At 49.1% G+C, this 67,138-nt stretch overlaps 1 protein-coding gene and 1 long non-coding RNA gene across 6 annotated transcripts; both read right to left on the bottom strand.

Annotated features, from left to right (window-relative positions):
• Positions 1 to 6,439: 6,439 nt before the first annotated feature.
• Positions 6,440 to 26,188, bottom strand: CIPC (CLOCK interacting pacemaker). 5 transcript variants are annotated; one of them, XM_077750729.1, is made up of 4 exons: positions 26,050 to 26,188; positions 18,757 to 18,946; positions 13,054 to 13,223; positions 6,440 to 10,131 (listed from the first exon to the last, which is right to left on the bottom strand). In XM_077750729.1, exons 2-4 carry the CDS (start codon positions 18,890 to 18,892, stop codon positions 9,235 to 9,237), a joined length of 1,203 nt encoding a protein of 400 aa, XP_077606855.1. In that variant the 5' UTR covers positions 18,893 to 18,946; positions 26,050 to 26,188; the 3' UTR covers positions 6,440 to 9,234. The 5 variants fall into 5 exon arrangements, with proteins under 5 accessions (XP_077606855.1, XP_077606857.1, XP_077606854.1 ...); XM_077750731.1 differs by lacking the exon at positions 26,050 to 26,188 and adding an exon at positions 25,650 to 25,715; XM_077750728.1 differs by lacking the exon at positions 26,050 to 26,188 and adding an exon at positions 25,394 to 25,452.
• Positions 26,189 to 34,988: 8,800 nt separating this feature from the next.
• Positions 34,989 to 57,305, bottom strand: LOC144220418 (uncharacterized). Its single transcript, XR_013331743.1, has 4 exons — positions 57,186 to 57,305; positions 57,007 to 57,102; positions 38,360 to 38,498; positions 34,989 to 36,218 (listed from the first exon to the last, which is right to left on the bottom strand). It is a non-coding gene; the product is annotated as an uncharacterized LOC144220418 (long non-coding RNA).
• Between the last annotated feature and the right edge of the window lie 9,833 nt (positions 57,306 to 67,138).

The raw sequence follows: 67,138 nt of genomic DNA on the forward strand, positions 1-67,138 counted from the left end.
CTCCCCATCACGAAGTTTTTCTCCCAGTAGATACTCAGTAAGGGTTTGCTGAATGAATGGTAGGTGTCTTCTTGGTTGTCAGAGCCGGTGCTAATAGCTGAGAGGCTGTGAAGATGAAACGAGACTGTGTGTGTAAGACACCTGGCACCACACTCGGACCACTGTGAGCATCTAGTCAAAACTGGTGCCAGCGCTTCTCAAATTTGACAGTGTGCGGCAATCACCTGGGGATCTGGTGAGAATGCGGATTCTGAATCAGCTATGATTCCCCGCTCTGACGGGCTCCCGGGGGACGGCGCTGCTCCTGATCACACTTACTGATCGCACCAGGAGAGAGGAAAGGGCCAGCTGAGCTGGTCTGGGTTCAAGGTCAGCGGTTCACTTTGTCGTTACAGGCAGTGAGCAGCAAACCAGCACAGCTCCCAGCCTGCCTCCCCTGCCCTGCTGCACCCAGAACAGAGCCCCTCCTCCCCACCAGCCCCAATCCCAACATCAGCCCCGTGATAGGGAGACCCTGGGTAGCTTATTCCAGCCTGGTCTGCGCATGTGCAGTCACCTGAGGCGCTTGAAAAATTACAGATGGTGGGGGGGAGGGAGAAGTCCTACCTCCTGGAGACTCTACTAGGATTCATCTGGGGTGTGGACTTGGCATCTGGATTTTAAAAGCTCCCCAAAGGCTGCCACTGTGCAGCCAAGGCTAGAGAACTGCCACAGTGGGGGTGCCTGAGGAGGACAGTGATGTGAGCAAGTGGGGCTTCGCGGAAGTTCACCTGATGCAGGTGCGGAAGGTGGACTGTACTTGAGCCTGGAGGCAGAGTCACCAGCTGGGAAGCCGGGCCAGGTGTGAAACGGAGGATCCCAGTGAGGGTGGGGCTGACAATCAATACTCCAGATTCCTTCATAGCTCCCCACCCCCTGACCCTTTGACTGTGTAGCCGTGAACAGGGGTGAGGCTTGGGACAGGCTGGGAAGAACAGCCTGTACCCTGAAGTACTCTGCAGGGTGTGTACTTCAGGAGGGGCTGTGTTCTGGGTGCAGCAGGGTGTGGGAGCAGGCAGGGAGCTGGTCTGGTCTGCTGCTGCCTGTAAGTGCAAAGTGAAAGGCTGACCTTGAACCAAGGCCAGCTCAGCTGGCCCTGTCCTCACTCCTGGAACTGCATGTTTCACCTGTAGTAACAATCTTATGAGTACTGTTTACTGAGCACCCACCATGTGGGGCCACTGTATTAGATACTTTATACATTATGGCATAATAATCTTTGAGAGTAGATAGTAACCTAACAAATGAAGAAATGAAGCCCAGAGAGGTCATCTAACTTGCTAGGATCACACAGAAACCAACTGGATCCAGACCCAGAGCTATGATATGTTCATCCCACCATCGTGCTTCTGCTCAGGCTCTTTCCTTTGCCTAAAGCGCTGGCCCCTTCCTCTCAGCTAATCTAAGCTGCACCATATGCCACGACTGGACTCAAATCTCGGCTCCCCTAGAGTTCCTTTTCAGGCCTTGGAGAGCTCCTGCAGCTCTGGTCTGTAGGTGGCCTTGGGCACCAGGCCACACTACCCAGTGTTGCCGCTTTCTTGGTGAGTCACATCTCCTGGCTCAGCTCTGAGGGCTCCAAGGCCAGGACCTCATGTCTCTTTCTGTAGGCGCTGGGCCTTTGAAGTGTTTGGTGCTGCCAGAGCGGGGGCTAGGGTGAGGCAAGCGAGGTGCCTATGGTACAGAACTTCAGAAGGCGCTCACGCTTGGGGTCATGTGAACGATCCTGCTGGCCGCAGCTGCGAGAATGCAAACACAGGTGCTATTGTGGGTGAGCTCAAAAATCTGGAAACATGGTGACAGATGGTAACTAGACTTATTGTGGGGATCATTTCATGATGTATAAAAATATCGAATCACTATGATGTATACCTGAAATTAACAGTATATTGTATGTCAATTATACTTTAATTAAAAAAAAAGTCTGAAGGTGAGTCACCAGAGAATCCACTTTTTAAAATTTTATTATATTTTTAAAATAGTTTATTAAGTTGGTTTCCATGTAACACCCAGTGCTCATCCTCACAAGTGCCCAGATAATCCATTTTTGAGAACTCTGTTCTAGTGTGCCTGGGTGTTGGGGTGAAGATAACTAACATATCGTGCCTGTATCAACACTTCTGTTCTCAACTAGTAGCTTAGCATTAAGGACCCTTGCCCTAATCGAAGGATGCTAAGCCCACAGGTTATCAAAATGTGAATCTTTAAAATAAAAGTAGAAGTGAGTAGGACATATCACCTTGCCCAGATTTACACACCCAACTTTGGATGTATAAGACGTCGTGAGACCCAAACCAACAAAGGGGTAATGGACTTAGTTCATGGTCATTGCTACCCTCCCACTAGAGTATCAGCAGAGATGATGCCTGTTGTGTTTACCATGCCACAACTAGGTCAGCTCCTGGGACAGAAACATGCTGATGACTTTATGTATTTGTTACTCTGAAGTAACAATGACAATGTCTAGGTCAGCTTCAGGAATCGTTAAAACTTTCAGGAGAAGTGGAAATGATCAGGGTTTGAGAAGAATACAAATTTGAGGGGAGGCAGGAAGAGGAGTAACGAATCAAGTAGTGAAGACCCCAGGTTTGAGAATTTTTAAAGGTCCACAAAGCGGGACTCGCCCTGGGGCGGACCTGGGCTGTCGGGGGCCTGCTCACTTCTGAGCCTCGGGATCCCAGAGCCCTTTCCCTCTCAAAAACCAAAATCAAAACCAAAACATCAGCATGGCCGGCATTTACCGTTGAGTGTGAGCTCCCATGATGCCCCAGCCCCTGCAGTAGGCGGGGTGGGGAAGCCAGACCCGACACCGAGGCCCAGCCTGACTGGTACCACCGGCAACATTAGAAACTTACTAGCTAAAGACTTCACAGCCTAACTGATGGTCGGGAAATGCTTCGAGAATGGAAGCAGCATAGACTGTGAAGCACAAACTTCCAAATATATCTTGAATCAACTTAATCAATATACAAGAATCAACTTAAAGGCTTAAAAAAGAAAAAAAAAGTTTTCACCTTCAAGTTATTCTGGCCCTTCTGGGACCTGCTGGAGCGTGGAAACCGTCGGTGAAGGCCTGCCTCTCAACGCTGCCTTAGCTTCCTTGTCAGCTGTGGGCTTCCTGGGCTGTTTGTTTTGGCGGTTCACTGCCTTTCCTCTGTGCATTTTGCTTAAGTGAACACTCATTTGCATTTCCTGAGCAGCTCAGCAATAAGGAGCCCAGAGGCTTGCTGGAGAAGAGGGGAGCGGGAGTGAAACACTGGCTACGGGTCCCCTAGGCATCTGGAACCAGGCCTTCCCGCATTTGTTAAATATGATGCAGGGCCCGCTGAGGGTGTGGTAGTTGTTGTTGTTGTTTATAATTTGTGGGGATCTTTAAGTGTCATCTCTTCCCTTGACTTTGGGACAGATTATGCATTTGTACATGGGATGGGTAAAGATGGGTGATTGCAACCTGGCTGTCTAGGGGTGGTTCCGGTTTTGCCACCGACAGGTAGCAGCAACTCTTAGTTTCTCAGCCTCCATCCAGGAGCTGCCGGTGCTCTCAGTCCCAAATGGAGGGCAGGCTCCAGGCCAAGTGCTCCCATCTGTCCCCCAGCGGTCAAGGCTTTTTGGGGAGCGGGGTTGCTGAAAACAGTCATCTGTTAGACTTCCAACGGAAGTAGCCAGCCCTCCTCCAAGCCACGGCAGTTTCTGAGATAAAGGGAGTCTTTAGGGAAACTAAAGGCAGCTATTTTCACTCCTGCTCTCAAGCCACTCGAAGGCTCAACTCCAGACGCTAATCTTTCAAGCTGACTGGGCCCTCACGCGGGCTGGCCTCGGGATCCTGCTTCCAATTTTCAGCCCCTTCCTTTCCTAACGGCTCCCGCCCACTCGCTGCGTTAACTTCCTGCTCCACAGGCTTTTCTCTTTCTCACTCATCTCCTCCAGCTGCCGTAATTTGAGGCAGGAACCATACAGACTGTTCTTCCAAGCAATTCTCTAATGGTTTGCATAACTATCCTTCTGAGAGAGAGGGGGGAAAGCCACGTGCTCTAAGACGAAGCAGGAATTCTGAGTGGAAAGGGCCAGCGTGGTCACAGGACGCCAGGGACCCACAGAACGTCTCCTTCCGGGAAGCCAGTCAAAGGCTGGGTTGAGATTTGCTGTCTTCCCATTAGTTGGAAATGAGATTTTGGTAGAAGATAGTCTTAATTATTCCAAGCAAATGACAACTCATAGAGGGCGGAATGCTCTCGCTTGAATTCCGCTGATGGGCTCTGCTGATGGGCTCTGCTGATGGGCTCGAGTGCAGGGAGGCTGCCTCGTCCTGCGGAGCGGTCTCAAAGCACTTTGGAGACATCACTGTTTTGCACCTCACCATAAGCTCGGGAGGCCAAGCGGACAACAAGGACACGCCCTCCTGTGATAAAGGAAACTGAGGTAGCAGAGATAAAGGCTGGTTCCTGCTGCCTCTTCCTCCCGCCCTTCTGATCGCGCTGCGCCATCAGGAGGACCCTCTCCACCCTCATCTGGCGCGGATGCAAGTGATACCCGGAAGGCTGGGACCACAATAAAGTCCTCATCAAGTACGACCTCATTTACATGGTCTATGACTATTACCTTAAAAACAATGTTAAGTCAACCTCAGACACTCCTTGTAACACCCACAGAAACATCCTCCCTGGTTGGGATGAGAGAAATCTGGACTGAAATAAAAACTAATTGACACACCCTCCAAAATATAGAAGTTATCCTTCATTTCAGATGACTGACTAGGAAGGCCGTCATTTGATTTTACCCCAAACGACTCTCCTATGGGGCTCATAATCTCTGAGAGCAGGCTTTTATATGGGAAGTAGTGAATCCACGTTAGCTGCAACCAGGCAATCCTAAGAAAGGCGAAACCAATGCAGACCAGAAAAGTGCTTCCCTTAGAGCCACACAGAAGTTAAAAATGCGACAGCCAGGAGGAGTGACGCCTAGAGAGGCTCAGTGACTTACCCAAAGCCACCCAGTTGATGAGTAACAGAGAGGACAGGTGCATGCAAGTCTTCAGACCCCAATCGCACCAGGCTACAGTCTGTGGTGATGCCATCCACAAGGCGGATCAAACAGGGGTCCTAGGTATTGTCCAAGTATTTCTCTGTACAGGAACCAGGCCAAGGGGCTGGGGCCACAAACTCAGATAACCTCACTCAGCCTCTTGAGATCCACTGTGTGTGGTCTGCCTCTCTCAGTGCCACTCGGATGCACAGATGGCTGTCATTTTCAGGAGGGGCCTTCTCTAGCCATCCTGACATTTCATTTAAAGGGTCGTATTGCTATATATTTTAAAGTTACTTAGAAAATTGTGTAGGACTGAAATAATGCTCTAAGACGGAGACTCTGGCAGCAACCCTCTAGGCCTTTACATGAGAATAAGCTTTTATTTTTGCAGCATCTTAAAAGTCTGGGGAGGGTCTGTTTGACTGGGCTTGGGGAACAGGGAGGAGCAGAGCATTAGGAATCAACTCTAAGAAGCACGGAGGGAGGCCTGGAGTTGTACTTGCTAAGGACCTTTGTTGTAGGAAGAACTTCATTTAATGTGGCTTTAGTTTATCCCAGAAGGCAACTAACTATAGCTCTAACATTTGTGAAAGTGTCAGATCAGAAGAAAGAGGGGGCACCTAGGTGGCTCCATTGGTTAAACTACTGACTTTAGCTCAGGTCATGACCTCAAGGTTCATGGGTTCCAGCCCCGTGTCATCTGTGTCTCCCTCTCTCTTGCTGCCCCTCCCCCACTCACACTCTGTCTCTCTCTTAAAAATAAATGAACATTACAAAGAAGAAAGAAGAAAAGAAAGAAAGAAAGAAGAAGAAAGTAACCAGTGGACTGTGTTCTCTTACTCCTCCCCACCTATCCAATATAAACTTCTAAGACACTAGGTATTATGGGACTGTTCACATGCGTTAAGATTGCCTTCATTTCCTTTTAAGTCCACACTGGTTCAGTATCTAATCCCAACATCCCCGAATGACATGAGCACATAAGTTTGAAACTTAATTCAAACATAGCTGAGCTTGAACAACATGGGGCTGAGGGGTGCCGACCCCTGCGCAGTCGAAAATTCACACATTCCCCAGAACTTAGATACTAAAAGCCTACGTTGACCAGAAGCCTTACCGGTAACATAAACAGTCGACTAGCCCCTATTTTATGTGTTATAGGGATTATATACTGTATTCTTACAATTAAGTAAGCCAGAGGGAAGAAGTGTTACTAAAACCACCAGGAAGCAACATTTGCAGCGTGGCACTGTACTTATCAAAAGACACCCACGTGTAAGCAGATCTGTTCAAACCCATGTTATTCAAGGGTCAAGTGTACGTACTCTAGATTTTACCTCGTATTTTTAAGTAGTTATAAAGCAAAAAGCCCGAATAGTTTTCAAGTAAGTGACTTTTATTTTTCTCTGACATTTCACAGTCAATTTCTACAAAACTTCATACTTCCTCAAAAGAATTCACATTTGGTAAACAAACCTCTACCCTAAAGAATTCATAGCAGGAAAAACACCTCAATATATGCACAGGGGTTACTCTTCTGTTGAAGGAATCATAGTAAAGTCAGACAATACTATAATCAATAAAAAGCAACGAGTGTAATAAGTTACAAATGTTATTAAACCCCATTCCCGTAACCAATTCAATCAGCAGCTTTTTCTAGACGTGTGTCAACACTGCCAACAAAATCTGCCAAAAGTTCTCTTTAGGGTTGGTCTGAACTAAGAATTGCTTCTCGCTTTCAGAAAACAGTAGCTCTGCCACAGTACTTCATACCAGATCAATGCATGCTCATGGAGACCATTACTACTTACAGCCTTGTGCAACCAACGGAGATCTTTCTGGTCTACTCCAAGGGTCCTCCATGTGCCGATCTGGCTTCAGGCCCTGAACGTCTGGGAGCCTCAGTGGACCTCTTCTTCTAAGAACTAGCTTCCCTGCTTGGCTTCATCTGCTTACAGCTCCACTAGGGAAGGAACACCCATGCTAACAGCCTAGAGAGACTTCCAACACGCAGTCACACGCTCAGAGAAGAGCCAGGGAGGTGCTGCGTCGCCCTGCCACTCAGCAGTGCAGATCGCTGACGGCTCTCATCATCTTTTACCATAACAGGAAGGGAGATGCAAACCCTAATCCAGGAAGAAGGGTCCAAGAGCTTACAGCTCCACAGAGGGTTTTTCTGATGGAATAAATTTGGTTCTCAGCAAGTATGTTTAGATTTCTGACCCTCAGTAAGACTCATGCCTGGCGCCCAGGCTGTTCTGAATCCACCTGTCTCTCTAGCTTTGCTGCCAAGTACATTCTGCCAAAAAGGAAGCTCCCTAGCACGGTGCACAGAGCAGGGCTGTCGTAGTGGCGCACGGATCCAGGGGAGGCAAAGGGAGCGGGCCAAGAGGAGAATATTCAAAGGAGTTGAGGGTCTGCTTCAAGACACATTTGCTGGGATTTTGGAACTCTTTTTCAGAAAGTAAATGGCAGGAAAAAAAAAAAAAAAGAAAGAAAATGGCAGGTAGCAATTCTGCACTGATCAGGAGACTGCCGAGATTTTACTAAGCCACTTCTAAACGGGTCAGTCATATCTCAGCCGTACATGTTTGACAACAAAGTATGGGCAGTTGGAGGCCTTGTGATTTAAAAACTATGTTACAGTTAACAGCCACCAGGTAAATGTGAGTGTTTGCTTCTGGCCTTGGTAAAACTTCAAGAACATTTTTAGTATATGTGCTGCCGAAGCGAGCACTCAAGAATATTTTCAATGTAGAAGAGACGAAGCTGGTCATACAGAACTTCTTCTTAAGGTAATTTGTACATAGACTTTCAAGAGGATGACATTTTTAGATGAGTGGGTAGAAAGTCTGAAATGGTACTACTTAGAAATCCTGGGTACCTTTAGCACAAAGCCGAAAGAATCGGGACCATCTGGAAATTCATATCACACCCTCCATTTCCAGGTGAACCTCAGATAACCAACACCAGGCCTCTGGCTTTGCTGCCGACACTGACATCCAACACACGAAGGCGACTTGGGAAGGCTCTGTGCCACGCCCATGTCACTGTGACATACGACAAACAAAAACTTTGGATATGGAAAGAAAATCAGTATGAAGAATGGTTTCCAATGTTTTGGGGACTTCTACGTCATAACCTGAGGGTGGTTCTAATTCAAAGTTTACTAAGCTTAGTAATCATTTCTTTCCTGTTTGACAAAAACAAAAGGAAAAAAAAAAAGTGCAGCAGAGGGGTTAATTCACATCCGTTCTCAGGAGTCTCGAAGCTATCTGGGAGATGTTCACCATACAACAGGTCCACTGTTTCAAAAGAGGGGGAGGGGGGTGGGAAGCATAAATTTCCAGAATCTTCCAGTTCCCAAGCAAGAGATGCTGGCCATGTCTACTTTCTTCAGAGTGTAAGTCAAAAAAAATAAATAAAATAACCAATTCAGCAATTATAATTCCAGATGGTACCGAATCCATTTCATACTTTAAAAATCTGAAGTATTTTGCCTACCAGTTTAAGTGAAGAGAAATCTGGCTTGCGACTAAAGTGTAAGAGTTCAATGGTGCTACCCTCCTCTCCCCCTGACATTCCAGTGGAGGAAGACAAAGCTTCACAGGATTAAGCGCCTGCACCCGTGGCCCGACCTGTGCCCGTGGCATGAGTTGTCACCCAAATGGCACGATGCCCTGCAGAACGCAGGCACACCCTGTTTTTTTCTCTGTGAATACGCCAGCCACGAGAAGATCCACAAAGGGATCCTTATGTCACCTACTCCCTTGCTTGACAGATGTCACTCTGTGGGCTCATCCCTGTCACTGTGCCCTTGATCACAGTGAGTGAGTGGGATGGTGGGAGGTGGTGACAGCCAGGAGAGCCCCACACAACCAGCTCGCCCGCTCTGCCCCGTGAACCAGCTGTGAACCTGCAAGCTAAGGAAAGGGGCACCCGAGGACATTCCGCACCCAAGGTCCTCAGAGGAACAGAGACATGTGTAAACTGTGCACGGACCACAGGTTAAGACAACAGCCAGGTACTGGCATGTGGCTTCATAAGTGAACTGCCAAACGGTTTAAGTTTAGAAGGAAAAGCTCTGACAGAAGCTCTGGGAAACAGGTGCAGAAACCGCAAGAGAATTCAAAAGAACTGCTCAAGTAACAGGGAAACGTGCCTTTTGTGTTACAGGTCTGGGTGGTCAGAGAACGCCTCCAGGTCGCTGCCGGCCCGACTGGCCCCCGAGGTCAAGGAGGCCTGCAGCTTGGCCCAGGCCTGAGGAGCCCTGCTCTTGGCAGCCTCGATGAACAGCTGGGTCTGCTCCTTCAGCTGGTCTAGCTCCGCCTGAGTCGCCTGGTTCTGGCGGATCAACTCCTTGGTTTTCAGAGTGATCTCCAGCAGGCCGGACTTGTGTAGGACCACCAGCGTGTTCTGGAAGCGCCTGTGCTTGCTCCGCCGCTGCTCCGCGAAGAGATCGGGGCTGCGGCACAGGTGCTCGGCGGCCCACAGGGGCGAGCTGCAGCTGGCCGACAGCGGCGACAGCGGGGCGCTGCTCTCCAGGCCGTGCAGGGTGCTGTCCGCCGCGCAGACGGGGCTGGCGGGGGAGGCGAAGGTCAGGCTGGGGGCTTTGGCCACATGGCTGCTGGACACGGGCTGCAGAGTCTGCGGGCTCCCGCCGGCCACCAGGGAGGGCACCCCCTGCGGGGCGGAGTCCTCTGCGAGCTTGGCGCCCCGGGGCGCCGGCGCGGGGGGCCTGGGCGGCACTGCCCTGGGCTTGCCGGGCTCACTGGAAGCCAAGCCCGGCCCAAGTCTTTCTGTGCAGACTTTCTTCTGCACCCCGCCTTCCCTTCTTTCTTCTGGGCTGAGGGAAAGGCCCCTTTTGCCCGGGTGGGGGGCTATTTTGGTGTAAGAATTTAGAATGGGCAAGTAGTTCCTGGAGTCCGACTTCTTCTCGCCGGTGGGACACGGGCTGGCGGGTGCGGGTGCGGGCGCGGGNTGAAGGAACAGCAGCTGCGGCTGAGCGGAGATCACCTCGAAGGAGGGCTGCACGGTCCACGACTGGAGCTGCGACGAGCTGCTGCCCTGAAAACAAAGGAAAAGAGCCGCAGGCTACGGTGACCCATCGATAGGAGGGGCGCTGCGGCCTTCTGCCAGGTGCTTGTAAGGAGTTCAACCACAGGGCCCTCCTCACCTAGGGGGCTGCCCTTCTGGGGACACGACTGGAACAGTGGCTTGAAAATACATCTGAGTCTGGTACCATTGGGCAGCTGTTTTGTAAGCTTTCTTAAAGGAAAACTGAAGGAAATATAGATCTTTATTCAAGTGCTATCACTGAGAAAAAGAAAACTGTAGGTAGGTGAAGTAATGACTTGGTTAAGGTCAGAACTGACACAAGAAAAACACGGATAGTACAGTTTCCTGGCCCAAGGTGAAGTGTACTAATCTCAAGACTATGAATGTGTCCTCACACCAAAGTGGGTCTTCATTTAGTTATACCTGGAACCTCTTTTACCTGAAAACGACTTTTGATTAGAAAGTTATATACCGTCAGGGCCCCCGTTTTTAAGTCAGTGATGCCCCAGCAACCAGCAAGCCATCCAAGGGAGCAGGGCTTATTTGGTGCTTACCCCAGGTCGGCCCTGTGGGTGATGGTTTCTGTGGGTGCTTTCATCTCATCTCCCTAACAACCCCTGTGGTCGTTACTGTCTCCCTTCATAAATAAGAAATGGAGGCTCAGAAAGTGGAAATAACATGCTTTAAGCCTCCAAGTGACTTTAAGTGAGGGAGCTAGGACTCCATCCTGGGTCTGACTCTAAAACTCAGCCTAACCATTCACTACTCTGCTTGTGTTATGTTACTCCTCGGTTATACGTTTTTATTCTTAAAGTATTGATCCAGACGGAAGCCTATTAAAGAAGGGCATGGCTACTGGTCTCTAACATTTAAAAGCCAATCTACTCCAACTTGGTCCCAAAATGCACACATTTCGGCTTCTCAGATGCCTAGCTAGGAACTTTAGGCCAAATTCAACTACAGATGACCCGGAGAGCCCATTCTGGAGCCCGCTTGGTGTTCAAACATATCCTGGAGGATGCATAAGCAATGCTTGGCCCAGCAACTATACTTCCCTATCAGAGATCCAAAATTAAGGGTCTTCTAAAGCAGAGGTCCACCTAGCCCAGTCAGAAGCAAAACTTCAAGCCATCCCCCTAGTCACTCAGGCTATATGGACAGACCTACGAGGCAAATGGATCCAGACAATATCTAACCCACTGCTTTCCCAAGATGATTTCAGGGAACTCTTCTTCCTAATGCGGCTTATCCCCACTGCCCCAATAGACACTTAGCTTATCTGTCCTAATTATTAGTTTTTACAGTGTATTATTTGCGGTGAAATCATCTGAGGAAACACAGGACAAGATTTTCAGCTTGGACAGGATCTCAGGACATTTCACATAAGGCCTTCATGTTAAAGATGAGCAAACTGAAGTCTGCAGTGGTGGGGTAATTATGTGCAAGATCACATGGGCCAGCGGCAGAAATGGAATCAGACCCTCAAAAGAAAACTACCTAAGAGCAAGCAGCAATAATCAAGATGTTACACGATCTGTAGAGATTTTTTTAAGCATATAATTATTTTAATTTTGGAATGTGCCAGATTCTAACACGGACGAAAAAAACAACAAAATAAAACTAGACTGCTTTGCTAGGTCAGCCTGCCCCGGCCTCCAATCTCCTGATCAAGCCCAGCAGCCTTCCTGGAGGTCTTTGTCCTGAAGAATGCGGGCTCTGCCAAAAAGCCTACTCACTCCTTGCCCGTGGGCTGTTCTCAGCTCTGGGAGCTGCCAGCCTCGCCTACAACAAAGAAGGCGCACAAACAGACACACCAGAGAGAGCAGTAAGGGAATGAGGGGGAGGAAGGCAGGGAGCAAAAGAGCCCGGGAGAAAGGAAGCCCTGAGAAGCAGGCGGCACTGGTGCGGCCTGGACAATCTCATTTGGGCTCCATTTCATGTTTTTATTTTCTCTCTTCGTTTCAATAAGGGGAACTGTGCTTCCAGCTGAGATATGAGTGGCCAAGTAAAAATCTTTGAATTCTGGGTTGCCTTGTTGAAAATCGGTTTGTGTTCCACTGTAATAACTAGGTGAGTAGTTATGATCTTAGGGTTTCCTGTGAGGCTCTGGACATGTTCTGCTGCCTAAGGTGGGAAGGCCCACAACACAGAGCCAGATCTCAAACTTCACTAGCCTCAAACAGCTTCATCGATGAATGGACCCATGTGAGAACTGGTATGCTCTGGAGCAAAGGAGGGTTAAGGTTAAATGTCCTTTAACCAAGTTCCTATGGTTGAATTCTCTGTTTCAAACACTGGGGCTTAGCTTACACTGCCATCTAAATCTTCTCTTCTTTCACATCCAGACAATAATCATACAACATACAGAGTTATGTCACAAAGCCCCAAACAGGGTAGTTTTCAAGTCCCCAGGAATGCAGTGTGGAGGCTGCCTAGGTGGCCATACCCAAACCAAGCAGCTGCCTTCTCACTAATGGCTTGGCTTTGGGAAAACACGGATATCGCCTCTACTTCTCAAATAAATAAATACACCTTACATTCCTCAACACACGGGCAATTTAAACTGAAAGAGATTCTTTTATTGCTACCCCCTCTTCTGTCATACGTCAGAATGCACCAGAAAAGTGACAGCATTTCTGCTTCGTTCCTTCATCTGTCACTAAAGAAAGCTGGGGTCCCTTTGGACAAACTAGGAATATGGAAGTAAAGTAGTCCCGCCGTCTGGAAAATGAGAACACATGTCACGACTGCTGTGGTCCTTTTGAAAACACTGTCAGTAGTTGAAAGGAAACACCGTGTCCCCATGGCTGAAGTGCACATCAGTGTGGCGCTAGCGGTCTGCTTCTCTGTCCCTCCTGGGAGGAGCATGGCACGCAGGAAGCTCGGGAACGCTCCCGTACAGAGGTGGCAGGAGATAGTAGTCCCCCTCACCTGTTTGACCAGCACGTTCTTCATGACAACCATCGGGGACAGTGCCGGGAAGGCACTGCCTGTGGTCTTGGAGTTCTGCCTTGGCCTGTCTTCCCGGCTCCAGCCTAAGGCGCTCAGCATGTCCTCGGACTCCATCTGCTCTGCCGAGCTCAGACATTCTGAGCTCCCATCTGCTGGGCAGAAGAATGGTCAGTTCACTTAGGATCTGGGCTCGGGGCTCCTAAGCAGACCTTCTAAGGACTCAACAGACTTCTTGAAATGGAACTGAAAATTTGTGATAGTTTTTTGGCTTTTTCTGAATGGGCCTTCAGCTTTCACTGTATTCTCAATGGGAGCCACAATTAGCCCTCCTACCCCACAAGATTAGGCATTGCTGCCCTAGGACAGCAGGCTTCCTTTCTAACTCTTAAGACCAAACCTTGCATCAGTTAGGGTTTCCGTGAAAGTAACCATCACCACCACAAGGGACGTGGGTTGAAGGCTTCAGAGTTAGCGCATTACCTTCAAGAATCTGTTGCTGAAAGGGGAAGGGAGTACGTGTGTGACCTGGGGGAGGATTAAGGCCTTGAGAGGCTCTGGGCACCACAAGATATAGTTCTAATAATAAAAACAAAATGAACCTGTAAACCTCAAAACTTACATCCATGCTGAAATGTAAACAGCTCCTTCCTAAGTTTCCTAATTGTACAATTCTGGGTAAGCTCATCAGAGCTGAAATTTAAAATGTGCCTTTGTTACCCACCTCCACCCAGGTAAGCACCTCCCTTGTCAGTGTCCTAAATGCATGCTGGGTGCGCCTCCTGGGAGCCCTGCACAATGGGGGACAGAAAGAGGAAAGACACTCTCTGCGGTGAAGAAGATAAGGCTGCCCTATGAGAAATCCATACAAAAAAGACTTAATTAGCTACCTGCTAGAGTAAACCAAGAGATGCTGTAACCCAGCTAGTGAGGAATCTGGGAATACACTAAATGCTCTTTAAGACTCTCAGAGCAATTTGGATGAGGCAGGACTGAAATGTGACTATAATTTAAATGAGTGTAACTGTCAACACTCGAATTTAATCAGAATCTCTCGTGATGCTTTTTAGAATTTACAGATGTCGGGGTCCTCCCCTCAATCTGCTGAACTGATTTCTCTGGTGCCCTGGCAAGTGGATTTTCACAAAACACAAGCATTCCAAATGTGCGCCCCTAGTTAAGAACCATGGCCAGAAACAAAGGACCTCAGAAGCTAAATGCATACGTAGTAGACGGGCCTTGGTTTCTAAATGCCATTCTACATAAAAAAGAAAAACGGGATCCTTGGGGAAACAGGCGAGTTCAAGTCTTTTGCAATAAAAAGTACAAGGTGAGCCTGGACATCTTATTGTCCCCAAAAGCAAGGAAGTGTTCAGACACAAATGGGGTCAAGTCAAAACGACACAGGAACTATCAAGGAACTTCCACCAGCCAAATGTGGGACAATATGAGTATCAACAAGAATAATGATAGAGGACTGACAAACTGAATTACAAAAGAATTCCATGTATGCACTTTTTGAAAGTGATACTTTCAAAAGAGGAGGACAAACTCTTCTTTACAGAAGAGTGTCAGCTAATAAAATGTACAAGGAATGATAAAACCAGATCACCATTTTTTAAGCCACGAATATAGTCGTTGATTCAGCTAAGGATAATCAGTGCTGGTTGCCAAAGCCACTGGTCAAGAGTTTTTGGGAAACAGGAGAGTCACACAGTCTCAGAGTATCATCCCATAAATGACGTTCTAATTACAAAGAGAAACGGGCACTTTTACAATGAAGAACTCTGGGGTAGGCTTACACGCTCCCTTACCCAGGTGATCAGCCAGGACCTCAGGAAGAATGAGACACACTTAGGGGTCTCGCTATGCGTTGCAATGGGAAGGATGTAACAGCAAACATGTAGTGTTCTGGGAAAGAGGAAATGTTTATCCTGATTCTATTAATGGGGAAAATGCCAGAAAAATCCAGAGAGTGAGACATTCTACAAAACAACAGACCTAACTCATTAAAAAATGTCGCCGTCATTGTGGCGCCTGGGTGACTCAGTTGGTTGAATCCGACTTCGGCTCAGGGTATGATCTCACAGTTTGTGGGTTTGAGCCCCATATCAGACTCTGCACGTGGGGCTCTGCTTGGGATTCTCTCTCTTCGTCCCTCCCCTGCTCATGCTCTCTCTCTCTCAAATAAATAAACCTTAAAAAAAAAGTCACTGTCATTAAAAAGAAAACTAAGGAAAGAAGGGAAGGGGAAAAAAGGCAAGAAAAGATGAGAAAGCTGTTCTAGCCTAAAAAGACTAAAAGGACAACTACAGGAAGTGCCCAATCCTCAACTGCATCCTGGATCCAACCAACAAATAGACAAAAAGACAAACAGCTATAAAGGACGTTACTGAGACAATGGGAAAAATCCGAATATGGACTATAGACAGTTAATAACTGCATCAATGTGAAAACTGCCGATTATGACAATGATATTGTAATTATACAGGTTATTCTTTTTGAAGATTTGTACTTAAATAGTTATGGATAAAGGGTCAAGTGTTTGCAACTTACTTTCAAATCATTCAGTATATACATACATTTTTTCCACATACATGTTTGTATTATATATATATATATATATATATTTATTTATTTATTTATTTATTTANAAAGACCTCTGTGATATTCATTCACTTTTGTGTAGATCTGAAGTTTTTCAAAATATGAAGTTAGGGAAATAATTAAAATGGGAATAATTAAATATGGGAAAATAATTAATAAGGGAAAAACTACCTTGGTCTTACAGATCACATTATATTCCCAAACTGGAATGATAACTCATTGAACTAACTCACTGGCACCTGGCCCAGAAGTGGCTGGCCGCATCCGCTGGGGCCATTTTCGGGGGCATAATGAGTTAGATTATTTTTAATACCATCTTGTGTCTGAACAACACAATACTCCTTAAAGCACTTCTACAAAGAGAATAAGGACTGTCAGAAAAACTCTCCAGACTCTAGGACATACTACAAAACAGCCAGCCTGACAAGATTGAGGTTGTCAAATGGTGTTCTGAAATGTCAACATATTGGGAATAATGGGTAGTAGGATTATGGATAATGTTTAGTTTCTTCTTTGCATGTTCCTAAATTTCTAACCTTCCACAACAAGCACACATTGCCTCCACAATAAGGAAAAGAGACGAAAACCAAACATGATAATAAAAGAAAAATACGAGATAGTAGGTCTACGATGTTTCCCAAACTAGTCTGATCACAGAAATCACCAGAAACACTTGTAAAAAAAAAAAAAAAGAAAAGAAAATCCACCTCTCATGAAGGCCCTCCCCCAGATCCTTGCTATCACAATCTCCAGGAGAGGGGTCTGGGGATCAGAATATTTCCCCCCTAATTTTCTCTCATAGCCCTGAGAGAACGAACCCTGTCCACACCATGATCTTGGACTTCTATCCTCCAGAACTGTGAGACAATAAATCTGTTGTCTGAGCCACCGGACTGACTGCACTCTGTGGGGACAGTCCCCTGACTGCGCTATGTGGGGACAGTCCCAGCGAGCTCATACACTATCCTAACCAACAGAAGTCTGGCTAGAGTAACCTTAGCTTAATCCACGGCAACATTCTTACCATTCAGATAACAGGAAGTACATGCATATCTATGAGCCCACCCAAACTTCTGTGAGCCCCGCTCAGCCCCCGGTCAGCAGTTTTGGCCAAAGCTCAGCATATATGGAATGCTGGCACCCGGGAATCTTCTGACTGTCCTCTGGAAGCACAACTTCATCACACAGCAGTGTGTCAGTCACACCAAACGTAGGTTTATTTTAGCCCCACACAGAATATTTGCACTTCAGTGTAGCAACTGTGAGCATCTCTGCCAAAGTGTATTCCCCGTCACTGATTGCTCCTAATCAATTCCTGAGTGAATACATGATAAATGAGGTGGATTTGGCTGACACTGACCTAAAGAATTTCATCAGAGCTTTCCAGAATACTGGGCAATGGTGTCGAAAATAGGGCCTCTGGAAGCACTTGTCCCTGGATTCAAATCCCAGCTCTCCTACTGACCAGTCGCATGATCCTGGAAATTATGGAATCTATGCCTCAGATTCCTCATCTGTAAAGTGTGGGAACATAATCGTAACTTTCTCACAGGATGGTCATTATGATTTATTGTACGTGAACAATAAATCTATGCAGCCATGTGCTGCAGTGGTTCTGCCAGCTCATAAAGACTTTTCTATTTCCCCAAATCTTCCCATCCTCATATTCGGTAACATCTTATTAGTAGCTCGAAATTAATTGGTCCTGGTGAGAGTATATACATCATGGAAATTGGCAAATGTTATTCATCAGGGGCTGGCTTCCCAGCCAGCCACTGGTTATACAGAACTTATATGGTAAATTCTATATAAATGTTAATATCATTATCATTACTCAGTAGGTACTCCAACTCCCTTGTGAGTTTGAGAAGGCATTCTGCTAATTAAATAAATAACACTGATGAGACTCCTTCAGCAATTGATTACCCCAGGGGAGTCAGCATATACCTGGGTGGTGGGGATTGGTATTTTTAACAAGAACCTCAGATGAGCCTTATGATGAGTCAAGCCTCAGAAACAATGCTGAGAGAGAAGAGAGACCCAAAGGGCTATAAGCTGGCCCTCCCTTCACTGGACTGTCCCTATTCTAGTCCATCGATCGGTTGGTGCTCTGTTCCTCTCTGAGCAATAGTCTATTTATAATTTGGCTTCTCAAGTGGCATGCCCACAGGAAGAAAACACACCAATCTGGGGATGGGAGAGTTCTAATTTTCCTAACAGGGGCATTTCTCACTATAAACTAACAAATCAACAAGATGGATTGATAAGTCTCTGCGAGGCTGGATAACATAAATCTTCCTCTCAGGGAGGACTCTGCCCTCAGGGTGCTGAACCAGCCAGAATCCCCTGGCCTCATCTCTCTCTATCCTCTGGGCCACAAATGTTGACACTAGAGCCATATTCAAGTCACTGCCCTCAAATGTGGAAATAGAAGTGCTGGGCACAAAATTAAATGATTCACTGCATAGGCAGCTAGCCCTTTCGGATAAGGTTTGAAACGAACTAATGAGGAAAACTGTCTACTTTCTTGTCTCTAACAGATTCTCAAGTATGGAACTGGAGTGGGGGGTCTCGAAGTCCAAAGACAAAGGCACAGATACTGGCAGGGATGGGTTGTTGCGGGGGAAATGTTTTTAAACACAGCAAATTACTTTCTCAGCAAAAACAGCTGTCTTACATCATATGCTGCTTCTGTTTCATTTGCTACATGGTGAAAGCATGCAGCAGTATGTTTTCTCCAGCGACGGAGCTATTCCTATGAAAAAGGAGCTAAGACAACAGAATGATGAGTGTTTAAACATTTCTTCCCAGGAACCTTGCAACAGTTGGAAACATAAGGTTTAAAGTTGAGAGTCTGCGTTGGAAAAAGATGTTAGATCGTCCCTTCAGAACGGACCCCAGTGACTCTGATGGGTAGGTGGCCCCATCGCCACCAGAATTATGCCATTTTAAGAGACCAGAGGGTTGTTTATCTAGTACATGGAAGCTTCCAACTTTTATCACACGAATGAGTTCTAGGGAGGGTGGTTTTCGGGCAAATCATTCATCGCAATGTGGAAGGAATAAGGTATTTTTAACCTGAAAATCCAGAGTCCTTATCTGACTCAGCAGCTGCCACACCAAGTTGACGAGCCACTTTCTTCATCTCTGTGCCTTTGCCCAGTTTGGTCGAGAGTCTTCTGGGGCTCTCTCTGGGTGGGTTTTTCCTCTCCATGTTTCACCAGGCTAGAGGTGGATTCGTCAGGTCCTGCCTTTCATCTGGATCGCCCTGGGAGAAACAACAATTACATAAGAAGACACTGCCTGGAGAGCTGGAACAGGTGATCCAGACGGTGAGGAAAGGAAGGGCAAAGAACACTGGCCTCTCCCACTTCCTCTGTATTTTCTCAGAGGTCTCCACTTACAAAGGCTTCAAGTTTGCTCGACAGTAGAATGGTTTCCACCCAAAAGGAGGTTCAGTGTCCTCTCCTGCCCTCAAATTCCATTACAAATTCAGGGCACGCAATTCCACAGTGGAAGCTTTGTCAACTGCTAACAAAGGCACGCTTGATTAGGCTTTTTGGAAGGGGTAACTCCCCCTGCTCCCCGAGGGAGGGAGGAGAGGTAATGCCCACCTCGGACAAGGCTTGCTTTCCCAGTGCACGCTGGCAGGCTCTGGACTGACTCCCACCTCCCACAGCACAGTTGCTCAAATGAACTTCTTTGGGTGAGGTACTCAACAGAGTAAACACAGCTCCTCATATAATCTCATGTTGGCTTAAAAAGAACTTTTCTGCACAAAACTAAGATCCTATATAATAGCGCTTTGATTCTACACAAGTCCACCCACGACATTATTGCTGTTAACATCCTCCTCGGTTTCTATTCCATTTTACAGAGAAGAAAGTTGAGGCTCAGCTAAATTATACTGAGTCATTTAGAAATATGTATCTAGTGCCCACTATGAAGCAGGCACTGGGCTAGGACCAGTACAAAGTGAAGAGAACAGACATGGTCGCTACCTTCATGGGGCGTATGGTCTAGATAGCCAGACAGACATTAATCAACCAATCCCACAATTACTTAATTACTATTTTGATAATAGCTATGAAGGGGAGGGGCTAACAGTCTGAGAGGACTGGGCAAGGGCAGGCTTTCCAGAGGAAGTAACATGTAGCCCAGGATCTGGAAAAGCCTGGGAAGGGGGGTGTGGAGGTGAGAAGGCCCTAAAGGTGCAAAGAGCCTGACACATTCAAAGAGCTGAGAGGCCAGGGAGGCCAGAGCACAGTGTAGGGGCTCATAGAAGGCCCTGCACTTGTGCCTCGAGGGATTGGTGAGGGCCAGACAGGGAGTGCCTTATGACCCACGCTCAGTTCAGCATTTGAAAAGCATTTGGATGCTTAAATGACATGAAAGTGGAGAGAGGCAAGAGAGGCCTAGGGTCATTCGGATACTGTCCCAGTAGCCCAGGTGGATTACAGTGGTGGCACTGGAAATGGAGAGAAATGAACAGACTGGAGATGGATTTAGAGAGAAGACCTGGGGCTTGGTGACTGCATGTTGGCGGGTAGATGGCGGTACTATTTTCTAAGGTAGGCAGCCCGAGAAGAGCACAGAAAGGATTGGGTGGTGTGGCGAGGCTGGTCCAGTCTCGGCCACATAGAGAGCAGTGGCTGGGGGCTGTCCAAGTGAAAGTGCTGGCTAGGCTGTCACGTGCACAGGTCCAGAGCCCAGAGAAGCTGAAGAAACCTACACTTGCCCCACCAGGCACCTGGTCGACATCAGATCTAGAACTTAGCTAACAGTGCGAGGAATGAAGACAAATGGGCCCTCAAAGGGCTGGCAGAGGCTGGGAACATTCCAGATATTTTAACAAGGCCATCTGAGTCCCCACAGAATGGCAGGGGTAAGGACAGCATGCGAGGAACAGAGAGGATACTGCAGGGATAAAGAGAACAGGGAAAACGACAGTAACAATGAAAACTGGGCAGGTGCTTTGGTCGGAATGTTTGTGTCCCCCCAGAATTCATATGTTGCAATTCTGACCCCCAAAGAAAATGGTTTTAGGAGGCGGGGCCTTTGGGAGGTGATGTCATGAAGGTGGAGCCCTCAAGAATGGGATTCTAAAGGAAGACTCCAGAGAGATCCCTTTCCCCTTCCATGCCATGAGGACAGTGAAACAGCCTGTGACCCAGAAGAGGGCCCTCACCTGACTGTGCCGGCACCCTGATCTTGGACTTTCAGCCTCTAGAACTGTGAGAAATACGTCTTTGTTGTTTAAAAGCTATCCAGTCTGTGGTTTTTTGTTACAGCAGCATGAATGGACAGCGATAGGAGATGGAAACAATGATGATGGTGTTTTAATTCACAGTCCATTTGCCCTTCAGAGTGGAGAGAAACACAAGCTCTCTGCCAAAGGGCACTGTCTCTGGAATACCCTGAAATATCAGGCCTGAACGTTTCTCTAACAGACGATCTAGTGAAGAACACCAACAGCTCCAGAAGCAGAGCAGAGATTCAGGATAAAGTTAAAAACGAAGACATTTACAAGCATCCTTGAGCAACCCTCTTGCTCATATTTTTACATATAGAAGTGGACCCAAGAGAACCCATCTGAATGAGACTGAATTTTATTTTAAAAAAAAATTTTTTTAAGTTTATGTATTTATTGGGGGTAGAGGAGAAAGAGAGAATCCCAAGCAAGCTCTATGCTGTCAGCTCAGAGCCCAATGAAGGGCTAGATCTCACGAACCGTGAGATCATGACCTGAACCAAAATCAAGAGTCGGACGCTTAATCACTTCTTGGCCTTTTGGCTAAGATCAAGTGAAGAGTCGGACACTTAATCGACTGAGCCACCCAGGTGCCCCCGAATGAGGCTGAATTTTAAACACAACTCCAAGTAAAAATTATTTTGTACCATGGCTAACTCACGTAAGGGGACTGGCTTCCCCATTCAATCCATGTCAAACTAAGCACTCTTACACAGATCCCAAATTAAGCCCTATGCTCATAAAAGATAAACAATGACCTCCGCCCATCTTGCATAGCACTATCTTGCAAAACAATGTCCCTATTAGGTGGCTATGAAGTTTGACTGCATGAATAATCCAGTTAAAAAAGTAAACCAAAATGTAAAACTGTATTTCTAATTAAATCAGGATCCTTTTGTACAGAACCCACCAAGTGTGCATAGTTTCATTTCCCTGAAATAACACCATCCAAAAGTGAATAGGAAGCTTCTTCAAAAGGGAAGTGGATACAGCTTGTGGATGGGCAATCAGACCTATTCAGGTCTGACTTATTACTTATTTATTATTACAGGGTGCACGCGAGCTGGGTAGGAGCAGAGAGAGGGAGGGAGAGAATCCCAAACAGGTTCCACGCCCAGCGCCGAGCCCAACTCCGGGCCTGGTCCTACGACCAGCAGACCATGACTGAGCCAAAATCAAGAAATGGACGCCCAACCGAGTGGGCCACCCAGGGACCCCCAGGTATTTTAGATAAAGCATCCCAATTTAGTCTACAATTCTTTTGACAATGAAAAAGGTCTTGCTACTATTATTAAAGTGTAGTCAATAGAGCTATAGTAGATACACAGGAGGGACCCCTGGGTGGCTCAGTCGGTTAAGTGTCTGACTTCAGTTCAGGTCATGATCTCCCAGTTCCTTAGTTTGAGCCCCGTGTCAGGCTCTGTGCTAACAGCTCAGAGACTGGAGCCTGCTTTGGATTCTGTGTGTGTGTCTCTCTCTCTGCCCCTCCCCTGATCATGGTCACTCTCTCTCTCTCAAAAATAAACATTAAAAATAAGATACATAGGAATTCTCTGGCTCATTGGGAATGTGCAGGACAATACTTATTGTGGAATCAAAACACAAATGTCGAATAGGTTAAAAGGAGAACAGATGCAAAAATATTAAGTCTTAGAGAATGGGTGGCAGTTGGAAATACAGAATGCATAATCCCTTTGAGAATAGCACATTGAGGGGCACCTGGGTAGCTCAGTCGGTTAAGCATCCAACTCTTCATCTCAGCTTAGGTCATGATCTCACGGTCCGTGAGACCGAGCCCTGAGATGGGCTCAGTGCTGACAGTGTGAAGCCTGTTTGGGTTTCTCTCTCTCCCTCTCCTTCTCTCTACCCTTCTCCAGCTTGTGCACACGCGTGTACTTTGCTCTTTTTCTCTCTCTCTCAAAATAAATAAACTTTAAAAAACAAAAAGAATAGCAAATCGACTACTTTGGATGTAAAAGTAAAAGTATGAAAGCCTCTGACATAAGTTCTTTTTAAGCAACAGAAAACCTTAGGGTCTTAGGAAAGTTCAAGAGGGATGGACAGTGAAAGGTTACATCATCCCACCTTGACCTTTCTTCTCTGAGAGGTACTTCCTTCCTTTGAGTGGTGCTAGGGACATCAATTAGCCAGACCCTCTCATACACGGCAGCATGAGACCCTCGAGACCCTCGGCAGGAGGGAAGCACAGAAAGTGATGGCATTTTCTAGCACTCTTCTCGAACCCGGGACCACCCAAATGACAGTCTGAAAACCTCAAGATTCTTTTTCCTCAATATTATTTTACAATAAAGTTAGATGCTCATAAGCTGACTAGCAGTCGAAAATGGGTTACTTAGCCCTTCCCCACCATGCCATCCCCTGCTTCCTGGCACAGACTGGAAACCACCAACACTGCTTTACAAACATCTGAGATCCTCACATGCCTGACTCAGCACCGAAAGGACTCCAACTCAAGTTCCCCAGACTGTCAGAATCAACCCTAATCGGGCCTTTTCTAAGTGCGTATGAAACACGTTGTCCAAATAGTTCCCAGACAGAATAGTGAACATAAAACTCACAACAGAAAGTGAATCAATAAATATAGAAGTTGACATAAATAGGTATAAGATAAAACTCTAACAAATGCTCTTTAGCACTTGGCTCTTCTATTTTTACCCTTCTTACATTAGAGTCAAGTTATTTGTCTCCTTAACCTCAAGAGTTGTGTTTTCCATCTTTGCAACTTCAGCACCCCCCATTAATGTGCGAGGTACTCAACGGAATAATACATTCCAACAAATCTTCCGTCTTGCTGAGTCTCGCTGACAGCCTAGCAGCTTAGCTGTCACTGAAACACCTGAACAGCTTGAAGGTCAAGACTGTGCGTCTCCAAACACCGTGGTCACCTCAAGACCTAACTTCCAGGTATGATATCTATCCCTTAGTCTAAGGTGAAGCCTCAGGGATAAATCCACCAACCAAATTAAAAGGCTGTCTCATCCACAAACAATCTTCATAGATATTTAGGCTTATGATAAAAAGGAGACCCAACGTTTACAAGGAAAGGATCTGAAATGCTGCTCTCAGATCTTTCCTTTTATAGACACTTGGCAACTTTCCCAAGAGCTCAAGTTCCCTTTAAAATGTGTCACGTGTACAGCATGCGTGCACGGGCAGAGGTGTGAGGTGAAAGCCCAAGCAGAGGCTTAAATACAAAACAGGCCCAGGCCATAGAAAATGAGGACCTTACCACCCCCAAAATCCTGAGTGATCCCAGTTAGAATTATAAATACATGAATAGCTTTTCTTCTGAAGTTTGTTTTCTCTTGGTCTCCATGTGGGAGATGCCATTCTGGGGAAATGTCTATGTGTTTTAACGGGGGAGGTGGGAGAGGACCTATCTACCTAAATCTCGAATATTTATTTTTTCCCCTTGGCATCCGTTTCCATTCTCCAACTTGGCTGGAAATTTCTATCAAAGATCCTGAACCCCAATTCCATACACCGTCCTCTGTTTGGGACCAGACATGGCTCGCTCCATCTCCTCTTTCAAAGAGGAGATGAGATTAGAGAATTTCTCCAAATCCCCTGCTTGCAGAAGGGTTCACAGTAACAGTGCCCACCTCCCCATTCGCACCAGCCCACGCTGCATCTGTGCCAGACAGCAGGAGCACCCTCCAGGCATCCACCAGCCTGCCAGCTCAGCAGGGCAGAACTGGGCAGACCCTAGGACTGTGCCGGGACTGGCATACCACCAGGTTCCCAGGGCAAACGCCCAAGCAATGCATACTGCCAGGACTTGGGTAATAACAGAGAGCCTGGCTGCCGCCTGTGCTCTGGGCCCGGATCAGAGCTCCCCGAAACCCACCCACTAACTTCTTACTTGGCACTACCCACCTTCTCCGCCGCCTCCCCACCCCCGGGCACCATACCTGGTAAGGTGGCCACCCAGGGGAAATAACCGGCCAAGTGGGTGACAGCACACCTGCGTCCCGGGCCCAGGACGGGGCACCATGTCCACCCCCAAACTGGAGGCCCAGGACCCTCACCGGGTTACCAGCCCAGCGCCCACTCACCTGCCCATTCCCTGCCCCTCTGCTCAGAGCCCTGCAGGCCTGCAAGCTTGCCGCCGCTGCCCGGACTCTCAGCGGGGTTAGAGGGGGGCGCACCCTTCCTGACTGTGTTACCCAACTCGCTACCCACACAAACCCTATCCCCACACACAGCCCCCAGTCACCCGCGATCCCCTCTCCCACGAAGCCTCGCCCCTCGCAGCAAAAGCAACTAGAAGGGGAGCAGCCGCACCGCCTCCTGCTCCCACCATTTGACCCTCCGTCCCCTGAAAGTCCGGGTGCTCTCTGTCGCCTACCTACATCGCTTCCCTTCTCTCCCCTACTCCGGCCTCCTTTCCCCACGCTCCCCGTGCAAACCCTCTGCCCCCGGGCCCAGCCCTTCCTCTCTCACCTAGGGCCGAGGTCGCCTCTCCACGACCGGACCCGCGGGTCAGGTGGCGCATGCGCGAGCCCGGCCCCGCGGCTCCATGACAACCCCGTCCTCGCCCAGTCTCAAGCTACCCCTCCACCTCCCGCCCATTTCTCCTCCCCGCGCGCCTCCTCGGCGGAGTTCTCCAGCCACGTGACTCGGCTCGGAGGACCCAGCACCATGGAGACGGCCGGCGATACTCCTAGAAGGGCCCTCCGCCGGAAAGAGAGGCCCGCACCCCGCTCGGAGGGCCGCGGACGTCCCTCAGAGGCCTGCGCGCTCTCCGCGGAAGGCGGGCGTCTCTATGGTTGATTCCGCGGGTTCGCCGCCATCTTGTACAGGGGACCTTGAACGAGGAGCCGTGGGGGGCACGGCTTTGAGGCGGGCTTTGGAGGAGCGGCGGGTGGGCAGGCTTCTAGCAGACGGCAGGTGGCGTGATTCTCCCGTGGGAGCGGTGGAGCTTGGCCAGGGGGAACTGGCTCTCTTGGTGTGTACGCCGGGAGACCCTTAGGGTTGGGGACCGGGACAAGCCGGCTGACGTGCACGTGAGGCGTCAGGCGTGGGGGCGGGGGGTCTGGCGCCCAAGCCGCCATCTGGGCCTGGCGGAGGCGTGTCTGAGAGCCACGCGCGCTGCTCACGTTTTTGCCACGCCTGCCTGCATTCCCGTCACCTCTAGAGAAGGTCCTCCACGAGGCAGGGACGCAGTCGGTATTTCTTGGATGGTTTCATGTCATTTGATGTATGATACCCTTTGTCTGGTGCCACTGGCTGAGCTGCTGGGTTGTATTTGGATACAGTCTGTCCTGCCAGCTTTCTGCAGAGTCACAAGGAGCACACGTGTTAACACCTAAAGAAAAAAATGGATTGCGATCGGTTCTCTCGCGACAGATAGTGAGGGTTGCTAATTGGATTAGAAATAACTCGTTCTCAAAAGAAAGAAAAAATTTCCTTCTCAGGGGAATTTAAAGAGACAGATGGAGGCAAGTTCTAGAGGTGCCCTGTCCAATAGGGTAGCCACTAATGACTAGGAGGTATTGAACTAATTAAAAAAACTTCACTTTGTCAGTTGCACTAACCACAATCAAACCGTCATGTAACGAATGGGTCATGTAACGAATGGCCACCTTGTGGGATTGTTATACCCAGATCGCAGCATCCTCACCGACCAGAGACCACCAGGGAGACCGAGTCACGCATGCAAAGGCAAAGGGCTTTATTACGGGCTTAAGCTCGGGCTCACAGACTTCACCAGCATATGGGTCCGTGCTGAGAGCCTCGAACAAGGGCAGAGTAGGGTTTTTATGGGGTTTGAGACGGGGGAGTTACAGAAGTTGTGACATGGGAACAGTGATCCAGTCATAATTATTCAACATCACTGACAGCGGGTTTGACCATACACATTGTCTAGAGTATTCGTTACTTTTGGCGGGATCCAATTACAACATTTAGAGTACCTTTAAATTCAACCAATCACAGAGCGAGCCTAGGGTCTTGTTCGGCGACTAACAGGTTAACTTTAACATTAGGTAACAGGGTCCTATCTATAGTTTCTGTCTCCAGGCCTCTCCCTTAACAATGTGGAGGGTGGTCGCAGGCCTTTCCTGATTGGGTGTTGCAAGGGTGGTTACTCCTGCCTTGGGCAATGTGTGACTACCTGATAGTTTCGGGGGAAGCCGAAACTCAGGCCTTCTAGTTTAGAGGGGAAACTTAAAGCCTGTCATGGAGTCAGTTTGGTTTAGACGTTTAGACTTGTGGCCTTACCGGACAGCGCGATAATACCACATTGCCAGCGTCACAGAAAGTTGTATTCGAAGGCACTGATGTAGATCACGGGACAGGGAAGTCGCCCTGTGTGGCTAATCCAAGCCTTTGTAAGCGCTGCTAGGTCATGGTTAATCACGTTAGTCCTCTAGGCACCGTTAATGCTAATGCATTATTACATATGAATGTATCGATTAGCATAAGCCCTGCCAACAAATAATAATTGAATGCCTACGGCATGTAAAGCTTTTGTTTAGGGAATGGAGGGAGCGAAAACAATAGTTAACAATTATCAAGTAATTAAGAGCCAGGCAGTGTTACATGAATTCTCTTATGATGCTTTTTGCAAATGTATGAGGTCGGGGCTAGTATCATTTGCAGTTGATAGAAGAGGGCACTGAGGTTTATGCTCGTGATGACACAAACTACTAAATCCAAGATCTTAACCATTAGCCCTATTGCTGCTTTTGTGGCGGAATAAAACGGCCTTTGTCTTCAGATAGCTTAGACTCTGATATGGGGAAGATATGCTCTAATTATAGGAGAATGTGATAAATGCCAGAGGATTCTGAGCAAAATCTAATTAATAAAATCAAGGGAAGAAAAAAATAATCTTCAACGTTTTGTTTGCTGTTGGAGAAGGAAGAGAGCAGGAAGTAGAGCTTTAAGAAAGAGAGATGAGGGGCGCCTGGGTGGCTCAGTCGTTTAAGGGTTGGCTCTCAGTTTGTGTGTTTGAGCCCCACGTCGAGCCTGCTTCAGTTTCTGTCTCCTTCTCTCTCTGCCCCTCTCCTGTTTGCATTTTGTCTCTCAAAAATAAATATTAAAAGAAAAGTTTAAAATTTTTTTTAAAAAGGACAGATAAAAGTTGGATTTACAATAATTGAAGTAGATAAAGGCATAATGCATACCAGGCAAAAGAGAATAAATGAAATAAGCCAAAGCATGAGGATTATTTTTGTCCTCCAAAGGTGCAAGTAAACCAGACTGTCCTGATTTTAGCTATCTTATGAGCTTAGGTGTATCGATGACTTGAACTTCAAAGACAAGTTTTCTAATGGAACCAAATGAATCAGATCATTTTACTGACAGGCTTGATTTTTTAAAAATGTTTTTTAATTAATTTTTTTTTGAGAGAGAGAGACAGCATGAGCAGGGGAGGGTCAGAGAGAGAGGGACACACAGAATCAGAAGCAGGCTCCAAGATCTGAGCTGGCTGTCAGCACAGAGCCCAACATGGGGCTCCAACCCACGAACCATGAGATCATGACCTGAGCTGAAGTCGGACGCTTAACGACTTAGCCACCCAGGTGCCCCATGACAGGCTTGATTTTTTCTGAGTATTATTCTATATAATTAGTGATACAAAAGAAGCAGTTCGTGAAAGTGGGCAATATTTTTACATAGCCAAACAAATGTAAAATAATGTCCTGGCTTTGTTAATTCACCAGGGTTTATAGAATCTTTGTTGATAGTTTCCTGGTGCCATGAGTTCTTTAATTTTTGCTGACAGATGAGCCTAAACATGAGTGGGTTTCAAAGCACAATTTCTTCTTGCAGTAGAATCCTTTCCTTTTTAAAAATTTTTTAAGTGTTTTTGTTTATTTCTGAGAGAAAGAGAGAGAGAGAGAGAGAGAGAGCGTGAGCTGAGGGAGGGTCAGAGAGAAAGGGAAACACAGAATCCGAGACAGGCTCCAGGCTCTGAGCTAGCTGTCAGCACAGAGCCCAACGTGGGGCTCGAACTCATGAACCGTGAGATCATGAACCCATGAACCAACTGAGCCACCCAGGTGCTCCCCAGTAGAATCCTTTCCAATTGGAGCCCTGGTACCAGTTGTAGTTCAAGACTCATTTTGCCACCACCTGCTGCCAGCAGAGGGAGACCTGCGCCCTTAAATGGTACACTCAAGGCTTGGCAAATTGGCTTCTTGTCCTTTCTCCTGTCAGAGTGCTGCTCTGGAGGCAGAAGCTGCACTTGGACTACTTCATTAAGACGTTACTCCTCCCCTGGGGCGCCTGGGTGGCTTAGTCGGTTAAGCGTCCGTCTTTCGCTCAGGTCATGATCTCGCGGTTCGTGGTTTTGAGCCCCGTGTCGGGCTCCGTGCTGACTGCCAGCTCAGAGCCTGGAGCCTGTTTCAGTCTGTGACTCCCTCTCTCTCTGACCCTCCCCTGCTCACGCTGTCTCTCTCTCTCTCCTCTCTCTCTCCTAGAAATAAATAAAAAAACAAAAAAATATATAAAATAAAAACAAAAAGACGTTACTCCCCCGTCCAGAAGAGGGCTTGCCTTTTCAGTCCCACTTCCCATAAGGATGCCACAAAGAGTCAACCTGTGCTGAGCTTTGTTTGAAGATGTTTTCAAGTACACAGTATGGCATATAATTTAAAATATTTATAAATAGTTGTTAAATACAACTATAAATAAATTTTTATAACTAGTGTTTTAATATTTAAAGTTGAATTTAGAATTAAAGTTCGTTTAAAACTATTTTAAAGTGATTAAAATAGTGTAATAGCAGTGAAAGTATTCAAAAGACCGAGCAAATCCTAGCTCCTATCAATATCATTTTATAAAAGAAGGGCATTTTAACATCTGCTCTGTCCACCTCCTGTCCTCTCGGACACAACTGCATGTATCACCCGGGCTTGTTGAAAGGTGGAGTGAAGGTTGCTGCTGGTGTGTTCTGCTCTGGATGGTTCTCACATGCTAGTTCTTGGGATGAGGTCTTTGCTGGTCCTCAGCAAAATTTGAAAAATAAGAATCATGCAATGAAATCTGGCAAAGAAATTCCAGAGCCTCCATTGTTCCTACTACACTCCCCCACTCCCCTCCCCAGTCACTGGAGGTCTTTGCTGTTCCGGGCATTTGCTCAAGAATGCTCGTGAGCCCTCCTCCTGAAGGTTTGACAGGGCTCTGTTGGAATGGCTGACTTTATGTGGAATTACATGGAGAACCTCACAGCACCCAGTAGTCAGTGGAGGTGACCCATGGCGTGGTTCTGCTTTGCAGACAGAGACAAGCCCAGAACTTCACACACCACCACTCCTTCAGGCACTGGATTGGCTCGGCTGGCGTCTCAGCCCGAGGCGGGCCAGCTAGGCGTCCATGAGTCGGTATCGCAACAGGCTGGATAAATGGGCACCAGATGTTGGGTTGAAGCCTTAGCCAGCGGTTCCTCAAAACTACCTGGTTGATTTTATCTCAGTTCAGAATCGCTTCCCTCTCCAATTGAGTGCCTGATCCCAAAGTCAAAAATTTCAACATTCAGTCTCAAACAGGAGACCAATTTCCAAAGCAGTTTCAAATGTATTTGTGGGAGTCGGGAGTGGACATATATATAGATAGATAGATAGATAGATAGATAGATCTATGTGTTTATATATAGATATACATCTATCTATCTATATATATATAGATTTTTTTTTTTATCTGGGAGGTGGTCCTTTTGAAACTTCACACAAAAAAGATGAGTCCTCTTGGCCTTCCAAATTTGAAGTGGTATTTGGTGATGTCAATACCTACAGTGGAGTGGAGCCTTTACAAGGGAACTCATTTGCCTAAGATGTCTGGCAAGTCACGTCCAGGCGAAGAAATTACTAAGAGCATTTTCTGCAGGTATAAAAAAGTATAGTTTATTCACCCAGAACTTTGGTTTCTTTGAGATGTCGAGTGTCCCTTTTAAGACTTAAAAGACCGCTTTTATCTGGTAAGATCTCTTCGCAGCTGGAGTTACAGGGCACGCTTACCTGGAGCCCTGATTGAACTGACAGCCATATACACTCAGAACGGCATGCTCCCGGTCTCCAGCTTTGTGGAGAGGGATAACAGGCTAACCCACAGGGTAAATCCAAGAAAACTCACCAGCATGTCTTGAGCTAATAGTTTAACGAAATTCCCCCTCCAGCACTTTCTGACAGGGCATGGGGATTCTCTCGTGTCATCAGGCTCCGGGAGTGATGGTGTCATCCAGGGGCACGTGTTCTTGGCTGTCCTTTACCTGTTGCCTCCACATGTCACACGTAGCCAAGAAAGCGGATGACAGGTTCATCTCTATTACACAGGGAATTGCCAAGTGGTTGCCTAGCAACTCAGCACAATCATCGCGGTCTCTGTTGTGGAATGTACTGTGGTTGGCTTTCAAGAGTGACTGTATTTGCATCTTTCTTTGGGGCCTCCAGAAAAATAGGTATGTTTTCCAGGGTTTAAGGTTATGAAAATGGCCTTTTGTATTGCTTCACCCTAGTATTCATTTTATCGTAGCCTATCATCGTAAAAAGTGACAGTCACCTGATCAAACTGTTAACATAGCAACTGCTTCCTTTAATTCAATTCAGTAAGTATCCTCTATATAGGGGATACTATAGCAGACCCTGTAAAGGAACAAGTGCGCTCCCTGTCTCAGGGAACTTCTGTGTTGAGTAGATGTGTATAAATCAGTTGTTTACATGTGTGAAACAGACAGCTAGGCTGTGTATGAAAAATCAAGGTATTTTTTTCTGAAAGGGTTCTTTTGTGTTTGATCAAAGGATTTTTCACTTTTATTTCGAGTCCTTCCTTTATAGCTTATAGCTACAATCAGTTCAAAAAGCTGCAATCAGTTCAAAATCACTTTTAAGACATCACTCTTCCTGGCATCTCAGTAATTAGCAGCTCTTACCCAGCTCATGCTGGAGTGTGACGCCGCCAGTGCTGTCGGGTGGGGCAGCGCTGCCCTGCGTCTGTACCGCGGTCTTTCTGCATAATTGCTGCTGAGATCCTCACAGACTTCCCACGTCTATTCTGCACATTCCAGTTTAAAAGAAGCCCCTTGCGTTTCTTTGTCTGCTTTGCAGCAGTGCCATCAGCCTCTGTCCACTTAAGGAGGGACTTTAGAATGTTCCAGATCTTGCATTAAGGAGTCTTTTGATCCCTTGAGCCAAGTTCTTTCCCATCAGGAGGATGGTTGCTAGACAAAGCCTGGGGTTTGACTCGCCCCTTTCCCTCGAGTTGATTTGCCTGGTGGATAGGTTTCGCATCTTCCCCAGGAAGGCAACAGGGCATGGCGAGAAGTAACTGTTCCTGACGGCTTTAGTGCACATCCTGTATGCCCTCGTTAGCTGCTCCTCCTGAATGGGCTGTGTCTGGAATCCACAAAGAAAAGAGGAAGCCCTTGAGGGCAGCTGTACTGTGGCACCGGCGTTCTCCTCTGCCACCTTCTGTTAGCACGCTGTGGTTTCCGTGCTCGCCCTCCCAGACCCCAGTGCAGGACTGGCGTCTTGCTCATTGTCTCCACCATCTAGTTCCCTCGGATCTTTGGCTGTTCTTAAGAAATCATCCAGACCTCTTGTGTTCACACAGAGCGTCTGACCTTTGCTTCCAGACCCAACAGCAGGCAGAAGAAAGGGGGCAGAGGGGAGAGGAGGACCAGACAAGAGCAGACGCTGTATTGATGTTTGCCTTCTTGTTCTTGATTGTACCCTCACATGGCTTCTCGGCTTCTCGTAGCTCCTGCTGGCCCGCTCCGCAGATGTGGCTCCGAAACTGCTAATACCCACCACTCTACTGAGCACAAGCATATTCTCATCCCACGGCAGCTTTTCATTTATGATCAAACCAACCAACATTTACCATGTGCTATGGGTCTCCTAAGGGTCAGGGGCACGGTAAAGAATAACACAGTTTCTACCCCCGGAGCAGGTCACCAGTTGGTTCTGTGAAGTGCTGTAATGAGGACTAGGAACAGAGACAGCAGAGCAGTGAGTTCTGGTAGAGGGTGGGAGTTCAGGAAGAGATGTGTCTAGCCCTTCAACCAGACATGGGCAGCTAGCGGGCTGGGGAGGTCTCTCTATTTACCTTTAGGAATGGGCCAAGAGCAGAGCCTCCATTTACATTTGATGTTAGGAAATCCTTTATTGCTCTAATCTAAATCCTTCCCCCTGCAGTTTATACCCTGTATTACCTCTCATTCCAATGTCAGTTGAAATAGCGAAAATCATTGCCCAATAACCTAGTCAGTCAGAAGCCTTTAGTAAATCGTATCTGGTGCTCTGTCTTAATATAGGACAAACCCTATTTTCCTCCTACCCCAAACCCTGCAGCTTGACTTCTCCAGCTGCTACCCTGGGAAGGAAGGGAAGAGTGTCTGAGTGGTACTGCCCCACTAGGGCCCCTTGCTGGGAAGGTGGGGGGAGACAGGGCAATCGGCTGCGGGGATGCCTGCCCCAAATAACTGCACTTGGAAGAGTCTGCACTGTGAGCATGTTTCGGGGCAGCTGCACTAATGACAGAATTTCTGAGGTTGAATGACATATGGTAGAAGAATAAAGTCCAGCATTTCACAACATCCCACTTCCAGACTTCACCAGCCTGTGGGCTGTCATATTGACATCCAAACCTAAATTTCCTCAGTTCTGAGCCCTCTTGAAGGCCTATAGAATTGTCTTCTGGTCCCCTGCTCCTACTAACTTCTCAGTGATCTGTGCATGCCCCTGAGGGATCCGGCTCAGGGCAGATCCACGATGCTTGCCCATTGCAAGCTCCCCATTGGTGGTCTACTCTTCACATCCCCTTACCTCATCAAGCATGCGTGTCCTCTGTGAGAGCAGTGTTTGTATAATGGTCACTCCTGTCTGCTGGGCACAGCCTTTCTCTCAAGTCACCAACCTGCCAAAGTGGAGGGCAGGATGGAACACTGGGGAACGAATGACCTTAATGACTGGCTGTACTTTGTTACCCGAAGCAAAACTGTTTGTATCTTCAGTTGCTCAAAGTCTTACATGATTACTCCTCTCTCACCCAACTCATCCCTCACTGGGACCAGAAAGGAGTCTCTCAGGCCAAGATGGGGGCTGACAGTTCATCAGTTCCTTCCTTGCTCTTTCTCCTCAGGGAGCTCTTCACCCAAACCAACCAACTCCCACAGAACAAAACAACTAAAACTCAAAACTTCTGGGGCACCTGGGGCGCCTGGGTGGCTCAGTCGGTTAAGTGTCCGACTTCGGCTCAGGTCATGATCTCACAGTCTATGGGTTCGAGCCCCACGTCGGGCTCTGTGCTGACAGCTCAGAGCCTGGAGCCTGTTTCAGATTCTGTATCTCCCTCTCTCTCTCCCCTCCCCTGCTCATTCTCTCTCTCTTTTTCTCTCTCAGAAATAAATAAAACATTAAAAAAAAAAAAACTTCTGGGGTGCCTGAGTGACTTGGTTGGTTGAGTGTCTGACTTCAGCTCAGGTCGTGATCTCGCGGTTTGTGAGTTCAAGCCCTGCATCGGGATCGCTGCTGTTATCATGAGCCCACTTTGGATTCTCTGTACCCCCTCTCTCTGCCCCTCCCCTGCTTGCGTGCTCTCTCAAAATAAATAAACCTTAAAAAACAAACCTCAAAACTTTTCTACTTCAATAAAAAATAACAAAAGTGTGTCATCCGATGCAAACATGCTAATACTTGAGGTGGGGGCTGTCGGTGGTGTTCTGTAAACTCCATCCCATTATTAATAAACCTCAGGAGTATTGGTTCCTTGTATAACTTGAAAATGAAATAAAGACTTCTCAGCTCCTTCTTAAAGGCACCTCTTATTTCCATAAGGGATTTAATAAATGAAAAGCTCCCATCTCATGGGCAATCTGTGAGAATGCCATTCTAAGAGAAATTAGCAATGGTTGCAGTTCAAAATTCAACATTGTGTTGTCATTGGGGGTTCTTGCTCTACAAGAATTTTCTCTGTAGACTCTAAGAGACCTCCCAACCATCACACCCCTCCCCCTCCTCCCAAAAATGAACACAAAACAAACTTTGGCTGACCCTTAGACAACACAGGTTTGGACTGCATGAGTCCATTTATTTATTTGTTTGTTTAATTTATTGATTTATTTTAAGAGTTTATTTTTTAAAGTAATCTCTACACCCAATGTGGGGCTTGAACATACAACCCCGAGATCAAGAATTCCATACCAACTGAGCCAGCCAGGCACCCCCGCGTCCATTTGTACACAGATTTTTTGGATGAATACAGTAGGATACTATTAATATATTTTCTCGTCCTTAAGATTCTCTTAATAACATTTTCTCTTCTCTAGCTTACTTTATTATATGAATACAGTACATAATACATACAACATATAACAATGTGTTAATCAACAGTTTATGATATTGGTAAACCTTCCAGTCAACAGTATTGTTATTACTAGTTAAATCTGAGGGGAGTCAAAAGTTATACCTCATCTTTGTGCAGGAGTTGGCACTCCAGCCCCCTCATAATTCAATGTATTTAGACCTAGATAATGCAGAAAACAAAAATAGAAATGGGATTGCCCTAAAAGTAGACCTTACTGTGCAGTGGACAGAGCCCAGGGTGGGGCAAAAAGATCTCACTTGAATCCAGGCCCTGTCACTTACAAGCTAGGGCCCCCTGGGAAAGTCCCTTTACCTCTCTGAGCTGCTATTTCTCATTTTTAAAAATGGAGTGATGATGATGTCTGCCCTCCTTTCCAGGGCTATAAGAATGGAATGGGATAAAATAAATATAAAAGTGCTTTCCAAACTGTAGTGTGTCTGTTATTCTCTAAGGGGAGGGCTGGAAGAAATCACAGTTTCTTCCAGCTCAGTCACGTCAATGTGGTTTTTGTAGCCTGGCGGAGTCTTTCTCGGGAGCGGTTCTGTGCTCACACGGCATGCCACCTGTGTCTCCAGCATAAATACAAGCCCTGGAACTGACAGAGCGCATCCTGGTGTGCTGCCTTGTCCTTAGTTACAGTGGCAAATTCAGTCTGACGAGGCCAGTTCTAGAACCAGAGAAAATGGGAATGGTGGTGACTCGGCATATGTGGATGCGCTCACTGACATCTAGCATCAACCAAATCCCCTCTTCCATCGGCCAACTTCTGAACGTCTGCTCATCTCAGACTCATGGCTGTCTCCCCCAACAACATCATTCTTCACACCTGGAGCACTCATGATGCGGCGTGTCTTCAAAGGGTGTTTCGCTGTTGCGTCTGGGATTTTTTCCAAGCCACGGACACTCTTTCTTCAAGTTTGATGCTGGCACTTTTGTGATCTTACCAGAAGGATCCTTCCTATGCAGGGAGTGACAAACAACAGCACTGCCGAAACCAGGAAAAGCAGGGCTTCTGCTCGCACCGCAACCCACTCACCATTGGCACAAAAATATGACAACAAAAGGCATGCTGTCTTATGTCCCATCCTTGGAAAGTCCAGCCGGTGTCACTACGTGGTCACGATTTTGGCATTAGGAAGGTTTGGTAGTACAAATGGCTGGCTCCACCGAAGACCCAACCCCCACAGCAAAGACTGCCCTCAGCTTAGGCATCCCTCACCCATCTCCCAAACGTTGGGCTGGATCCATCTAAGAGGCAGAACTTTGAAGCTCTCTGTATAGGGTGATGACTGGAGTTACAGTAGCAGATGGAATAGCTCTTTTTTTTTTTTTTGTAAGATTGGTCTTAAATTAATTTTGATATAAAGGGTCTGTTGACAGGCTGCCATTTCTCACTTAGAACCTTGTCCCTTTTGCTGTTTCTTTTCTTTTCTTTTCTTTTTTAATTAATTAATTTATTTTGAGAGAGAGAGCGAGAGAGAGAGAGAGAGCAGGAGGGCCAGAGGGAGAATCTCAATCAGGCTCTGCGCTGTGAGCACCAGAGGCAGGGCTCGATCTCACTAACCGAAAAATTGGGACCTGAGCCAAAATCCCAAGTTGGATGCTTAACTGATTGAGCCACCCACAGTCCGCTTTTGCTGCTTCTGTATATTTATCTCACGCATATTATGGCCTGTTGGTCACCCATTCATGGCTGCCTTTCTATCCCCTTGGCTCATGGTCTCTCAGCAGTCCCCAAGGTAAGTTCTTGGCCCAGTGGGGGGCGGGGGGCAGCACCCCCCCACCCACGTTCTGCCAGCTAGCCATATTGTACCTCTCTGTCACACCCTCCCCTCCCAGGCTTTTCTCATTCTCTTCCTCCCTGACGCCCAGGCCACTCATTGGCCCTGCCCCACTGGATGATGCAGAACTAAGGACCCCCACCTGGAGCACCCAGAGCACCATGGAGGTCAGGGGTAGGGGGTAGAGGTGCGCCTGGGGAGGACTCCCTGACCACAGGTGCGTGTGCGCAGGCGCGGCTGGCACAACAGTCTCTAGGACTGAGCCACAAGGGTTGGTGGCGGGAGGTACTTGACCCTCATGCTGTTGCCTTGGAAAGCATGATTCCTCAGTGATGGGTCCTACCCGAAGTCTGGCAAACAAGTCAGCAGCTCCCTTTATATCTTCTTCATATGGTGAAACTATAGAAACTGGCTTTTGTGGTCGAAGTATGTTCAAAGTTCAAAACCAAATGTTCTGCTACCACTGTTATTTGTTAGGTCAATCGGAAATTCATGGGATTTCTATCTAATGAACACAAAACGTCACTTCTACACAACATGCAATTTCTAGAAGGGAGAGGAAGCCTCAACAAACATTAAACAATCAATAGTATGGGGGTGCCTGGGTGGCTCAGTAGGTTAAGCGTCTGACTTCGGCTCAGGGCATGATCTCACAGTTCATGAGTTCAAGCCCCACATCGGGCTCTCTGCTGACAGCTCAGAGCCTAGAGCCTGCTTCGGATTATGTGTCTCATTCTCTCTCTGTCCATCCCTCACTTATGCTCTCTCTCTCTGTCTTTCAAAAATAAATAAATGTAAAAAAAAATTTGTTTTAAACAATCAATAGTATGTGACAAAGGCAGGTAAAGGCTGAAATAGAGCATGACACGTGTTCTTAAAAGGTTATATTAGGTGCCCAGTGTTTAGTCAACATAATAATATGTCGCTATTGTTTTTTCATAGTGGTGGATAGAAAATTATGAAGAGATGGTTCCTGGATCTCAACATGAAGAGATGGTGCCTGGCCTTCATGTGCACTGATTGGACAATAAATACATAAGCAGATCTCCTCTACCCTTTATGCTAAATCTTCATTGATAAATCACTCTACTGTATATGGACTTATGCATTTTGTAATGCACTGATTTTAGTTAGTTTGTTGTATAGACAGGAGCCCCATGAAAATATTTTCCTGGGGCCTCACTCAAGGTGGTCCCAGATGAGCACTGTATAGCCAATGACACAATGAATTTCAGAAGTATTAGAATATGAAAAAGATCACAAAATAGATGAAACGCAATAATTCAGCGGCTTAGAAAAGACAGAAACTTTTCCTCACTTGAGGTACTCTTCCTTCCAGGCTGGGAGGAGGCTCTGTTCCACGTGGTAGCTCAGGGATCCAGGTTGCTTGCATCTCCCTCGTCAGCCCCTAGGGTGTGCTTGCGTGGTCAAAGCTGGGTCTCAGGCAAGTTCATGGTCTGCATTAAGGAAAGAGGAAAGAGTGTCAAGGAGGCGGGCTCACTATTTTAAGGCATAGGTCTGATGGTCCCTTCTATTCAGATAGTGGAAACTTAGTCACATGGTCACACCTAGCTGCAAGGGAGCCAGGAAATGCTGTCCCCAGCTGGGCCACTATGGGCTCAACTACAAATGTGTTACTATGGAAGAAGGGAAGGAAACTCTAATAGTCTCCATTTTAAGAACCCATTTTTAAAAACTTTTTAATCTTTATTTTTGAGAGAGAGAGACAGAGTGTGAGCAGGAGTGGGGCAAAGAGAAAGGGAGACACAGAATCTGAAGCTGTGAGATCATGACCTGAACCAAAGTCAGGTGCTTAACTGACTGGGCCACCCAGGTGCCCCAAGAACCCATTTGAAGGAACATGGCAGTTGCTACTTTGTCTTAGAGACATGTAAGAAAGCTTTCGTCTGTCACCTGGAGGTTGATTCAGACAATGGTGGCACAAGCTTTGTACTGCCATTCAGCAAAGTCCTCCTTACGCTGTTACCTCTCATCTTGATGTATTTAACAACAATGAGCTTCTTTTTAGTATGAAGCCCAGTACCTATCTGTTGCCTTTGGCCATCCCAGATCCTTTCACCTCTCCTCTGGTAGTTGTACCCTGATTCTCGTGTTGGGAACCCTCCACTTTTCCATCTTGGGCGTCCTGCACATGGAGTTGACTCTACCCCTACATCCAGAGGTGGGCACATGACTACAGTCTGGCTAATTAGGTCATCACATTCCCCAGCCGTTGTGTACTGCTTGGCGATGGGCCCACGACCAAATCAGAGCAATGAAGTGCAATGGGACTTCTGCTGGGAATGCAGAAAGGAAAATACTTGGCATTTTTTCCTCCACAAATCTCAAACTAGGAACATACAGGATTGGAACACTCATGGCCATCTTGCCCCTGTGAGAAGAGAATATTCGCAAGAGCAAAGTCAAGAGATAAAGATAAAACCAAGTCCCAGTAAGATTGAGTCCCTGGGTCAAATCAGGCCTGAGCCAGTACTATGCCTAAGTTCCTGGTCTTCTCAGTTACCAGAGATGACATCCATCCCTGCTTTGAAGTCATTTAGAGGTGAATATCCTGTCACTTGGTGCAACTGAAAAAGCACTGCTACAAGGACCATGAAGACTTGGCCTTTTTGTGTATAGAGTGAAAATTCTCTTGGGATGTATGCAGCCTCCCTCTGCCCGGAATCTCTGGGGCTGTGTAGTTACTGAATGGGCACTGCTTCCTGCCACTAAGTTCTTCTATCAGGAATGATTTTGTCCCCAGGAATATTTGCCAAGGCCCAGAGGCGGTTTTGACTGTCAAAGTGAAGGGAAAGGGGAAGGAGGGGATGCTACTGACACCTTGTGGATGGAGGGTACGTCCTAAACATCCTCCAATGCGCAGGGCAGCCCCCACAGCAAAGAATCTTCCAGCCCAAAATGTCATTGGCACTCACATGGAGAAGCCCTGCTAACTGTTCCCATGCAGAGTTCAGACACTCTGGAGTTACTCCCCAGTCCAAACACACCGGGGAAAGTGAGCTCCCGGAAAGAGCTGTGTTCTCACCAGGGAAGACCTCCCCGGGAGACCCTTCAGGGCTCGTTAGCTCCAGGCAATGTGACAGCAACTTGTTCGTGATTAAGCTCTTTGGGAAACTGATCCAAAGAGGGCAGCCATTGCCTGGTGGGGGTTAAGACTGCTTCTTGGCACCCGGGAGAGAGAAATGGGTGACCTGTGACAGATTGTATTTAAGGCCTAGCATCTCTTAAAGAATGCAATAGGAGCCCTCTCTCCAACAGACTGAAAAATGAGGCTTGTTTAGGTCGGAAATACCACTGTTATCCTTAGCCTGGGAAGTGCTTTTTACTGAATATAGAGACCCAGGGATCTCTCCTCCCTGAATCTGCTGGGCTGGGGAAGGCGGGCTTTTCTAGAAGCCCTGATTGTGGAATGCCTTTGCTTCCCAGGCTCACATCCATCCCCACTTGCATTCCAGCCCACGCCTCTGCTCAGCTGGGTCCTTTCTAAGAGCTTCCTGGTGGGTGTCTGATCAGCAGAGCGATGCTCTGAGGACCCTGGGCTCTCTGCAGGCCCCCAGCCGCTGCCTGATCTGATGCCTTCTCTCTGAGGCCCACCCTTCTTTACAAGCCTGTCTCCTATAAAGGTACAGAGCCACCCGCCCTTGCTGCAAGGACAGTGAGAGAGGGGGACTCAGAGGCCACTTAATTTTCCCCCCAAATAATAACAAATAAGACCCTTAAAGCACGGATCAGATCACAGCCCCAACAACCCTGGGGAATTTAGCTAATTTTTTTAAGAGGAGCTTTCCCTCCCTGATGTTCAGCCTGGCTTTGCCCAGGCCCCTCCCCCACTTCATTGCCGGCACAAAGCTTTCGAAAAACAGCTTTTGTTTCCAGGCGGAGCTGTATCCTCCCAGAAAGCTTTCCTCCAGCACTGCAGTCTGCAGACCTCAGGCATGGCCTCCCCTCCAGGGGTGAAGTCAGGCCAAGACAGGGTGAAGAATCCAGAGGGTGTGGGTGTTTGGCTGGGGACAAGGAGTCCCTTCTTTTTTATTTTATTTTCTTTTTTTTCCTTGGTGTCACTTCCAGACAGATAAGAAGGAAAAAAACATAGTAAACATTCTTCACTTATGGACAAAAGTGGAGACGAAATGTTCTTCAGGAGCCTCCCTGTGGGTCAGGGCTCTGCAGTTGCCGGTGGAGGGCAGGGAATGGAAGACCCAATTTCCCTTGAGAAAGTGTGAGTTCAGTGAAACCAATCCTTTGAATGGGGGTGTAGTCAAAGCGTGGCTCCATTTTTGCCCCTCGGGGCCCATGTGAACTGTTCAGCAAGGGAGGGATACCCCTCTGTTCAAGGTCAGGTAAGGTCATTCCACAATCCATTTAGAGACTACAAGCATCTAGCTGGCTCAGTCGGTGGAAAGTGTTTATCTTGGGGTGATGACACCTCATTTCGTGAGTTCAAGCCCCCCACCCCTGTAGGGTGTTGCGGTAACTTAAAAAAAAATCTTCAAACAACAAACCCATCCTGTCATAGATATGACACTCACCTCCCTTCAGAGAAAAACATCCTCCTTCTGCTCTAAGGTCTGGTGTTTGGGCTGCTGGCCTCCGGGGACTGGGCTGTGGCAGGCTTTCGTCCGTTTTCTCACCTGTCTGCCTCCCCTCCCTTGCTGGTTGCTTCTAAGGTCTAAGTGGGAGGGATTGTTGGGGGAAGAAGTGAACACAGGGGAAAAGAGCAATTCTTCTCTGACCACGGCCCCCGTGGGCCCAGCAGATGGTAAAAGCTGTTGCCTGGGGGAGGGGGCGGGGCTCTCCTGGGCTCTTCAGGGGTTCTCATCTCTGAGGCTCCCTCTTGAGGGTCCCGATCTGCATCTCAGCCCCCTGGGGAATCCAGCACCACCTTCCAGCCTCCCCTTACTGAGACCCCTTTGCCCCTTTAAGAGGCCCTATGGGGCTGAAAATGGCCCCATGCTTGACCTCTTCCCGCACAGCCTGCCTCTGGTCCCTGGGAAGCACTCACAGGGCCCCTTCCCCAATCCCAGCACAATGCATCCAGTTGGCACAGGCCTGTGGGGGCCCACAGCTCTGAATGACTTCTTGGGAGCCCCCATTATGAGGCTTGAGGTAAAAGTGGTAGGGCCCCCACCTTGTTGAGGGTGGAACTCACAGTATAGCTTTACTCTTTGGGAAGGTTGCTGTTTCCAAAGCCTGCTCTTCTCTACACTCTGACCCTCTTCATATCCTCGATAGGCTGAGGGGCCCAAGTGCTGTGCAGCTGGGCCTCCATTGTTTCCTTTGTAAATCCTGCACATGGGGTGGGTCTCCCGCTCAGCCTGCTATCTGATACTGTAGTAGCCAGCCTCCAAGATGGCCCCCAGTGGTCCTCACCTCCTGATTTCTCACCTTGTGTGGGCTCCTCCCCCCTGGAACACAGGGCTGGCCCTTGTAGCCATTTGCTATCACAAACATGATGATATGTGACTCCCGAGGCTATGTTATTGTGTGGGCTTAACTGTGTACCCTGAAATGATACGTGGAAGCCTTAACCGCCAGTAGCTGCGAACATGACCTTAGTTGGGAAGTCTTTGCAGGTGTAATCAAGGGCATAACGGATTAGGACGGGCCCTAAACCCAATGACTTACAGGAAGACAGACACAGAGCGTATAAGACACGGGGAAAAGGCCATGTGAAGACAGAGCGAATTTGGAGTTATGCAGCAACAAGCCAAGTAACACCTGGGACTACCAGAAACTAGAAGAGACAAGAAAGGATTCTCCCCTAGATCCTTTGGTGGGAGAGCTAGAACCAGGATCCAGACCCCCCCCCACTTCTGCTCTTGGAATGTGTTGTCTGCCAACACCTTGATCTCACGCTTCTGGCTTCCAGAACTGTGAGAAAGTGGATATCTGTCGTGCTAAGCCAGCCTGTTTGTGGCACTTTGTTACAGCAGCCTTAAGAAACGAATACAGTTACAAAAGACGTTGTGGTTTCTTCCTTGCTCTCTCGAATCACCTATCCCAGGAGAGGCCTGTTGCTATGTCATGAGGCTACTCGAGCAGACCTGAGCAGAGGTCCCCAGGGCAAGGAACCAAGGCGTCCGGTCCACAGCCAGCACCAACTTGCCGCCACTAGAGTGAGAGACCTTAGAAGAAGGTCCTGCCACTGCCTAAGAAACATGGAGCCAGAACATTAAGCCATTCCCCAGTTCCTGGCTCACAGAACCTGTGAGGTGATAAGTGTTTATTATTATATGAGTTACCAAGCATTGAAGTAATCTGACAACTAACACTGATATCTATCTACTGGGGCTTCGGTAGAACCTCAAACAGGAAGAGGTGCACTGCGGAGTCCTCATACGTCACTTGCAATGGTCAGAGGCCACAGCGCCATTCTCTTCAGGGACATTTCCAGCAATGGGCTCCCAGGCCACCTGTGGTTAGGTGTCCCAATTATTCGTTTACCAGTGAGCACCTTCAATGTGCTAGACACCATGTTAGGTAGGGGTGGGGGCGATAGGGGTGAGCAGCCCTGTTCACTGCCAGCTGCCTTGATGGCCATACCTTTGCTGGTAGACAGGTCCGGCCCAGAAAGACTGCACTCACCTGCAGGGCCAGGGGGGTGGAGGGGACATGGAGGCCCTAAGAGGAGAAGCCTTAGCAGTAAGACTTTCACAGACAGGAAGAGCACTAAGTTCAAGGGGCCACAGAGCAGTGGGAGGTAGATCCAGAACTAGCATCTCGACTCTCCAGTTGGGGTCTTGGAGTTGTGCTTCTTAGACTGCACGGAGGCTGGTCCACGGTACTAGGGTCTCTGCAGATCCTCGCAGGCAGAGACTCAAATCCTGCCCGAACGCTGTTCTTTGGATAATGGTGTCTCCGTGGAAAGATGGGAGCCCAAAGTCCCAGTATCTTGTTTCTGCTCTGCCAACTTGGCTAAGTCCCTCCCTTTGGGGGTCCTTTGAACCAGGACACATCAGCCCCTCCCTCTGAAAAGCCTAAGAGTGAGAAGGCTGGCCCTTGCCAGTCCTCGCCCTCCTTACTGCTATTTTCTAGAATGATTTAATCAGATTTTGACATATACAGAAATCTTTCAGGCTGGTCCCTCCCACAGTCAACTTGCACACCTTGCAGATAATGGCCATCATTTCTGTAGCATCTACTCTGCAGCAAGTGATTCCTCTAATCTTCACAGCACCCTCTAAGGCAAGGACTTATGACCCACATTTGGCAAGTTTGGGATAATGTCCCACTGCCCCAGAGGGTGACTAAGAAGCATTCAGTCTGAGGAGTAAAGCCAGTACCCGAGGAACTGGGACTTTCTCCAGCCTCAAGGGATTACCATAGTGGGTAGATGTGGGGCAGTGAGGTTGCCTAGAGTGGTGGTTAAAGAGAAGGAATCTAAGGCCAGACTGCTCAGGTTTGCAACCTGGCCTCTCCTTATGCTCCTCGTTGCTGATGCCTCACCTGAAAGACAGGGATAAGAGCACGTACCTCCTTGGGTTGTTGGGAAGATTACATGAGATAATGCATGAATTTCACTGCAGGAGTAAAGAGCCCATGACATTTTTCTTCTATTAATATTATGATTATTTTTAATTTTTTAAGTTTTTATTTATTTGTGAGAGATAGCATGAGCAGGGGATGGACAGAGAGAGAGAGGGAGACACAGAACCCAAAGCAGGGTCCAGGCTCTGAGCTGTCAGCATAGAGCCAGACACGGGGCCCAAACCCACGAACCGTGAGAGCATGACCTGAGCCAAGGTTGGACACTTAACCGACTGAGCCACCCAAGTGCCCCTGTTAATATTATTGTTGACAGGACTGTCCCTCCATGGCCACCAGACTCATATCAGGGCCATATTCGAAAAGAGACAAATTTAAATGAAACGAATATAAAGCTGGAGGCTGATGGAAATTAGTGGCTGGAAGGTTGTTTTCTGCTCTTTGGAGGGATTCTTTTCCAGCTCCAAGACAGCTCCCTGTGTAAGGTGATGAGTGTGATTAATTGCAATCAGCTCCCCTCCACATAATGAGGAAAGTTGGATGTCACCCTCTGGCTTCCGTCCAGGTGAGTGCAGTTACCGACCATGTCCACAAGATGTCGCTAACAATCACACTTCGACTACATGCAGCCACACCAAGCTGTTCAGGGCTTGGAACCCAACAGCAGACTCCCATTCAGGGGAAAGACATTGCCAGGGGCTGAGCAATCTTCAGCAAAAGGCATTGCCAGGGGCTGAGCAATCTTCAGCAACACCTTTCGAACCCCTTCTTGACACCACAATACAGTGTGAGTAGAAGGATGTGTGGTGGCCAGGAGTGACTTGGCCTAGGTGACTCGGGTGGTGAGGTACAGAGCTAGAAGGGTACCAGGGTCTCCGGCCTCCCAGCCAGCTGTGCCAACCCCACATCTGTCCTGCATGTGCAAGAGGCTCGCTGGGTACAGGAGCCTGTTTCTGGGTCTCTAAGGAGGGCCAACTTGGGGAGTGTGATTTGAAAATGGGGGTTCGGGGTGATACTAAAGGGCAACTGCTCCTTTCCCTTGAGCCCCAGTCCAGCTCTCAGGGCCATGAGGCTGCCTTCCGATTTCTGCTATTTTAATGGCAGGAACAATGGAATTAGCAATTCATCCTTAAACTAGGAGGTGGTGCTCACGGAGCCAGCCCCTCAGGAGAAGACTGGTCCAGAGCAGAGGGATGTTCATGGCTCTTGCGGAGCCTGGGAAGGGTCTACACTCGGGGAGGGATGGTGTTGGCCAACACAAATTTCTCCACCGAGAATCATTTTTAGGAGCTGACTCTGACTGGAAGTGAAACACCAGAGATGCAAGAAGTTATAGTCCAGGGGCGCCTGGGTGGCTCAGTGGGCTAAGCGACCTACTTCAGGTCAGATCGCGATCCCACGGCTTGGTCAGGGCTCAGGTCATGAGTTTGAGCCCCGCATCGGGCTCTGTGCTGATAGCTCAGAGCCTTGAGCTTGCTTCGGATTCTGTGTCTGCCTCTCTCTCTGCCCCTCCCCTCGCTTGCTCTCTGTCTCTCTCAAAAAGAAATAAACATTTTTTAAAAAGTAAAAAAAAAAAAAAAAGCTACAGCCCAGGTGCCTCACTTGCACAAAGGGAAGGTTGCTCTGAGGGGTGAGGGTGAGATCATGTCTGTGGAGGGTCCAATGTGTGTACAGTAGCAGTAGTAATAATAGCAGGAGTAGTAGTAGATGTTCAGGAAACTCTGTTCCATCTCCTTCCTCGTTTCCTCCCAGCCTTCTGGAAGGAGCCATCCTAGCCCCATCCTGAGGCACTGCTCTTTCTTTTCTGATGATCGCAAGCTCTGTGATTTCCTTCCCCTCTCTCTTCATTTTGCGTAATTCTCTCTCAGCATCTGGAGCCATTTGCCCTGGGGCTCCACTCCACAGGGCCCAGAAGGCATTGCCCCTGAGCTCCTTGGCCTCAGGGAAGTTGGCTCCTCCCTGAAGCAAACAATGTAGCAGAAAGCAGACCGTTTTCTCTTCCATGAAAGAGCAGCAGGGGAGAGGGAAGACTGAAGCTTCCCCCACTGCGCATTTGGACTGAGACGATCAGATCAGTGGAGAGGTCTAGGGGTGCAGGCCTCACACCACCCATTGGTCTACTTGGAGAGGATAGGACCACCCCCCACTTCTACTGAGATGTGGAAATGATGGGAGGGAAGAGAAGGCCCAGGGAAGAGAAGTGGGGGGGGGGGGGGGGGGGGGGGGAGGGGTGCTTAGAGCTATTAGAGGTAGGGACAGGGACAGGGAGAGGTACCCTCAGCCTGGGATTGGTTTATTTTTATTGTTTTTAAAAATCATGTGAATAATATATGTTCATTAAAAAAAAAAAACACAGAGAAGCCAAGAGAAAACAAATCATCTGTTAACATCTTGGCAAATATCTTTTCTATGCTTCCATACATAGAGAATACTTTAATTTCATCAGTAAAATGTTTTCCTGCCGTACGTTGCTTTAAAAACCTGCCATCTTGGGGCTCCAGGCTGGCTCAGTTGGTGGCATGAGCGACTCTTGAATTCGGCTCAGGTCATGATCTCACAAAGTGAGATGGAGCCCTGCACCGGCCTCTGCGCTGCCAGGCGCGGAGCCTGCTTGGGATTCTCTTTCTTCCTCTCTCTCTTTCTGCCCCTCCCCTGTGCGCGCTCTCTCTCTCTCAAAATAAATAAATAAATGTTTCAAATAAATAAATAAATAAATAAAACCTGCTTTCTTGTCTTTTTTTTTTAACAGAAAAATATACCAGGACATCTTTGCAGGCCAGCAGATAAGCATACTTAATTTGCATGGATGGTATCGGCTCTGTGGTGTTCACTGGTGACTGGGACTTGCCCCCCATTATTCTGTCTCTCCTCAGTAGTGAAAATGACCTGGGTGCCTGCACTGGGCTTGGGACTGGATGCCAGTCCTTGGGCAGCCGGGGAAGGTTGAAGTCGAGCAAGGCCTAGAGCTGTTGCAGAATAAGAACATGCCTTCCCAACAGAACCCTGATGATCTTGACCTCTTGGGTCCCTGGCAGTGTAGAGCATAGGAGCGGGGGATGACCAGGGGGCAAAGCCACATGGAAAGAGGGGTGCAAGTGCAGTATGTGGGAGCCAGGGTTGTACAGAGGCTAAGCCCATAGTCTCTGGAGGCTGACAAGGACCTGGCTACCAATCCTGGCCCTGGCACAACGAGCTGTGTGACCTGGATTAAGTTACTTAACCTCTCTGAGCCTCCGTTTCTGCACCTGTAAATCATAGCGGTACGTACCTTACTGAGTTTGTGAAAACGAAGTCAGATAATAGATGTAAAGCACCTGGCGAACTGCACTGCACACACCCATCTGATGGTAGCCGGAGTTGTTTTGATCATTATCAAGTAAGTGGGCCTGGAGGGCTGGGGGGCAGCCGCCCATAGATGAATGTGTGTTTCCCCAAGTTCATGGCCATGCTGTTTTTTGTGTAGGGCCAGGTGTGGGTAGCTGGGATCTAGAGAGGAAGCAATGGGGGAGGGGTTGGAGGGTGAGGGCTTATAATCATAGCTCTTCTGAAATCAGGTAAAGGCTCTGGTCACCCTTCCACTTTAGGAAGATGGTGGATTTGTCCATATCGCACCTCCCTCCCTGGCACTGTGCTCGAAGAGGCCCCCCGAGGTGCAGGGCATGGTTCTCAAGCTGGATAATAAAAACAGAGGTCGCAGTGTCTGCACCTGTGTTTGTGCAGGTGGGGGAGAGAGGGTGGTATTCAGCTCGAGGACCCTGTCCCGGGACCTACGTGGAGAGGGGGTGGTCACTGGAGGATCGCCCACCCGGCGGCCCGACCATGTCTCCAGTGAGCAGAAGGGGGCGGGTACTGTGACCTTGAGCAGCTAGGGACCTGATGGTCAACCGGGTCCACCCTCTGGGGGAGCAGGTGCCCCGCTGGCTTCCTTGCCTGCACACGGGCAGCCTGGGCCCTGGACCAGGCCCCCTCCTTCCCGTCCGGCTGCTAATGAGAAACAGCTTCTCCAAGGGCAGAGGGCTGTGCTCCCAGCAGCTGGACCGGTGGTAGATGATCAAGAGTGAGAATGTGTCTGCCTGTGTTCTTTTAACTTCTCCGGAAAGGTCACCAAGGGGTCTCCATTACAAGCCGTCTTGAGCCCCGTCTGATTTTCTTCTACAATTGAATCTACTCCCTGGATGGCCTCCAGTGTTCAAGCTGATGACAATCGCCTGTCTTTGCAATTGATTTCCTGGAAGCGGCTGGCAGGCCAGCGGCCACATGATGGATATGTGCTGGGGGACTGGGGCGGCCAGGCGGGGCACAGGAGGCTGGGAGCCACCCCCCACATCATGGCAGGGTCTGTCCCATGGAGGGCGCCTGCACTTGTGCCCCCTCGCTCCACCTTGAGGTGGCAACGCCCCGAGAACTACTGACATGTGCCCCCGGAGGCGTGGGCAAGGATGCTGGCTATGGAATTGTTTGCATGGAAAAAAATTGGAGCCGCCTTATCTGTTCATGTGGGCTGGGAGGGGCTGCCACATTCTGAATGTGAAGGGCATCCCTTGGAATTGTTCAGAGGCACCATTTACCATAAAATCCTTTGGATTTGTGCTTCCCAGAGTTGGGCAGCCAACGGGGACCCTGAGTGAAGGTGTGAATGGAAAGGGAGTGAAAAGAATCGACTGTGTTACATCCATTCGTGCACTATGAGGCAGATGCTTTCTAAAAACAATCAAGAAGGATCCCCCATATATGTTGACAGGGGAAGATGTCCAGGATATACTGTTCTGGGGAGAAAATTGCAGGGCAGTATAGTCAACAGGATGGTCTTTGTGTAAAAACAAAGAAAAACCAAGGTTCTAGCACCATACACGTGTAGAAAATGGAGGTACCTGTGTGTGTGTGTAAATGCTTGTAAAGAGCCCATGATGAAACACAGCAAACTGCTAATGCAGGTCACTGGTGGGGAAAGCGGCGATAATTGATGAGAGATGGGAATAAAAGGAACTTTTCACTTTTTTCTTTACCTCTATGTTCACATTTTTTTTTATGGAAAGAAAAAAGGCAGTGTAAAGAGAAGTGCCCTCCTTTTCTGTGTGCTTTTGCCTAAATCACTCATACGCCACAGCCTCCACCAAATTCCCCCTCCGTTACCAGACTTCTTGGGCCTCTAGCTTTTCCTCTCACATGGAAATCCTGGGCACTGCCTGGACCCCGGAACACTGGAGGTGACCAACAGGAGCATGACATCTTTCCTGGACCCCTGACCTGAGGCCAGCACTGTGAGGGGTCATGTTTTCCAGTAGATGCTGCAGACCCAGCCTGTAGGGGGTGTGAAGCCCTCCTCTGTAGGCGTGCAACAGGACAGACGTGTGGGAAGGAACTCAAGGCTGAGGGGGCTCGAAGGGGAGAGCTGTGTCAAATAAAGTGTCTTTTCAGGGCGCCTGGGTGGCTTAGTCGGTTGAGCGTCCGACTTTCACTTAGGTCATGATCTCGCGGTTCGTGGGTTCGAGCCCTGCGTCGGGCTCTGTGCTGACTGCCGGCTCAGAGCCTGGAGCCTGTTTCAGTCTGTGACTCCCTCTCTCTCTGACCCTCCCCTGCTCACGCTGTCTTTCTCTCTCTCCTAGAAATAAATAAAACATTAAAAAAAAATTTTTTTTTTAATAAATAAAGTGTCTTTTCGAGGGGGGGTTAGTGTCAAGCCAGGTCCTCTGCCTTGGTCTCTGTGACCTCCTGGCCTACTTGTAGGCCCAACGCCTGGGGGGGACTTTGCTTCCTCCTTCCCGTTCTTAGAGGAAGAAGGGGGAAAGAGGGCAGGACACATGGATCACACGCCTCTGCTGTGCCAGGAGCCTCCCTAGGTTCTCGGCACTTAGCTCATTCACACCTCTTCACCAGGCCACCCATAGACGAGGCTCACAGACATGGGGGTGGTGTTACTTGGCCACGCGGCAAACACGGGGCTGAGCTCTGCGCCTGGGTCCCTCTGGTCCTACCACACCAGCCTCACAGCTCCGCAGGCTTCAGGGAGGGTGTGCCTGGCGCTCACTCCTGGAGAGCAGAGAAAATAGTGAAGGAGGGAGCCAGGGGTAAGGGCTGAGGCTGGGCAAGGAGCCCAAGGGGGAGACCAGCCTCCAGGGTCTCTGGAGAGCTCCTGGAGTCACCCTAACAAGCTCTCCAAGGACGCCACCTCCAGGGATCCTCCTGGCTTTCTCCTGGCTTGCGCTGGCTTCACTCACCTAGCTCACACCCCGCTCCATGGGAGCCGGTTCAGCCAGGCTTTGCCCCGCCTCCTGGATTTACTGGTCTTTCCTCTGGCAACCCCTCTCCTGGACACATGGGCAGGACCCCTTCTTCCAAACTCTCACCCCTTCCCGTCAAAACCGTGGAGTCTGGGTCATTCTGCAGACCCAAGCCTGGGAGGAAATCAGAGTGGGCTGGACGGAAACTAGCCCGTGGGCCTGACGAACAGCCATATGGTGCTTTTCTCAGAGCCGTACAAGGGAAGAACAAGTTCATATGCCAGGTGGGGGAGATGACGGAGGCCAAGAAGGGAAATAACAGAGACATATTTTAAAACGCTCTTGTTTCTTGCTCCCTCTGTCTCTCCCAGGCCTGTGGCCTCCCATACATAACTCATTGTCAGGTTTGCAAGACTCCACACGGGGAGGGAAGAGAGGAGGGGTCCTTTCTACAGGCTGATGCAGGAATTCCGGGCACCTTGCGGAAAAGCCCCACTGGGAGGGGGCGGGCAGCTGGGGAAGGGGGGAGGCCGTGGATAATAGCCAGCTTGTCCTCAGGAGATGCAAAGGGCCTGGTGCACTGAGTAGCTCAACCACCACCAGGTCCGCAAAGGACCCCTGATAGCAACTGTGGGCAAAGCTGACATGAACATCTCTAGCAGACTGCCTTTTCTCCAGGTTTCTTTCTCCCTGCAAGAGGCCCTTAAAGACATGACGTGTTTCTTAGTAAAAAAAAAAAAAAAAAGGTAATAATAATAATAACACTCAGAACCCTCACAGTTGGCCCTAATTCCTTTTCCGGAACATTTGTATTTATCTGTCTCCCCCACCAGGCTGCCCCTCAGGATGAGACTATCCATCGTGCTCAGCACTGAGTCCTGACGCGCTGTGCCTGAGCAAACGATTGATATGTATTTGTGGACAGAATGATGGAAGGGGGATCTGAGGGTCATGTGTGAACGGGCCTCCTGTTATATGCTTCTATGGTTCCTGGTACTTCTCGTGACTCTTACCACAGTTTGCAATTACTATGTACTTGTAGAAATATTAGGTTGACGTCCTTCTCCCTCGGAAGCCCATGTCTGTTTTCTCATTGTCTCCCTTGTGCCCAGCACAGTGTCTTGTACATAGCAGGTGCTCTGCAAAGAGTAGCTGTATGAGTGGATGAGTGGATGAATGAATGAATGAATGAATGAATACAAGGAAAAGGCACCCAGAGGCTTTCCACGGTCACTATGGGCTCAGGTGACTCTGGTTCTAGCGCAGTGATGAGAGGCAGTGGAATGAGAGTGCTTTGTGGCATGGCTTCTGGGGTTCAAACTCGATCATTACTAGCTGTGTGACCTTGAATTGGTTACTTAACCTCTCTGTGTGTGGCTTTACTCATTCGCACAATGGGAATAGTAATAGCACTCACTTCATAGGGCTTCATGAGGATTAAATGATTAATACATGGAGAGTGCTTACACATATGCCTACCCTATGGTAAGCACTACCAACATTATGTCTTATTGTTGTCACAGTGCCTAGCAATGAGGCTCCTCTTGCTTTAACCCTGGACTCTGTCCAAGGATCAGCTTCTGGAGAGTTCTCTCTAGTAGACTTGGGTAGGGAGCCTGGGTGGCTCCATCGGTTAGTATCCGACTTTGGCTCAGGTCATGATCTCACAGTCTATGGGTTCGAGCCCCGTGTCCAGCTCTGTGCTGACAGCTCAGAGCCTGGAGCCTGCTTCAGATTCTGTGTGTGTCTCTCTCTCTGGCCCTCACTCACTCGCTCTCTGTCTCTGTCTCTCAAAATAAAATAAAAATAAAGAAATAAAACTCTTCTCCCCTATTTAAAAAAAAAAGTAGACTTGGGTAAGAACGAGACCTAAGGAAGTAGCCCAGGGTTTCCATTTGGTTGGACTCTCCCAGGATTTGCCGTTCCCCACCTGCCCTGGGCCTCAACGGGGGTCACATGCAGTGTGTATTTGGGGGGTGGGGCCTGGCTCCCACCCCTCTGGCTGTCCCCCACCACAAGGAGCTGGCATTTCTGGCCTTCCCTCCCCACCCGCCTGGCATGGAGCTGACTCACCGCCAGGAGGGGTGGTGATTAGCATGCAGGGCAGGTACTAAGAGGAAAGCTGTTTCCATGCAACAGCTCTTGATGTGTTTCTCTGATTAATGTGGCAGAGAGAACATTGCAGCTTTTTCCTGAATGGTCGCCACGTGGAGCCGAAGTCATTAGCATCACGTCTCCCGCTTGCCATGACCTGCTGACCACCCTAAGTAGATAAAAATGAAAATGGCCAAGACAGCTGCAAGGCTCGGAAACAAACTGCCTGGTGGCTCTGCAGGGTCTTTTATGCGGCAGGTTTCTGGAACAGCCCCGCCTTCCCCATCCCCTCAAACCCCTGTAAAGCCGTCCTTAAAGTTTCTGCTTCTCTAACTGCTGGTACCCCCGTGAGGGCAGAACCCCTTTCTCGGGAACAGAGCCCCAGTGTGAGCAGCCCCCAGCGCAGGTGTGTGCCCCAGGTGAAAGGAGGTGGGGGAGGGGAAGGACTCCCAGGCAGAGGGTCCTGGCCCGGGCAAAGGATGGGAAGGGCTGGAGCACAGAGGGGGCTGCGCCGGGCACCGGAGGCGGGTGGGGTGGAGACTGGGGACCCAGCCTTTATCCTGAGGGCATCGGAGAGGTTGTAGAGGGGGAGTGTATCTTGCACAGTGTGCAACAGGGCGCTATAAAAGTCCCTCCGTTCCAGCGTGATGGATGTTGGGGGCCCAGCGTGGAAATGGGAGAATGATTAGGAGGCCATTGCCATAATCTAGGCAGGTGATGATTCTGCCTTGAATTAACACCGCACGTTCCTCTGCGACCTTCCTGCGGTCTGGGAGCTGGAGGCTCTATCGGCAGTTTCTGGAGGACAAAATCTGAGACAGCCTCCCAGGGATGGGAGTGACAGTAGGAGGATATATTGGCTTTTGCCCCAGCTCTGTGGCCTTGGGGTCCAACTGCCACACCATTCTGAGTCATTGGTTTTGGATTTTTGTTTGTTTGTTTTCTAAGCTGCCCCTCTCCTTCTCTGGGTCTCAGTTTCCCCAGCCAGGCTGTGGGGGCAGGGCAAGGAGTTGGAGATGGGCTCCCGGCTCCCTGGGGAGGAGGGTTGAGCCCAGCAAGCGACAGCCCAGGCCGTCTCCACACCCCATCGCCTCGACTCTGCCACCGCCCCCTCTGCCGCCCCCTCCGCCATCAGCCAGCCCCACCGCAGCCGCCTGCCAGACCGGGGAACTCAGCCCGGGCTGGAAGGGAATGAGCAATGGCGCTAATTGCAGAGCCGGCAGGAGAGGCCGGGAGGAGGCAGCGGAGAGAGAGAAATCATCTTGCGATGCGCCAATTACTGATCAGCTGGGACATAATTGTGGGGCCGCCATCCCGGCTGCTGGAGGTACCAGGCCTCCCTCTCGTTAATCAACGATAATCCAGAATTACGACCCTTAATGACTTGCAAAGACACTTATGCACACTCGCACACATGCTCTCACACGGACACAAGTAATTGATAATCAACCATGTAATTTGAGGCAATAATTCTGTCCGGGCCAGATGACAGGCTCCACCCCGCCAGCAGAACAGAACCCAAATCACAGCCCGCGGCTGCAATCAGGGCAGCCTCTCTGGGGGAGGGGGGCTCGTTCCTGTCACTACAGTGGGTGCCAAGAGGGGCCTCCAGTTGTCTCTAGGCAGTAGGAGTAGAGATATTTTTTGTTTCCCCTTTTTACTTGTCTATATTTTCTAACTTTTGCACAGTATTATTTGTAACGTTTGAAAACCTCATTGCCGCTGTCATCCCTCATTCATGGCCCTAAACCAATGGTCTCCAACTTCAGTGCACATTCACATCACCTAGAGAGATGGTTGAAAATGTGGATTTCTGGGCCCCACTCCAGGAGATTTAGACCAAAAGCTGGTGTGGGACCCGGGAAGTGCATATTTAATAAGTGCCCCAAGCGAGTTGGGTACGCTGACCCACACATCATACTTAAAGAACTAATACTCTCGGCCCTGGCTGCACGTGAAAATCATCCCAGAGCTTTCAGAAGATTCTGATGCCTGGGCTCGACCTCAGTGGGCTCAGCCGGCATCTGTCCTCATGACCTGTCCTGTTCTCTTTACCTTGGGAACTGCTACCATGGTTCTCTCAACCTTTAACTTACATATGAACCACTTGGGCATGTGTTAAAAGGTAAGATCCCGGGGTGAGGAGGGGGGCCCTGCGTTCTGAAGCGCATCCCAGGAGATAATGACGGTTGGGGGAAGTCCAACTCTCTCATCCTTTGCTCCAGGCCCAAGCATGTGAACTCAGCTGCCAGAAAGTGCTGTTTATGAAGCTCTTCCTCTAGGAAAGGCCCTGTGCCGGGGCTGCAGAGGTGAATCTGCCCCAGTTCTGTTCAGGCGGTGGACTGCCTGCGTGCGAGTCACATGTTAGGTTCTTCTAGGTTCCTGAGAACAAGACAGGCTTAGGCTGATCTGCAGACCATGTGACTCTTGATCTCAGGGTTGTGAGTTCGAGCCCCATGTTGGGCATAGAGCTTACTTTTTGCAAAGGTAGCAGGGAGCACCTGTGTGGCTCAGTCGGTCACGCGTCAGACTTCGGCTCAGGTCGTGATGAGTTAAAGCTCCCCATCGAGCTCTCTGTGGTCAGCATGGGGCTGCTTTGGATCCTCTGTCACCCCCCCCACCTTCCCCCACTCTCTCTCTCAAAAATAAACATTAAAAAATCATTTTTAATAAAAAAAAGAGACAAGTTTAAGCTAACTTAGGTGTTGGGGCCCTAGGAAGTAAGAAAAATTGGTGCCTGCCCTCCTGAAAACAAGATACAATAAATTCTTGCAAAGCGAGGCACAGACTGGGAAGATGTCATTGGGCAGGAGGGCCTGGTAAGACAAAACACGGGCATGTGCTTTGTATCAGGGTCTAGCAGGCTTTGTAAGAGTGTCCTGGGTCAGGCCCAGGGGCCGGGGAGAAAGGCCGCGAGGAGGCTGGGGATGGCAGTGTCCCATGATGGCCCCAAACAGCTCCTGTTCTGATATGTGCACTTTGCCACACCCTTCCGGAGGAGAAATCTGTTTCCCCTCCTCCTGAATCTGGGCTGATGCTGTGACTCGCTCTGACCAGCAGCACATGGTAGAGGGGACACTGTGCCAGCCCCACAGCTAGCCCCTACGTAGCCTGGCCGCAGCCGATTTCATTCCTTCGGAAGCCCGCTGCCATGCGGGAAATCCAGCTACCCTGAAGCCACCATACTGGCCACATGAACAGGCCACGTGGAGGAGGGCTGAGGTGTCAGGCGAGTGAATGAAGCCTTCTCCGTCCCTCCCTCCCACCAGCAGCCAGCTGAAGGCAAGTGATCTACCCCCGGTAACTCAGGAACCGACCGCCCAGCCAGGCCCTTGCCTAAATTCCTGACTCCCCAAATCATGAGAAAGAATAAACTAACTCTGCTAGCTGATCATTACACAGCCATAGCTTACTGAAACGCTTGGGGTCTCGGCTCAGTTCAGACGCTCGGAGGCGAGATCAGCAAGCTTGCCAGGCCTGTTTTCTGGTCTGCAAGGTGGCGGGTAGGTGAGATCATGCATCCAGATCCCTGTTCACAGGGCCAGGCACACTGCTCGTGCTCACACCGAGAATGCATGATTGTTAGCGAGGTGGTGACTAGGTTCCCATACCAGGCTCCACCCTGACTCAATGACGGCCACGCGGATCATATTGTCCCAGGTCCTCGCCTGGATGGCCATCATTCTCCTCTAATGGGAATGGCCTGTCACCAGGGTGATACCCTGGCTAAGAACAGTGGCTTCTGAGCCAGACAAGCAGAGACACAAGCCCTTCTCTGCCAGCTTCTAGATTTGTGACCTTTCCCAAGTTATTTAAAGTCCTTGAGCCTTAGTCTCTTCACCTGAAAAGAGAGGCAGTCAGACCAGCTCCTTCTCTGGGAAGCCTACCCTGATGAACCTCTCCCCACTCCTTTTCTCTAAATAGAGCATTGCCATGTCCTGCTTATAAGACAGGCACTAATTTTTGAACTTTCACAAGACGGCTGAAATGAACTATATTGGGTGGAAAGAGGGTGTGGTGGACCCTTGATCATACTTTATTAATAAATATCGATCCTCTTTATTGAGTCCAAGAGTTTGCTACGTGATTTGCATGCACTGCCACAGTATGCCTGTAAAGGAAGTCCTGTTACCACTGCTCTTACCTGAGAAGTTGGCTGGGGTCTTGAAGAGGACACCGTAATTCACTTCTGTGTCAGTCGCGTTGGTGTGTGTGGACACTGTTCTTTCTCCCTATGTACCTAGTGACAAAATATGCAAGGGAAATATGTGTACAAATCAAAATGGATGATTTCTCATCTAACTCAACCCCCACGCACCCTACCTTCGGAGTACGTCCAGCCGTGGACACCTTCTCACCAACTTCGTCACCATCACCCTGGTCCCAGCCATCATTCCCTTGCCTACATCCCTCCTATAGCCTGGTTCCCCTTCTCTCCCACCCACACTGCCTACAGAATGAGCCTGTTCAAGTGCAAGACGGATGATGTCACTTGTCTGCTCAAAACCCTGCATGGCTCCAGCTCACTCCGGATAAACACCAGTGTCCTCCTGATGGCCCTCAAAGCCTGACACCACTTCCTCATTCTCTCTCTGACATATGTCCTACTCTTCTCCCTTGTTGTCTCCAGGGCAGCCTCTCTGTCAACAGGCATATTCTTGCCTCAGTGCCTTTGCACCTGCCATTTCCTCTGTCTGGGACCCTCTTCTATCGGTTAACTACATGCTTCACTCCCCCTCTTTCTGTAGATCTTTACTTAAATGTCATCATCTTTTTTTTAATGGTTTTTTTTCTATGTTTTATTTATTTCTGAGAGAGAGAGACAGCATGAGCACGGGTAGGTCAGAGAGAGAGGGAGATACAGAATCTAAAACAGGCTCCAGGCTCTGAGCTAGCTGTCAGCGCAGAGCCTGACACGGGGCTTGAACCCACAAACCATGAGATCATGACCTGAGCTGAAGTCGGACACTTAACTGACTGAGCCACCCAGGCGCCCCTAAGTGTCACCTTCTTAACACAACACTCCCTGACCGCGTTATTAAAAACTGGCCCCCGTCCTGGGATACACAAAACCCTCGTCTACTTTGGCTTTCCCCATAGCACATGCTATCATCAAACATGTTTATGCCACTTGTATATTTACTTTTCTATCCCATGCCCCCATCACACATGCACACACACAACCAGGCATGTAAACCCCCAAGGGGCAAGGATTTGTGTCTGTTTTGTTTACTGCAATTGTCCCAATACCTGGCAATCAATAGCTCAATAAAACTTTGTTATGTGAATGAATGCAAAGGCACATCAACACATCCTCAAAAAGTAAACCAGACCCAATCTAGGTTGTGTTATTACAGGTGTTAAAGCATCTCTCTAGTGTGGAGCGTTTCCAGTGCTCACCTATGGTTTGTGTGTGCGTGCATGCACACGTGTGTGTGTGTGCACATGTACACCTGTGCAGGAAAGGCCAATGGCAGTGGAAATCACTGGTTGTGGTAGTGATAGGAGTTGCCCATAAAAATCCATGGAGAACGTATTTCCCACCCTTGTCAAGCCCTAGCAGCCATTCCAAGGGACAGGGATTGCCTGCTAGTCTGGGAGAGAACAGGTAGCCAGGAGGGCAAGTAGCCCTCACCCGGCTGACCCCGTAAGGGTAAGCAGTCCAATTAATTCAAAGAGGAATAGCCAGGCGTGGCCTGGAATGTGCAGTGTGGGGATTTGCATGTCAGATTCCCTGTTTGCACAGTCCTGCCACGTCCACTCTCATGAGCTCACGGGAGGGGTTTGGGCTCCGCCATTCATCTCCATCGGAAGGGCCTGGAGCCCGGGCTGAGCCCGGGTACTGGTGGATGGGAGAGCCTGGGGAGCCTGGCATGCCCCAAGCACACGACAGGGTCCCTTCTGGATGAACCAAATGAGTGCCAGCCCAGGTTCAAAGGGATGAGGTTTCCGTAGGGAAGACATGACTGTGTGTGTGGCCTTCCACTCCCCTAAGTGACAGCGTCTCTCCCCTCTGGCGTAGGGGGAGGGTAAAGAAGACTTCTGTGTCACAGATAAGGACACTGAAGCTCAGACGGATTATGCGCCTTGTCTGAGGTCATTCCACACACTACCCGTCCAAGATGCAAAGGAACTTTGCAACTGCCGTATCCGACACAGATGGTTCCTGGGGTGGTTTTCAAGCTTGAGCCCAAGCCTGCCTGGTTGACCCCAAGATTAGTCAGCTCCGAAAACCTAGTTTGCCTGTCACTCATTTTGCATCCCTCTGAAATCCCGGCTGGTAACACCTGGGGCATGCTCTGTGAATATTGGATCAATACACAGGGCAGCAGCCGGTTGTGCTAACAAGGAACCCCCTGCATCACCCCCAAACTCCCTGAGCCCATGGGCCTGCGCCTTTTCTCCCTGCCAGCAGGGGGCGTTGCACACATTGTTTCCAGTGGGCTTCCCACCAACCTCTCCAGGTGCCCAGCCCATTCCCCTTTCCTGTGATTGAGCCATGCAGGGGCCTATATGAACCAGCCTGTTTCATACCCAGAGCCTTCACATTGTGTGGCCTTCCCCAGCAGGCAGCCCTCTGGCAATGCATGGGACTAATATTTATTTACTGACTGGTTCCTTCACCGACACCGTGCTGGGCGCTTGACAAGCATGATCTCATTTCATCATGCAAGCTCCTGCAATGATCAATTTTAGAAGTGAAAATATTGGGGCGCCTAGCTGACTCAGTCGGTTGGGCGTCCGACTTCGGCTCAGGTCATGATCTGCGGTTCGTGGGTTCGAGCCCCGCATCGTGCTCTGTGCTGACAGCTAGCTCAGAGCCTGAAGCCTGTTTTCGGATTCTGTGTCTCCCTCTGTCTCTAGCCCTCCCCTGTTCATGCTGTCTCTCTCTCTCTCTCTCTCTCTCAAAAATAAGTAAAACATTAAAAAGAAAATTTAAAAAAAAGAAGTGAAAATACTAAGGTACTAGTTTTACCTCATCTTTACAAACAATAATACTTTGGTTTGGAGCTGGTAAATAGCTCATGATCCCTACCCTTGAGGCCTCTTCTTTCTGCTCCCAGGTGGTAGACTTGGGCAGTGGGGTGGGGGCGGGGGGACTGGCTGAGGCCTGAGCCTCCCTGGAGGCAGCTGGATTGGAAAGAATGCTTCTCAGAAGAGGAATTGATTTTGCTCCAGTTGTGCCGGGTTCTTGCCTCCTTGGGGTTTGCTCCTCAGAGCCCTGGGTGGGCCCCTTGAACAGGCTTGCACCCCCATGGTGCCCTCAGGGGCACCCAGGGACATTTCCTCCTGGCATCAATTCCAGCCCCCTGGCAAACACTGAGGAGTGTCCTGGGCGGACACTAGTGGTGGCTGGGAGAAGGCTAGCCCCATGGAGGGGAGATGACATCACAGCAGACGCGGCTAGGTAGTCCCTTTGCTATTCTACCGCCTACCCAGACAGGAGAGGACGCCGACCCCAGGTCACCTGGCTAGTGACAGCAGAGCCAGGGCTGGAACCCAGGTTCTGAGCTGCCAGGCTTTCTTCAAGTTTTAGCTGATCCCGTTCTCCAGGGCCCGGAATGGCCCCCTTCCCACCATCCAACTTCCCATCCCAGCCTGGCCATATTCCACATCAATTCCTGCCCACCCTGCTCTAGGCCCTCTCTCCGCAGGCGCACTCTCGCTGTGTCAGAACCAGTTGCTCTCTTTGCCTAGCCCATAACACAGGCCTCCCAATCCACGCTGACTTGCCTCATCTCCCCGGCCGATCTTGGAGACAGGTGCCGATGGGCAGAGCAGTACACTGGACCGGGCACAGGGCCAGGAGCTCAGACACCTGCACGTGAACCTGGCTGGGCCACTGACTGGCAGAGTGGCTCAGGGAGGTCGGGGCCTCCGTCGGCCCTGGGGTCTAGTTCAGTGCTTTTCACACTCTGTCCGTAGGGTCCGCCCCAGCCAGGGTGAATCCTGCCCCGGCTTTTGGATTCAGCAGCTTTTCTCTTTTTCTTTCTGAGGGGAAGATTCTGAGGTGGGGAAAATGGTTTGAAGACCATTTTGAGGTCCTTTCTATTTTTTTTAATGTTTTGTTTTGTTTTGTTTTCTGAGAGCGAGAGAGAGAGAGAGAGAGAGAGAGAGAGAGACATACAGCGTGAGTAGGGGAGGGTCAGAGAGAGAGGGAGATACAGAATCTGAAGCAGGCTTCAGGCTCTGAACTGGCTGTCAGCACAGAGCCCGACGCGGGGCTCAAACCCACAGACCGTGAGATCATGACCTGAGCCGAAGTCGGATGCTCAACCGACTGAGCCACCCAGGCGCCCCTTTGAGACCCTTTCTAATCCTGTTAATTTCTGTATTTCACTCACCCCCCAGTTGCTAGCAGGAATCCGGCATCCTACACAGAGCGTTCACAGTAAACATGTGGTGGATGGAACTGAATGGCTGTGCTGGGAAGCAGAAGGGCGCTAAGCCAGGCTGGGCAGGGAAGGGGCACGCAAGCAGGAAGTAAGTGGCCAGAAGGCAGCTGGAAGGAAAGGGGGCCTGGAACGGGCTTCTAAGGTGAAGGTGGCCTTTGAAAAGTGGCTGAGGCCGCCCTGAGCCTGTGGTTTCTGCTCTCTTCCTCCTCCGGGTTCCCTCCTGGCTTGCCCCTTAAGAGTGCCACCACCTCCCGCTGGGGCCTCAGTGTCATTGCTCAAATCCTGCCCACCCCCTGCTGCCAGGGCCGCCCACGCAGCGGGGTGGACACCCATCTGGCAGACACTGGTGTGGCTGAGCTCTCCCAGAAGGAGGTTCCAAAGGGCCACGGGGGTTGGCACGGAACAGAACCCTGTGGCCTGGTCAGCAGGGCAAAGGCCAGGTGGGCCGCTGTCGTCTGGGCCTCCGAAGGCAGGCCTTCCCGAAGCTGTGGAGGCCTGCGAGGCTTCCCCGGGCACGCCAGGAGGGGGCTGGATTTCGTGTGCCTTTGTCGGATGCAGTCTGTGCTTTCCGTTGTGTGGGTATGTTAGTGCTGCTTCCAGATCTTGGCTCCTCCTGGAGCTACAAATTACACTCTAGCCTCCATCCTGCAGCAGCGCTTTCATGCCCCAGGGTAACAGGGACCACCCCGATCGCGCCAGTGTGGCCACCCACAATTAGAAAAGCCTGTGTCGTGCATGGTTTAACTCTGACCGGGGTAAGCACAGGCCCGAGAAGCACAAAGGGGAACCACAGTGACAGCCCCAAGAAGCGCCATCAGGATACTTCCTAACATAATGTTTGAATTTCATCATCATTGCCATGTTCCTCCAGCGCCCGCCCACCTCAGAACTGCTCTCCACTTTGTACCATCTGCCAAGTTCTCGGGCCGCCATCACAGTCATTCACGCGTTCACCTCAGAATGTCTCAGCGAGAGGGTCTTTAACGTTTTTTAAGAACGTACTGTGTGCGGGGCATTTTCTAACCTTCAGGTACTTCACAAACTTTGTTTTAGTCGGTCTTCAGGACAACCCCGTGAAGTCGATGCTTTCGGCTGCAGGTAAGAGCGGACCTCAATGATATCAGATTGAGCCCAGGGTCCCTCACTGAATGATGAAGGAACTGATGATCTCAGGAAATAATCCAGAGGTAGACGGCTCCAGCGGCCCAGCTGTGCTGCCAGGACCCAGGTTCTTGCCGTGTGCCCGTTCCCTCATCTTCACCGTGTTGGCGTGCTTCTCCGAGTAGGTATTTTCATCACCACAAGATGGCTGCTAATGTCCCAGCCATCTGGGACATGACATTCCAGACATAACAACTGGCTGCAAAAGGACAATTTACTTCCTCTCATGTTTTAAGAGCGAGGGAGTATTTCCCAGAACAACCCCCTCCACACACACACACACACACCCCTGCAAAAGATCCCTCCTCACATCCACATTTCATTGACCAGAATTGGGTTATAGATCCATCAGAAAGTTAGTCACTGGTGAGGGGAATGGGATACCAAGATTAGTTTAGACTAATTAGGATTTCCTCCTCCCACCCCAGGCAGCTTCAGCTTCAGCTTCGGCTTTCTGAGTCTGAAAATCACTGAGCTTTCAGGACTCCTGAAAAAAAATTCAGAGCACGAGGGAAAAAAAAAGCAGGAGTGCCACATGGATAATTACTGTTCTCTCCACTTTACAGATGGGAAAAGTAAGGCTAAGAGAGATGAAACAATGACTTAAGGTCACAGTAAGAAGCCAAGTTAGGACTTAATCCAGAATTGTTTGACTCCAGAGCTCTGGCTCTTTCTACTACTGGATGTACCAAGCACTATTCTATATGTGCTTATGAGGAAGAAAGATGGGTATATCCACATCTATCTCTGCTGGAACAAGGAAGGGTATAAATAGTATCCACATACACTCACACACTATTTTACTTCCAATACAATTATATGTCATAAGAACTTACATTCAGGTATGTTCATTTGGACCAGCATCTGTCTAAGGCCTTCTAGAGACTTTGACTCTGGGGACAGACTGGTAAGCCCTCACCTTGACCTTTAGAGACTCCCCAGTGAGGGAATTGTATGAACAGGTAAATACAACTCTTTGTCATATATGCAGACTGCCACGTGAGTATAGAGCCAGGACATGCTGGAGACCAGTATCACAGGAAAGGTGTTTTGAAAGATGCATCGAAGTTCGCTCAAAGAAGAAGAGGGGGAACACTTTTCTTCTAGGCAGGGAAAAGGCATGGGCTTGAAAGTTCATGTTGTGTTTGAGGAACGAAGAGGGATTTAATGTGGTCAGAAAGTAATTGAGGGCAGGAAGAGGCAGAAAGGGGGTTGTAAGCAGTTTCCCCAGAGTCTTGCCTTCCAAGCTAGGGCGTGTGTCTTAATTCTGCTGGGCACCTGGAAGATTTTTAAGCAGGAAAGTAAAGCGATCAAATTTGAATGATGTTGAAGATTTGGAACCCCCTAATGAACCCAATGAACGTGAATGGACGATGTCTGTGGCTCAGCCACAGATATGTGGATTCCGGGATGAGGTAGGAGAAGTCACTGACAAGGGCTGATGCCTCCCAGCACCAGCACCATGTCCAACCGTAACTGGAGCCAATGTGCCTGTACAGGGATATGCAGAACCTTGCATGGGTTTGAGAGGATCCACAAAGACTATGGACAACCTGACTGATATATCCATACTGAACGAACATACTGACTCTGAGATTATTATTAAAAGCTAGTGTCTATTGAGTGCTTCCTACAATCTAGGTACTCTGCTAAGTCCTCCATATGCATTATTTTATTTAATTCTTATGTAAACCTTGTAAGGAAAGTTTAAGCTAAATCATATGAAGTTGCCAATATTTGATGTGATTAGCTTATGAAAACCAACAAGGAGGCCTGGTGGTTAGCACAGATCACATGATCACATATAGCAGACCAGGATTCGAACCCGGGTCTGATGAGGACTGTAGAGTAAGGCAACCCTGCATTCCCACTGAGGGGGTAACCCTCAGTTACCACTAACTAGCTGTGTGTCCTGGGACAAGTTACTTAACCTCTCTGAGCTTCTGTTTCTTCACCTACACAATGAGGATAACAACTGAACCCATTTCATTAGGTGTGGGTTAGAAGAGAGAATGTATTAAGATACTTAGCACGATGCCAGACGCAGAAGAGGTACCTGATGAATATTAGTTGTGTCTATCATCACTGCTATTAATATTCCAAAGCCTGGGCTGTTAAGCACCTTCCCAACCTGCTGTGGGGGAGATGCCTTCTGGAATCAGTGTGTCCCCTGGGTGGAAAGGAAAGAGATTTTACTGCAGGAACCAGATTGGCATTACTGGTGAACAGTCCTCAGGCTCACGGGGCCAGGAGCTCTGCCCTCTCATTTCCAGCACTGCCGGCCTCTGCTTATTCCTTCTCTCCTGAGGTCTCTGGGTCCTCACGGCCCTAGGGCATTGACCCAGAAGGAAGCAGCCTTCCCACTGGAAGAGTAGCTGGGGTAACTCCCCTGAAGCTGCTTCTGCCTCCTTTTCCCATTGAGCCAGCCTGAATGGGACATATTTCCAGGACACCCTGGCTTCTTTTGCTGTTGAGGACCACACCCATCAGTGAGGGGTCCTTCCAGTCCCCATTGCCCTTGGGGCTTATGTATGCGCTTTCCGGTTTTGCGTCCACATGTCTCTGACACACACGCGCATGCAGCTGTGTGCGCGTCTCTGGGCCCGAGCGCGGCTCCACTGGCACGGGCTGGAGGTTGGCACCACCTTGGCAGCCTTAGCCGCAGGACACCTTTTCTTATTACATTCCACGCTTGGGTGGAGCTTCTGCCTGCTGGGTGAGTATTGACTCCAGGCCCTTCTCCAGCTCCAGCTCCAGCTCCAGAGGTCCTTCTTCGGGCAGAAATCACAAGCGCTGCTAACTTGAGAATGAAGTTCAAAGCCCAGCCCCCTGCAGTTCTCAGCATATCACCTGGAGCTGGGGTGCTTCCGAGCACGGACGGACGGACACAGGCAACTGCGATAATAAGAGGCTGGAAGAAGTCGAGAACATATCGCATACATACCGGCCATACTGCATCTTTGTCTCAGCACTTTTGCACAAGCACAGATCTTTCCGGCATCGTCTGTCCCTCTGCCTGGCTGGACTCTTGCACAAGACCCGGCTGTCCCCAGTTCAGTCTCTCTGAAAAACATGTTCAGTCCCCTCCAGAGGAACTCAAAACACAGACACTCCTTATGCATTTTCCTGGAAACATGCTATAGCTCCAGCTTTTCCAAAGCAGAGATAATAATAGAGGTGGGAGAGGAGAAAGAAATTTGGGCAAATGCTCCATTGATTAATGTTCAAGGGAACAGACTTGGATTGTAGGGAAAGGAAAAAAGGAAGGATTTTCCAGGTCAATTTAAACATTTGTGCTGTTTGCTTTAAAGGCAATTTCAAAATAGTTGGCCTCCCCAAAGCGAGTTTTTGGAATCTACCCAGAGGGCAAAAACTTACCCTTCCTACCCCCATCTGGAAAGTTTTCACACCAGAGGCCCTACTCATTCCTGAGCTCTGGCTTCAGAAAGAAGGACTTTCCTAACCTTCCAAGATTCCCTGCCCTCTCTCACCCTGCTGACCCATAAGGAGTCCTGTTCGTGGCACGCAGCAGCTGCATTCCAGCTGTGGGGCTATTATGAACCGGTTTAGGAATCCTCGGGCTGGAAGGTAAACAAAGAATGGGTCCTAATAACACCTGAACGCTGGCGAAAGCCACAAACTGAGAAGCACCAGGAACCCAGTTTTGACTTTGGTGTCCTTTGTAATTCTACTGTGCCGAAGAGCCAGCCGTTAGCTCCAGAAAAAGCGTTTAGGGAAGTGCTGACCGGCCCACCCCCCAACCCCCCACCTCACTGTGAAACACAAGCAACCAAATTCAGACATATTTGTGAAGATTCAAAAATATTTTCAGTTACTCATGAGCTCTCGTCTTTTTAATTAAAGCGCAACATCTTGCTCAGACCAAGCCTTTGGAACGGCAGAGTAAACAGAACCTTAATTTAGGAATTCGCCAACCAATCTCCACCGCTGTGAGCAGGTCATGGCAGCGGTTTGGAGGCAGATGATGGACAAAAAGTCTCCGAGGAGGCTCCCTGCCCTCCCAGGGCTGGTGTCTGTGCAGGATGATTCAGGTGGAGAGGAGGGGAGGGGGCTCAGAGACCAAAGAGGATCCTTTAAAGACATAGAAGGTGGCCAGACAGGGCAGGACTGAGCAAATGGCTTTTTAGGCAACTGAAGCCCTCAGCAGCTGTCAGAACAACTGCCACCAAGGCACCTTGGTTGCCAAGAGCACCGCAGCGTTCACTGGGGCCTATCCCCTCAGCCTCATCGCCATCGTGTTATCTTCTGGGACTGCAGTGTAGACCCTGGCGTTAATGATACCATCACACTACCTGGTTTTAGAATGGCTGACAGCAGCTGCCTAGCTACAGGCTGTCTTATCCAAACTGCTTCATTCCCTGGCGTCTGAGATTCTGCACTTAATTCACTAGCATCACCGGCCACCCAGCCAGACAGCAACAATTAGCCACCATGGGAATGCTTTGAGAATCCAGTATCCAGGGTGAGGAACCCCACGAAGTCCTCCATTAATTCCTGGTGCTGAAAGCGGATATGGAAATTTAGCTGGAGAGCTGGTGGCCTGTGTCCCAGGGGGCCACCCAGCTATTGTGAAAGTGCCCTCTCCCTTCTTCCTGCTCCTGCTGTCCCACTTCAAACACTCCCTGTGATCCACCTTTTTAACACCTCCTTGGCCACCGCTGCCACCATCACCCCCCCCCCACCGCCACCACCACCCAT

The sequence above is a fragment of the Crocuta crocuta genome, unplaced genomic scaffold, assembly GCF_008692635.1.
Source record: "Crocuta crocuta isolate KB4526 unplaced genomic scaffold, BGI_CrCroc_1.0 scaffold186, whole genome shotgun sequence".
Taxonomy (NCBI): Eukaryota; Metazoa; Chordata; class Mammalia; order Carnivora; family Hyaenidae; genus Crocuta; species Crocuta crocuta.